The 72089-nt window shown below is 39.7% G+C and overlaps 2 long non-coding RNA genes across 2 annotated transcripts; one reads left to right on the forward strand and one right to left on the reverse strand.

Annotated features, from left to right (window-relative positions):
* Positions 1–16438: 16438 nt before the first annotated feature.
* LOC110880627 lies at positions 16439–17934 on the forward strand. Its single transcript, XR_002559397.2, has 3 exons — positions 16439–16579; positions 17204–17291; positions 17867–17934. It is a non-coding gene; the product is annotated as an uncharacterized LOC110880627 (long non-coding RNA).
* Positions 17935–27174: 9240 nt separating this feature from the next.
* On the reverse strand, positions 27175–29460 carry LOC118488132. Its single transcript, XR_004883874.1, has 3 exons — positions 29094–29460; positions 27831–28976; positions 27175–27750 (listed from the first exon to the last, which is right to left on the reverse strand). It is a non-coding gene; the product is annotated as an uncharacterized LOC118488132 (long non-coding RNA).
* Between the last annotated feature and the right edge of the window lie 42629 nt (positions 29461–72089).

Consider the following 72089-nt stretch of genomic DNA (forward strand, 5'->3'; position numbering starts at 1 on the left):
ACCGAGAGCACAACAAAGTTACCATTAAGAATAGGTATCCTCTACCCAGGATCGACGATCTATTCGATCAACTTCAAGGGGCAAGCTACTTCTCCAAGATCGACCTGAGATCGGGATATCATCAGTTGAAGGTTAAGGAAGAAGACGTGCATAAGACTGCGTTTAGGACTCGTTATGGCCACTACGAGTTCCTAGTGATGCCTTTCGGGCTCACAAACGCACCTGCCGCATTCATGGATCTCATGAATCGCGTTTGCAAACCTTACTTGGATAAATTCGTCATCGTCTTCATTGACGACATTCTCATTTATTCCAAGAGTAAAGCTGATCACGAGAAGCACCTCCGCAGTATTCTAAAGCTGCTTCATCAAGGAAAGCTGTATGCAAAGTTTTCCAAATGTGAGTTTTGGTTGAGAGAAGTCCAATTTCTTGGACATGTGGTTAGTGAGCGTGGTATTCAAGTGGATCCCGCTAAAGTTGAAGCTGTCATGAATTGGCAGGAGCCAAAGACGCCTACGGAAATCCGCAGTTTCCTAGGTTTAGCTGGATACTACAGGAGATTCATCGAAAATTTCTCAAGAATTGCAGCACCCCTAACTTTGCTGACTCGCAAGAATAGCAAGTTCAATTGGGGACCTAAGCAGCAAGAGTCATTCGATACTTTGAAGCAGAAATTAAGTAACGCTCCCGTGTTGACGTTACCTGATGGGATCGATGAATTTATAGTATATTGTGATGCATCACACACCGGGATGGGTTGTGTGTTGATGCAGAAAGGCAAGGTCATTGCCTACGCTTCACGACAATTGAAAGTGCACGAGAAGAATTACACCACTCATGATTTAGAATTGGGTGCCGTTGTATTTGCACTAAAGTTGTGGAGACATTATTTGTATGGCACCAAATGTGTGATCTATTCTGATCACAAAAGCCTTCAGCACCTGTTCAACCAGAAAGAATTGAACATGAGGCAGCGACGTTGGATGGAAACTCTAAACGACTATGATTGTGAAATAAGATACCATCCCGGCAAGGCCAATGTAGTCGCAGATGCCTTGAGCAGGAAGGAAAGGATAAAGCCAATCAGAATCAATGCCAAAAGCATTGAGGTCAGGAACAGTCTAAATGAAAGGTTGTTAGCCGCACAAAAAGAGGCAGTATTAGAAGCTAACTACCCCAATGAAAAGCTAGGAGTGACTGAAGAACAGTTATCCTATGGCAAAGACGGAATCCTGAGGTTAAATGGAAGAATATGGGTTCCTGTTTTTGGAGGTCTTCGTGACGTTATCCTTAAGGAAGCCCACAGTTCCAAATATTCCGTCCATCCTGGAGCGGACAAGATGTATCAGGATGTAAAGGCAAATTACTGGTGGATAGGCTTGAAAAAGTCTATAGCCACCCATGTGGCTAAATGTCTGACGTGCGCTCAAGTTAAAGCTGAGCATCAGAAACCGTCAGGTTTGCTGCAACAGCCTGAGATTCCCACCTGGAAATGGGAAATGGTAACAATGGATTTCATTACCAAGTTACCTAAAACGCCGAAGGGAAATGACACTATTTGGGTGATAGTTGATCGACTGACTAAGTCAGCTCATTTCCTACCCATTAGAGAAACTTTTAGTTCTGACATGCTAGCCCAACTGTACGTGGATAAGATAGTAGCCCTGCATGGCGTACCAGTATCCATCATCTCTGATAGGGATACCAGATATACATCACACTTCTGGAAAAGTTTCCAAAGGTCTCTGGGTACGCAACTGAATTTTAGTACAGCCTATCATCCTCAGACGGATGGACAAAGCGAGCGTACTATTCAAACCCTGGAGGACATGCTTCGTGCATGTGTGATAGACCTAGGAGGAAGTTGGGATAGACACCTGCCTCTGATCGAGTTCTCATACAATAATAGCTACCACACCAGCATTAAGGCTGTGCCTTTTGAGGCACTATACGGTAGGAAATGCAGAACACCCATTTGTTGGGCAGAGGTAGGAGACGTTCAAGTATCAAGACCCGAATTAGTCCTGGAGACGACCGACAAAGTTACCCAAATCACTGAGCACCTAAAAGCTGCCCGTGATAGGCAAAGAAGCTATGCCGATGGTAAGCGAAAGTCCCTCAAGTTTGAGGTTGGCAATAAAGTTTTGCTCAAGGTATCACCTTGGAAAGGGGTAATGAGATTTGGCAAGAAAGGTAAGTTAAGCCCAAGATACATTGGACCATTCGAGATCATCGAATGTGTAGGATCAGTGGCTTATAAGTTGAACTTACCAGAAGAGCTTAGTGGTATTCACAATGTGTTCCACATCTGCAATTTGAAGAAGTGTCTGGCTGATGAATCACTAGTCATACCACATACAGATGTGCATATTGATGAAAGCTTGAAGTTTATAGAAAAACCTGTGTCGATTGAGGACCGACAGGTAAAGAAGCTTCGAAGGAAGCACGTACCCATTGTCAAGGTTAGATGGGAGGGCCGCAGAGGTCCTGATTATACGTGGGAGTTAGAATCCACGATGAAGGAGAAATACCCTCAATTGTTTCAGTAAATCTCGAGGTCGAGATTTCTTTTAAGGGGGTGAGGATGTAACACCTCGAAAATTCCTGTCCAATTGAATAAAGACACGTGTCCTCCGTGACAGACATGTCAGAAAAACCGGATTTAATAAAGAGATTTGTGGTAGGATTTCTAATAAAAAGGGGCGTCATGTTATTTAAAATACCTCTGAACAACCCAAGGGCGACACGTTATTAAATCACCTCTGAGCGACCCAAATTTTATAAATCCCGAGATCCTTAAATCAATTGATGATCATCTCATTCGATAACCGGTTGCTCTTGAATAAATAAACTTTTATCTTTATTAAGGGCGATGGAATTATAGGTTGTTACTACTCCTAAATTTAATAATATTCTTATGAATAAGAATTGTTATAAGCTTGGCCAATTTCTATAAAATTCCAAGACTCATTTCTTTGAATCTCCGTCAAAATACAAGTCCTTTATTGAGTTGATTTGAATAGGAACATGTAAGAAGAAGTAGGACATGCAATGGCTGGCCTTGAAGTCCCACATCTGAAAAGAAATGCATGTTTCGAGTTTTGTGGTTGCATGGTCAAGACTTAAAAGTTTGCAAACTTTTGTCTTCTGGCCACCGCTTACGGACCGCAAGGCCCTTGGCTTACGGTCCGTAAGCAGGGTACCTGGGAATGTTCCGCATGGACCGGTTACGGACCGCAAAGCCCAAGGCTTACGGTCCGTAAGGTGGGCACCTGAACCATGTTTCAGTAAAGTCTGTTACGGACCGCAAATCATGTAGCATACGGTCCGCAAGAGGTCCTTACGGACCGTAAGGCCTCAAGCTTACGGTCCGTAAGACCGTCGCTGGCAGTATGTTTTGGACAGCTGCCTGTCCAGCCCTTTAACCGACTTAAAACGTAAAATTCTGATTCTATGGGATTCCTAGGCAGTATATAGACCCTTAGGGACATTTGGGTTGATCTTGTAACTACCCTAGACTTGCTTGTCAAGATCTTGGAGCTTCTAGTTCACTATATAAAGAGCTTGAAGTGTGACCATATGAACTTGCTCATTTGGAACCTTGGATAAAAGCTCTCTGGAACTCCTCTGGTCACCAACACATTTTATTAGGCTCTCTAATCCATCTTAGGACTCTTGTAAGTGTCCTTAACCGTCTTTAATCCTTTCTAGCTTAGTTAATTAAGTAAAAGTCAAACCGTCGTAATTAAGGTTTGACTTCGTGATTAAGCATAATGTGCTTTGTCTAATCACGAATTAAAGATACCTTTAGGAAGGTAATTAAGTGGGTAACAAACCCTTAAAAGGGTGTTTCCAGATTCCCACTCTAAGCATGCTAATTGTCGAGTCAAAGCTAATTATAAAAAGTCAACAGAATGCTTAATTTCAAATTAACGCATAATTAGCAATGTAGGTTGTATGTAACCTGTTTGAACATTAATATAACTTGGTAATAAGTATAAGAACATGTTCCAACATGTTCAACTCGACAATTTTCTGTTTAGACCCGGTTCGGAACCGAAAGTCGCATAGTTTGACTTTCGCTTTGACTTTCAGTTCTGACCCGTTTTAGTCAAGATTAAAAATACCTTAGAGCTTCTTTTGAACCTATTAACATGTTAGTGTATCCTCCTGTGATTATACAATATGGTTCATTAGATATCTTGTTCATATGCATGTTTCCGTTAAATGCCCATATGTTGACCATTATGCCCGAATGTCCAAAGATTATAATTTTTGAAAATGTAAAAGGGTAGACACCTTAGTTACTGAAATATAAAGTTGTCCCCAAAATTTGACATCAGTTTGAGGTCTAGATTAAGAGTTATGCTCGTTAGCGTAATTAGAAGCTTTCTTAATAAATAATTAGCGTATTTAACGCATAACCTATCTAAACCCGAATTTTATACCAAAACTTTATACCCACTGTTATATAATAATATTTTGGGAATTTTAAAGATTTTTATTCATTTTTAGGCTGAGCATAACTAGAGGTTCTAAGCTTATTTCGGCTTATGCCGGTTTTACCCTTTACGGTCATAAAATGAGTTTTACGTAACCTTTTGACCCCAAACCTTTTCCTACTGATTTGTTATATTAAATACGATATTTTGAGCCTTCTGGAAATATAAAAATATCAGCTTTCCTTTTAAAACCCGGAAATGGCTCCAAATCGCCTTTTTAGGCATTTTTACGACATAGTATATGTCAGAACGAGTTTATATATAAAAGTTTAATACCTACTGATATATTCTATAAAAATATATATTATAACAGTAGACTAAAGTTGGAAACTCAGATTTTCCGTTTTTACCCTTTTAGCCTATGTAAAATTACCAAAATGCCCTTATGAGGCGTAATTGGCGTATAAAAACATTTGGGGCGTATTTGGACATACCTTACTGATATTACAATATATTTGCTGCATATAATCTCAGGAAACTTGCATATGACTTATATGGTTACTCGTTACGCACTTTCGCGTTCGGATCGGTTTATGTGACTAGTTCACGCATATTAGCCAAAACGGGTCAAACCATATCATCTAAGTCTCAAAATTCAGAATGTGTTTAGTTTACCCATATTATACAAGTATCCAAGCTTGTAGGGTCTAAATCACATTCCTTCCCGGATTTTCGCATTCCTCGCGATTAAACCATATTTATTCTTCGAAACTAACCGGTCTAAGCTTAGGCTATGTTAAAAGACCCGTTAGGATTCTAATAGGTTATTATAACCTTCGTTCCAGAATAGGAGCCCAGTAAAAGACACGTGCATTTTTGAATTTGTGGTTATACTTGCTCAGGTAAATACTTTTAACTTATTTTCCCTTATACGGGCTTGGGGGTACGGTATATAAAATACCGCTTGGTCGGGCGATTGACCCCATCTCATTAGTAGTTGGGTATTATCAATGGGACCCGTTTAAAAACTTGGTGTTGTTTGTTTTTATGCCTTTGGGAGCTTAATGACCATGTCCCGGATATCCTTGGCATCATTTTTGGCCACGACCTTGACACCCGGGTGTAGGCGTACACCCGGTATTAACGTTGGCTTCCCGCCGCGGACTTATACCATGTGGTGTGTCATTTAACCTTAAACCCGATACGACTCGGGCGACTGAACGGTTAACAAACATGTAAATCTTTTACAAGTTTAACTCTGTTTAATTATTCCCAAGTTATAAAATGTTTTGTGCCTTGTGCATTCAAATCAATTTTTTTTAAACCTTTTCAAAATGAGTCAGTTAAATTGTATTTACCAGTGCAAACTGACGTATTTTCCCCAAAAAGATTAAGTGCAGGTGCTATACGCAATAGGCTGGTTTCTCCTTAGCATCGTAGAGTCTCGCAAGCTTTTGGGATGCATATATCTGTTGAACAATTTCTTTCTTTTTCTTCGATCCGCCTGTGGATCTATTTTGACTGGTTGTGATACTTGATATTACAATTAATGGTTGAAATAAATCTATTTTCATTTGCTTCCGCTGTGCATTATAATTTGTGTTGTTTGACAAATGATGATATCAACTACGTCACGTAATCCCCCACCGGCCCACCGGTGACACGTGGAAATTAGGGGTGTGACACATACTATATTTTATTAACTTTAGATCCAAGCCAATTCTTGCAATAAGAATGAGAAATATACGGTACTTGTAATTCAAATAAAGTTAAAAAAAATTCCAAATAAAGTTGACCAATTCCATTGATGATTGCTTAAAGTCAAACCACTGTTTTCAAAAAGTCTGTTTGACAAAGTCAAACCACTATTTGCAAAACTATGATTCTTAGTGGTTCAAAAGTCTGTCTTGACCAAAGTCAAATCACTGTTTGCAAAAAAAGCAACCACTTTTTGTCCACAAAATAGTGTTTTAAGCCAACAGTGGTTTCAAACATCTGTTTTCATCCATCTGTTGACCAAAGTCAACAGATGCATCAACCACTGTATCAACAGATGTATCAGCAACAATGGTTTTCAACAGATGCATCAACTACTGTATCAAATGATTTCGAGAATGAAACGGAATTGCAGCAGCACGTGGCGGTGGTTTATCCACCCGATTACCAGCCAGAACTGAACATTGGTTATTAAACATTATTCACTTGTTACAAAAGTTTAAAAATATGGGAAACTCAACAGAAATTTGAAACATAACAATAAAAACGAAAAAAAAGCATCTTGGTATTAACAAAGGAAGTAAACAGGTTTTTTTAATATCTTGACACTAAACAACACTTAAGCATACCGTGACCATTTAGAAGTAATTTCATTTTCATCCCATGTGAAATCAAACATCTTTCCACAATCAACATAAGTTTTTATATTACATAATAGTCGAATAATCCCAAATCTTGGCTATTCGGTGTTAAAAGAATTACATATACCAACTTACACAGCACATCCTGCTTCGAGACACGACAAAACTAAGCAAATAATCCGAAACTATATAAAGGATAATCACTAATCAGTAGTACTTAAGCATTTAGCAATGAAAAGTCAACTTTCTGTCCACTTTCGGATAACTGTAGTTGTCAACATGTTGGAGGTATTTCAAAACTTCATTGCTCAAATCAACTTCAACCATATCTCCCCAACTTCAACTTCAACTTCAACCTTAAATACTTAAAGTTTACAATATAAAAAATACAAAAATATACAATTTATTAATCTTTTGTAAACAAAATAACATTTGCATTCAAGCATATTCCTTCTCCAAAAAAACAATATTTTAACCCAACAGTCGTTTCAATCACCTTCAACCTCCACAAAACACTATTTTAACCCAACAGTGGTTTTAAACCACCGTTTTAACCAAACAGCAGTTTTGTAACGCCCAGCGTCCCTAAACTTTAGGCTATTGTCCGATTTAGCCCCTGAACTTTATTTATTGGCAAGTCTGGCCCCTCTACTATCTTATGTGTGATACTTGATATTTGGAATGTCTAAATCTATATGCTTGGAATGCCTAACCCTATATTTGAAATGTCTAAATCTATGTTGGAATACCTAAATCTATGTTTGGAATGTCTAAATCTAATTGGTGCTTGACTCTTGAGACTCGTGAAACTTGATTCTTGGTTGAACGAGAGACTAGAGCCTTGTCACTGGCGGAATCTATTAATCTTGGGAAGTTTTGGTGTTTGTGATGTAATCTAGTTATTCTATTTACTCAATAATACGCAACGCTTAATCTAATTCGCAAAATGAATCAAAGACAGGAACGCGGAAGGGATGGAATTGACCAAGTGGCAATCCGATTGGATAGCCATCCGATCGGATGACCACCCGATCAGATGGCCACTCGATCGACCGGCCACCCGATCCGTGCACACCACCTTAGTCTCCCTCACACACTATAAATAGGCCTGTCACATCACCATATTCCCTGATGTGACAGTCCCACTCGATCAGACGCATGCTTCTCTCACTTCTTCGATTTCTTGGCGATTTCGGTACGCTTTAGGCTAGATTCTTGTACTTTCTTGATCTACACTTCGTTCTCTACGTGATTCATCTTTGAAATCACACTTTTCACCGTGGAATCCCCGAGATTTGAGCTCTTGAAGGTGATGTCATCATGGCGGTTTGTACAAATTGTTGAATGACGTCATTTCTGCCAAGATCTAGCTCAGATCTAAGGAATTTCATACGTTTTTACACAAAATAAAAAGCTAAATCTAGACTTTTCACATAAAAACTTGAGTTATCCTTATCTTTTCTTCAAACTTTTACTTTATTCGGTGGAGACCGGGTCTAAACAGACTGTAGACTTGAGGAGTAGTCTAAAGTCGGCTTGGATCTAAATTCTTGCCGGAAAAGATGGCCAAAACACGGATTCCGACATAAACTTGTTAAGGATAGACGACTGATTCGGACAGGGGCGATTCCCATCCAATCAGAACGGCTGTGTGCCGATGAGTTCACCGTTGTCTTGATGCGTATCGTGTCGTCACCGTTAAGCTAGACACTTAGAAAGTTTACAAAATTACAAACGAGACAAGGATCACTCGATCGAGTGACAATCCGATCGGATGACCATCCGATCGAACAGCCACTCGATCGGGTAACACCTGTCTCATGATGTTTCAACACTTAATAACCTTTTCAGAAACTTGAAATCTTGGAAACCTCGATCGAGTGACCACCCGATCGGATAGCCATCCGATCGAGCAGCCACCCGATCAAGATAACCAAAACACTTGAAACTTGACACTTGGGTCGAGTGACCACCCGATCGGATAGCCATCCGATCGGACAGTCATCCGTTCCCTCTTACAATGGCCACCCGATCAACTGGCAATCCGATCGGATAGCCATCCGATCGGACAACCATCCGATCCAGTGACTGTTCCAACACTTTGTGCAATCTCGTTATTATGCCCGATTCTTATCTGTTGTAATCTAATTAGGCAAATTCTAAAAGAGCTCCCTTTGATCCAATAACAGTGTAACTGTTAAGCAATCACTGTGAGTATACTCGATCCCCTTTTACTTTAAAACTTTGGGGTGTAACATGTATTCTATATAAACTACAAAACTTGAAACTTTTGAAATCTAAACTCTATCCTATGTGTATGTGAAAACTTATGTATTCTAATATTCTATTTGTGCTATGTGACGTTTAATCGAGGGTGTGTAGTTCCGCCTTAACAATAGTAGCGCTATAGGGGTGCACCTCTCCCATTATTCTCAGGGGGTATTGTTAGGAGGGTTCTAGTTTACCTTGAGTCGTGGGTAAACACTAAAGCATCGGGATACTTGGGCTATCACTGTGTGGACTGCGACACTAGCACGGCTGAAACTATTTTATTCTATTTACATTGTGGATATGAGTTGTTTTAACCTATTATTCTATTATCCAAACTTGTATACTCGCCAATATTTTTGTATTGATATTTTAATACATGTTGCAGGCTGATAGGTTGCTATGGGAACACGTGGAAATCAAGCTAGGACGATGCCTAGAAACGTCACGTAGTTAATAAGACTTTGAACAATATTTGGTTTGATGTAATTTGGTACTTGATGTGTTGAATATTCGTTTTAGACCATTATGCATGAAATCAATTTAAATACTATTGAAATATCTAGTGTTATGGAACTTCACGAGCAATCTGAACGCTTAGTGCTCGCACCCCGATGTTTCCGCCATCGGTTGGGGTGTGATAGATTGGTATCAGAGCCATAACTATAGGGAATTAGGATAAGTAGGAATACTTGCCCTAGTCTATAGTTCTAGGATTTTTGACTCTTATTTGTTGTTTAAGACTTATGCATTCTACCGTATCTGCTTCCTAGCAGCACAGTTATTCCTTCTAAACTTACATGCCTTTCCTAAGCTAACATAATATACACTTGATACTTTGAAAACACTGCTAACCAGTGTCTGTATTTTACACGAGATTTGCCCTCAAGACAGGAGTGACATCCAAACCTTGATGGGAAATCTCCATATTATTCTAATAGGTCTTATCTGCGGATAAGCACCGACACTATTAGGGTACGATGTTGTCAATTTAGAGGTGAAACTCAGACCTAGATAACTAGTCCCATTCTTTGATGATTTTATGTCTCGCCAAAGTCTCGCAACTTCCATTCAATTGGGAACGTGAAATGACTAAAAGGACGAATATTGTAGGCCTAACGTCGAATCGATGACGTATTTATCTAAGTAAGTCAGGACACGTTACCTCAATTCGAAAGGGGTTCGAATCACTTTGGTTAGTCACTATTCCTCTACCCGGAACAATCCTATGTTTTATAAGCCTGTCTTTTATGATATCTTGATTTTATATATGTGGTTTTAAACTCGATTCTTCGATCGTTTTGGTATACTTTTACACGAATCGCACGTATGTCCGCAATCTAAAACGTTAATTCTAATCCCTCAGGATCAAACTAAATTTAAGGAGTTTATCTATCTGATCAATCTATGTGATAATGTGATTGTGAGACACTAGATGTAACATGGCATGGAATACGAGGGAAAAGTGACGTGTCCGAAACATGGTGGATACGCTGCTGGTACTTCCTATATATAAGTGTTTCCGACATGTTACCAATTTTCGTACCAAGTGCCATGCGAAACTCAGTGTCTGTGGATCGGTAATGATGTTGTTAAATTCTAAAACTATGGAAGGACTATTTGTGTATTCTATGTGAAACCTATGTGTAATCTATCGTGTACGCTAGTGAAATCTATGTGTAAACTACGTATGTGTGGTTGAGAAACAAAATGCGAAACGTAGCCTAGCGCCGAAGACGAGGAGGAAGTGGCATGTCAGAAGCATGGTGGATACGCCACTGGTATTTCCTATATATAAGTGTTTCTGGCATGTTACCAAATCTTCGTACCACGCGCTAAGCGAAGTTCGTATTTTGTAAACTCGGGATGAAGTTGTGAAATCTATTCGGGATAACCTATGTTGTAAATCTGTTGGGTCAATCTATGTGAATTCTAATATTGTGGTTAACGAAGCATGACACCGATGACGAGGGGGACGTGACGTGATTGAAGCATGGTGGATACGCCGCTGGTACTTCCTATATATAAGTGCTTCTGTCATGTCGCCGAACTTTCGTAACACGTGCCATGCGGGATTTCGTTGGTTGTGAGTTGTTAACACTAATCTATGTGAATCTATTAAAGTCTATGGAAAGTCTATTGAAATTTATAACAATATATTGAAGTCTATTGAATTTATTGAAGACTATTTGAAATCTATCGTAATCTATTGAAATCTATGTGAATCTAAGATGGTGATGATGAGTGTGTATTGCGACACGTAACATGACATCGAGTACAAGGTAAAAGTATTGTGTCCGAAGCGTGGTGGATACGCCACTGGTACTTCCTATATGTAACACCCCAAAAATCCAATATTTAATAAATATGGCATATATTAGAATTTTGTATGAAATAACTTAACTAGATTTGACTAACTAGGATTAGTTAGCTTAGTTTGTATATCTATTAGTCTCAAGAAGGAAAGAGATAAATTAACTAAAGTACAAGGGTTAATCTTGCACATTTTAAGTGAAGTTTGGTTTAAGTGGGGAAGACCGGTGTCGATGCAAGCCAAGGAGCCAAGAGGGTTTCTCATGGTGATGAATGTTGAAGAATTGAAGTAGAATCCAACCTTAAATCTCTTGCATGAATCAAGATTCTACATCATCTAGCCGTAACAATCATGTGGTAAGTTGAATTCCTTGATTTGGTGAATTTTAGGAAAAGGGTTTTTCATCTAATCATGAAATTATGCAAACATCTGTGTGATTTGAAGTTATGAATGCAAGATAAGACAGGAATAATGTTTGATTTTAGCATTTTGATTGATTTATAGTGAAGAAACACTAGATAAATGACCGGAATCAAATTATCTAGGGGGTTAGGTTCTGCATAAAAAGGGGTAGTTCTCTCTCGTTTGATTCAAAGGGACAGATCTTCTTCTCCGGTGAACACTGCAAAACAGAACACCGTTAGCCTCGTCAAGGGGAGAAGGGAGGTTCTCTCCTTGACCCGACTCCGGCGTGAGAATAAGTATGTGTTTGTGAAGAAGAAGAAGAAGAAGTATTGACGAAGTGTGTGTAACTTGAAATTCATACCTGGATCACTCTCATAGTTATAACCGGGAGTTTGGGCGGGAAAACTCGTTGCTGAAATATTAACGGAAGATGCTAACCCCGTAAGCGGTTACTTTTCTTCCGTTAACTCTTTTCGTATGTGTATCGACTATCGTGAACTTAATAAGCTTACCTTGAAGAATCATTACCCTTTACCTCGCATTGATGATTTATTTGACCAACTACAAGGCGCGTCCTGTTTATCTAAGATCGATCTTCAATCAGGATATCATCAGTTGCGTTTTCTAGAAGATGATATTCCTAAAACGGCGTTTCGTACTCGATAGGGGCACTACGAGTTCGTAGTCATGCCTTTTGGCTTGACCAACGCACCTACGGTGTTCATGGACCTTATGAATCGTGTGTGTAAACTTTATTTGGATCGTTTTGTGATAGTCTTTATTGATGATATTCTTATTTATTCTAAGTCTAAAGCTGATCATGCTCATCATTTACGTCTTATGCTTGAACTCCTACGTGGTGAACGCCTATTGTTGGTGCATATGTTTGTCGACTTCGTCTTGTATCGAGTCTTGTATGTATTTAGATAAATCAGGGCACATTATTCGAGAAAACTGTCAAATATGGGTTAGAAGGTCATTTCGCACGAAATGACAGATTGTCATTTCGCACGAAATCAAACAGTCATTTCGCACGAAATAGTCATTTCGTGTGAAACTGTTTTCGCTTGAACCATTCCATGCGAAATCACCTTGCCTATAAATAGTGATCGTGCCTTGTCATTTGTAACTTTCCGGTTTCAATACCGAACTGCTGGCGAAGTGTCTACTCGTTGTAAAACGTTGTTAAATCAATCAAAAGACAGTTTAAAGTGAATTGCAAGCTGAATTAACTTGATACGTTTGTTTCCGCCTCTCGTATTGAGCAAAAACTCTTCTGAACGACTCGTTTGGGTTAGAAAACGATCCTACAAGTGGTATCAGAGCTCAGGAGGAAGAGTTCTTACCGATTCAGCTTAAAAATCTTATTTCTACACCTTCTTTTTGAAAATTAACAAATTTTCACGGTTAAAATGACTTGAATTTTACACATAATGTGCGAAACTATGTTTTAACAAAGCCTTGAAAGAATTAGACCTAAAATCGGAATAAACTTGATCAATTTGACAAAATTCCAACCGAGATGATGACATCAGCAGCATTTCGCACGAAATAAGGTTTTCATTTCGCACGAAATAGCATATTCAGGCTCATTTCACACGAAATCATTTCAATTTCGTCTATTTCGTACGAAATCACTCTATTTCGCACGAAACCAGCGTATTTCGCACGAAATCAGATCATTTCGTATGAAACCAACCCATTTCGTACGAAATCAACTCATTTCGTTTCAAAGTGTTCATTTCGTTTGAGATTGTCATTTTGCATCAAACAGGATCTCATTTCATACGAATCATCTATTTCGTTTGAACAAGGTATTTCGCTTGAAAAAGTGTATTTCGTTTGAAGGTTATTTCGTTTGAAAGATTAAGTTTGTAAAGTTTTGAAACCGAATCATGGAAGAGGAATTTTATAACGCCTTTGCTACTCCGATTAGTATTGCACAGAACACAATGTTAGAAAATGAAACAGGTACCATGCAAAAACCGCCAAAGCTCATGAATATCGAGGAGTATAAAGGATGGGAGGAGCGATTCAAAAATTGGGTTCAAGCTAATTACTTGGATGCTTGGGAATGTGTTGAAACGAAATATGTTAGACCAATGAATGATGATTAAGAGGTTATTGCAATTAAAGATCTTAGTGCTGAAGAGAAAAAGAAATACAAAGATGAAAAGATGATGACTAGTTTACTGCATCAAGCTGTTAAAGAAGATATCTTGGTTTTATTGCAACACAATGGAACTGCGTATTCAATTTGGAAAGCTTTAAAATCTAAGTTTGTTGGAAGTAAAGAAATGACCAAGAACAAAAAATCACTTTTGAAAAAGTAATTTGATCTATTTCGGGCTCTAAGAACTGAAAGCACTAAGCAGATCATAGAAAGATATTGTAATTTGTTAGTCAACATGAAGAGAGTAAGCATCACAAAAGATAATGAAGAATTGATTGAAAAGCTGGCTGATTCGTTGCCACATGAAACTTGGGGCACATACCTCATGATGTTGAGAAACAAGAAATATTTTGGGAATCTAACACTGAGTAAGTTCATTGAAAAACTTGAAGCTCAGGAGATGGAACAACGTAAGATCTCAAGAATGAAAGATTTTGATGGTGAACAAGATATTGGGCTTTATTACAAAGGAGGTATCAGTGATAAGACCAACATGTCACTAAAGGTTGAGACTGCATTCAATGCTAAGAGTTCATCTGGAGGGTCATCTAAAGGATCAAACAGCAAAACGGGATTTTCTTCATATCCATCATTTGATCCAAACTTGTCAACAACAAAGAATGGCAAAGTTCTTCAATGCAACATTGCATTAAACCTTGAAAATGATCAGAATTATTCAGAAGAAGTTGCAAAAAGTCACATGTCTTTGTTATTGACTGTATTAGAGTCATATGGGAGTTTAGTTGCAGGAAGGATCGGGAATCCAATGTTAACGAAAGAGTATTACGATCAGATTGATGCTGAGGAGATGGAATTGATGGATATAAAGTGGTGTATGGCGAGTGTGTTGAGGAGAGCTGAAAAGTTTAAACAAATTACGGGAAGAGATGATTTCCGTGATGCTAATGTTTCTACTTTAGGTTTTGATAAATCTAAAGTTATTTGTTTTCGTTGTAGGGAAAAAGGACACTTCAAGAGGGAGTGCACAAACCGCGAAGCAAGTGGAGCTCAAAATCCGTTCAACAACAATGATTATTATCGGAAAGCAATTTATCATCAAGTTGCTCAACAATCACATCAACAACAAGAACCACAAACAGCACATGCTAAGAAAGCGCTCGAAGAATCTTCAAAGAATGCATATTTGATGAACAAATTGATAGATCAAGATGATGAAAAATTACCAGAAGGTTTTAGCTGGGAAAATTTTAGTTGGGATAATTATTGTCCAGATAAAGAGATTTTAAATGCCAAAGCTTTTGTTGCTCGAGTTGCTGAAGACAGTGATAATGATAATGATTATTATGCAAACAAAATGAAAGAACACTTAAGAATGCTAGAAGAGAGTGACAGTGATGATGGAAAAGTTCGAAAGAAAAAGAAGAAAGTTAAAAAACAAGTTAGCAGTGATGATGAAGAAGTTCCTGTGAAAAAGAAAAAGGTAAAAGAAGTTCCAGCTTTCACAGTTGAAGCAGAAGCCGATGCAAGAAATATTCCTGTGAAATGTGAAAACTGTGAAGCAGTAAAGAAGCAAAACAGTACTTTGATTCATAACATGAACAGATTAAAAGAATCTTATGATGTTCTGAATAAAGCAATGAATCAGTACAATCAATCAAGCAGTGAACAAGCAACAGCCATAAAGACACTTCAAGGAGCTTTCATGACAAAGCAGAAAGTCGTCAACAATTACATTGAGAAGTGTGCTGTGCTAGAACAAAAACTGGAAACCCAAAGGATTGAAACAGAAAGAGTAAACAGGTTGTTAAAAAGTTATTCATGTACTTCTTATGTTATTGACAGGATTTATCCAACCGTTGAAGGCATGAAGGCATTTGAAGAAGAAACATCTGAAGAGAAGATTTCTGAAACAAAAGAGAAATCTGAAGTAAAAATTTTTGGTAAGAAACAAAGTGTCAGTTACAATAAGTGTCCACCCCCGCTTGAAAATGGATATTCTCCATGAAATCCAAATTCAGAAAGAGTCAAAAAGGCAACAAATTTACAGTGGGAGTCTGAGTCTTCAGAAAATTTGCCAGACAACATTGATGTTATTTTTACATCATCTGACACTGATCATTAGTCTGAAATAATAAAGAAAGTGGTCGATCAGGTGTTAGATAACGATGAAACCGAGGAATCAAAGTCGGAGTCAAATTCAGAGTCAAAGTCTGAAACGTCAAGTTCAAAAGTTAAACAGGGCAAAAGAGTTTTGTAACACCCCAAAAATGGGTTTGGTAATTTAAACTCGGGTAATATAAAGGAACGGGTAAAAATACTGTTAGGAGTAAAAGGGAACCCGTAAATGAATATTTACTAGGGATAATTAACCTAGTTGAATATTAGTATCGTTGGTATTAAACGAAGGATTGTAGCCTTATTTAATTAAAACGAAACATGAGGGACCAAAGTGAACAACTTGAAAGTTGTTCTATTAAAAGAAAACAACACACACAGACACACACATCGTGTGTGTGTGTGTGTTCGTGAACGAGCAGGAAGGCTCCCATGGAGCCAAAAACCCTAAACTTCATCAAGTTCTTCAAATTGAAAGACTAAACGAGGCCCAAATTCACAACCAAACATAAATTAACGATCACCTTCACAAGGGGATCACAAGGTATGTCATAAAACTCAGATTTGATGATCTTGTTTGAAGTGGGTTATGATCAATCCATGAAATTGTATGAATTTAAGCATGTAGAGGTGTTAGAAACACCAAATAGAACTTGTGTTATGAATAATTTCAAGTAATTGGGTGATTTAGAATGAAACCCATTGCATGAGTGTGAAGATGATGATTATGATGAACTTGAAGATGCTATAGTGTAATCTTGTGTTGTATAAGGTGTTGTATGATAGACTAAGATAGTTAAACTTGAAGTGAAATTTATGATTATGAGATTTTGTTTGAATGTGATAGTTCATAAGATGAAATAAGGAAGAACATGCTTAAAGAACTTGTACATTATGCTTAGGAAGTAGTACGCACGCCAAGTGTTTGATAAAATGTCTAAAAGACAATAATAAGTGAAATTGTATGCAAGTAATGGGTAAACATATATAGTTCATGTGAAGATTATGTAGGGATGATGTCGAGTATGCTTTATGCTTGTTTAAATGGATTAATGATGTTGAGTATGCTTTATGTAGGTCGTATGTTAGATGTGAATTTGATATGATTGTTCATAAGTATAAGCATATATGTTAATAAGAATGTGAATGTAATGACATGAGTGTATAGGAATCATGTCAAGATGGATGGGAGCGTTGAAGGCTAACGGGCTACGAATACTCAATCAAATAAGCGAACGCAAATACGGGCGCGCAAGGTAAGTGAACTCCGAACTTACCCCTCTTTGTTTGGTAAGGTAATTATGAAATATGGTAATTATTGAATGTACTGTAAGAAGATATGAATTAATGATTATTACTAAGTTAAGTTTTAGTGGTAATGGGTTGAAAGTGGTTAAGAAAGGGATTCGATTAAGTTTGGGTAAGAAAGGGGAACTTACATAATGAATTATGCATAAAGTCGAATTAAAGAGTTATACATGTAGGATGTAAATTGCAAGTACGTGTATGGATATAAATTGAATGCATGTTTGAGTGGGTATTTAATTATATGCTTGAATGAATAAGTCGAGTTATGGGTATTTGAGGACATGTTCATATGAAGGGAAGCTAATGATACTAACCGTTTTCCTATTGAGAATTAATGTGAAGTATAGGCATGTAATTATGGAAGAGAAGGTTGACTCCGCAATCCGATGCGAGTGATCGAATGGATGGATGATGGGCTAGTATAAGAGAAAGCATGACATGTTGACGCTTTATTATGCATGTGTTAAGATTATTTGTATTATGTCACCGGTTCTAATGATGTGATTGAATGTGGTGACTGCAGGCTGTACAGGATTATGGAAATTTCATCAAGAAGTGTACGCGGTCGAAGATCGAGTCAAGTCATGGATTATACGTGGGTGTGTATGTGGTCACTTAATTTGATATATGTATGTTAGTTTTCATTAATTTATAAAAAGAGATTAATGTATTTAAGTGAATTGAAGAGTATCATGAAAGAAATTTTACATATGCGTTTTCCGCTGCGAATCTTAGGTTAAAATGTGTTAGGGTGTTACAAGTTTACAATAAAGAATTCTTGTTATCAAAATCTAATTTGAATGACGAAACATACAAAGTAGCCTATACTTTGAATGATTCTGACAAATTATATTCTGATGAAGAATTTCCAATAAGAGGTGTCAAATCTGAAATGATAAAAAGGGTTTTCAAACTAACAGAAATTAATATTTCTGAAATAAAAGATGTAAATCTTTCTGATAAACCTAAAAAATACACCTCAAGAGTTCAACAAAAAGAAAACAAGAAAAAGGGTTGCAGTTCTGGTTCAGGCTATCGAAAGAAACCAAACCATAATGGTAATTTCAAAAAGAAAGGTCTTGGATACATTCCACCAGAAAATCATAAAAATGAAAAAACATATAAACCAAAAACTGTATTTGTTTCAGGAGCAAGTTCAGAAGAAGAGGAGAAAAGCTCATTCTGGAAACAATCAAACAGAGAATTCCTTACGAAGAAGCAAGAAGAAATGAAAAATGGAGATGTTCAGAAGAAAGAGACAAGAACTTGTTTTCAATGCAAAACAATTGGTCATATTGCTAGGAATTGTCCAAAGGCAATCCAATCAAAACAGGGAGTGTCTCTTAAAATGAAAGAAAAGATGATCGAAAATGAACCACTAACCAAACCTTTTATAGTTTTCAAAAATTCGAAGTTTGAAGTTGGTGAATGTTCAAAAAGGTTTTATAAAAGAAAAGCAAACCTTGACAACCAAAAACGGATTGTTAAGAAATCAGATGATAGTTCTAGCGATGATTCTGATTCATCAAAATCAGAGGAGCTATTTTCTGGTGATGAATCTAATTCCACAAAGTCAGAGGAGCCACAAGTTGAATCAAAAGATGAAAAATCTGTACCTCCAATGGATGATGCAAATTTTCCGCCATTGAGGGCTGAAAATTTTAAACAAAAAGTTGGCAAAGTTGAGATTTCAAATCAATTCTTTTCTGAAAAGAAAAAATTTGATGTTGAAAAAGCCTTTAACCCCAAAGTGAAACATATTTTTGGAAAAATGATTGATGGGAAAGTCAACGGGGTAAAGGAATATTATGAGAAGAAGATGAAAGGAAAGAAATCGAGTGTTGATAACTCGGAATCTCCCAAGGACTGTCAGGCTTGGGAGAATCTCTTTAACTGAAAAACCTGACTTGCCGGAACTCCCAGGTTGGTAATTGGGGAGTAGGAATCGGCATCTTTCTTGAGAAATTCACAACTGTGAAATTTCGATTTACAAGTGGTAGTGTTTCTTGCTCTTATCATATCTTATCTTACAAGTGGTATGTTTGGTTTGTGAATCTACAAGTGGTAGAAAAGTGGGTTTTCACCTACAAGTGGTTAATCAAGGTCATTAAATTGAACTTGATGTAATCCTCATACAAGTGGTTGATAAAACAAAGTGATGAAGTAATCCCCAACCTATAAGTGGTAAAATCAACAAAACTTATTTTTCGGAAAAACCATTTTGATTAAAACAAACTTAAGTGTTTTGAAATCATAATGGGAAAATAGTTTGTTGTAAGGGGGAGTTCTGATTGTTTATGCCAGGTGAATGGCGAATTGAAGCAATTCATATCAGTTGTCACTTTACTTGTACAGTTTATTTTCAAAATTTTCTTTAAATGTTTTTGAATTTTAGGAGGAGTAAGAAATGTCAGATAGAAAATCCAAAAACATTAGAAAATTTGAAAAATCCAAAAACATGATAAAATGAAAAAGAGTTTTGTTGAGAAAAAGAGGAAATGATAGTGCATCAGTGGACTATCACAACACGCTAAAGAATTGGAAAGTCAAAATGTGATAAACGGTCTCACTGAGGATATGCCATTATGTTTTTATACATTTAGTAGACTGTTTTCGAGATATAAACCTAAATATCAAACTTACTTATATCGTGGGGAACATCTCTCAGATATATGGGTAACCCCCGAAATCTTGTTTGAAAGATTTTCTATTTCTGACATACTAGGTCTTTGTGCGTGATGATATCTGGGGTATTATACCAGGACTTCTAATTTTGCGGGAGCAATAGCCTAGTCCTCGTATAATACTTTGCATAAGCTTTATTCTTAAAGCCAGCCCTCAGTACAAAAAATGATGAAACATTGAAAAATGCTAATCATGTGCTGTTGAAGAAAAGATCCCCAAACGGGACACACCTAAAGTCGAGCCATCATCTCTCTGTACGAACGGAAGTCCTAACCTGAGCTCTCATGGTCTTGCATTACCCGTTTACAGATATCATTAGTGTACATTCACCTGTAAGACTGAATATAGAAGTCTGGATACGGGAGTATATTCTGAGGTGGGACACGCGAATAAGTTTAAGTCTTTAAAACACTAATCTCGTATCTTGAAACAGTTGAACTTTGTGTGAAAATTTAAGTGGATCAGTATACTGACAATCTATGTGAATCGTTTAGAACTTAAAATGTTTAAAGCTTACCGGTGTTAGTGATTTGTCTCATAAACTAATATGATCCTCTTACACAAACTCACAAAAATATTGTATGTAAATATTTCTTTATTGCATCTTGTTAAAAACAAAATCCAAAAAGATTTTCAGTGTGTTTTAGCAAAAAGTTTTGAAAATCCAAAAAGATTTTATTTCATCTTATTTTCGACAACTGATGTTGAGAAGCTGATTTTCAAAATTCCAAGTGCTAAACATGATGAACAAAAGGTTTGGGAGAATTTGTTTGAGATGAAATTTGTTTGAAAAAGAAAAATGTTATTGTTACAAGTGGTTCATCAGAGATTAACATTGTAAAATCATTTATTGATTGATTAATACCTGCAAGTGGTGTATAAATTTGTGAAATTTATTTTGAGGTAGAGAATGTGCAGGTTAGCCAGGTTTCTGATCTTGAGCAAGATGAGAGCCAGGATTCGATCTTGAACCTGTGAAAGCCTGAATATGATCCCAAGCACAACTTAAGGGGGAGTCTGCTAGCAAAGAAGGAGTTTGAATGGTGAAAATCCAGGTTCGAATCCTGAGGGTCATGCAAGCTGATGATGCTGATACACTTAAGGAATCAAGAGATCTGATCAAGAGAATTAGAAAGCTTGAGAGCGAGATTACGTTTCTGATTCTTTGAAGATCAACATCCAAGGGAGGTTATATGTTGGTGCTGATGAAAAGAGAAGAGAGAGATTAGGGATGCTTTACATTGTCAGATACTTCGGGAGAGATCGAGAAGACTGATAAAGACTGAAGATTGAAGACTCGACACTGAAGACTTCGTCAACATCCAAGGTGGATTCTGTTGGTGCATATGTCTGTCAAATTCGTCTTGTATCGAGTCTTTTATGTATTTAGATAGATTAGGGCACGTTATTCGAGAAAACTGTCAAATATGGGTTAGAAGGTCATTTCGCACGAAATGACAGATTGTCATTTCGCACGAAATCAAATAGTCATTTCGCACGAAATAGTCATTTCGTGTGAAACTGTTTTCCCTTGAACCATTCCGTGCGAAATCACCTTGCCTATAAATAGTGATCGTGCCTTGTCATTTGTAACTTTCCGGTTTCAGTACCGAACTGCTGCCGAAGTGTTTACTCGCTGTAAAACGTTGTTAAATCAATCAAAAGACAGTTTAAAGTGAATTGCAAGCTGAATTAACTTGATACGTTTGTTTCCGCCTCTCGTATTGAGCAAAAACTCTTCTGAACGACTCGTTTGGGTCAGAAAACGATCCTACACCTATATGCTAAATTTTCTAAGTGTGAGATTTGGATCGATGAAGTGCAATTCCTTGGTCATGTCGTTAGTAAGCAAGGTATTCATGTTGACCCTTCTAAGATCGAGACAGTGAAGAAATGGTGTATGCCTAAATCCGTGTTTGAGATTCGTTCTTTTCTAGGATTGGCAGGTTATTACCGTCGATTCATCACGGATTTTTTCTAAAATCGCTGTTCCTCTTACTACTCTAACCCAAAAGGAGAAACCTTTTGTTTGGGGTCCCGAACAAGAGGAATCCTTTCAGACTCTTAAGGACTTGTTATGCAATGCTCCTGTTTTGACTCTTCCTGATGGCAATGACGACTTCGTGGTATATTGTGATGCCTCGAACCGTGGATTGGGCTGTGTGCTCATGCACCGGGACAGGGTTATTGCTTATGCCTCTCGTCAGCTCAAAGATTTGGCGACACTAGCTGTATGGAGCTTGGTGCAGTTATTTTTGCGTTAAAGATTTGGCGACACTAGCTGTATGGTACAAAGTGTGTGGTTTTCACTGACCACAGGAGTCTTCAACATATCTTTGACCAAAAAGAACTGAACATGCAGCAGAGGCATTGGGTGGAATTACTAAACGACTACGACTATGAAATTCGCTACCATCCTGGCAAGGCGAATGTAGTGGCCGACGCTCTTAGTCGTAAAACTCATTTTAAGGCTATTCGTATCTCTAGTGACTTGCATGCTTGTATTCGTGAAGCTCAGTATTCGTCAGCTAATGAAGGAAGTCTATCTGTTGAAGTTCTTGGAGCTAACGTTAACCAGCTCGAAACTAAATCTGATGGTCTGCCGTACTATCTCAATCGCATCTGGGTGCCAGATCGCGATAATCTACATGAGCTCATTATGAATGAGGCCCACAAGTCTCGTTACTCTATTCATCTAGGTGCCGATAAGATGTACCAGGATCTGCGTTTGACTTATTGGTGGCCTGACATGAAGAAGGACATTGCTGTGTATGTTTCTAAGTGCCTCACTTGCTCGAAAGTGAAGGCTGAACATCAGCGTCCTTCTGGACTTTTGGAGCAACCTAAGATCCCAGTTTAGAAATGGGATAGCATTGCTATGGATTTTATTACAAAATTACCCCGTACGCCTTTTGGTCACGATAGTATCTGGGTGATTGTCGATCGTTTGACCAAATCGGCCCACTTTCTTCCTATTCGTGAAGATTATAAAGGGAGAAACTTGCTCGAATCTACACCGATGAGATTATATGCCGTCATGGCATACCTCCTGATATAATCTCTGACCGTGATGGTCGTTTTACTTCGCGTCTTTGGTAAACATTCCAGTCCGCTATGGGTTCACACTTGAATCTTAGCACGGCCTTTCATCCTCAGACGGATGGGCAGACCGAGCGTACTATTCAACCCCTAGAGGATATGCTCCGTTCTTGTGTCATCGACTTTGGTGGTAACTGGGATGTACATTTATCATTGATTGAGTTCTCGTATAACAACAGCTATCATTCCAGTATTCAGATGGCTCCTTTCGAAGCTTTATATGGCCGCAAGTGCCGATCTCCTCTCAGCTGGCATGAGATTGGTGACAAGATTCATCAGATCCGTGATAACTTGATCAAGGCTAGGAGCAGACAAAAGAGCTATGCTGATGTTAGGCGTAAGCCTCTGGAATTTATTGTTGGTGACCGAGTTCTTCTCAAGGTATCTCCCTGGAAGGGAGTAGTTCGCTTTAGTAAGAAGGGAAAGCTCGCTCCTCGCTATGTGGGTTCTTTCAAGATACTCGAAAGGATTGGCAAGGTGGCGTACAGACTCGATTTGCCACAAGAACTAAACAACGTGCATCCAGTGTTCCACGCATCTAATCTACGGAAATGTCTAGCCGACGAGGAACTGCGGGTTCCCCTCGAAGACTTGCAAATTAATGAAGCTGTGCAATTTGTGGAGAAACCGGTCGAAATCATGGATCAAGCTGTCAAGCGTCTGAGGTGCAGCAAAATTGCCATTGTTAAGGTTCGATGGGAAAGAAAGCGTGGCGCCGAATTCACTTGGGAATTGAAAAGTGATATGAAGGCCAAGTATCCGCAACTCTTCGAGAAGCCTTCTTCTAAGATTTCGGGGACGAAATCTCCTAAAGGAGGGGAGACTGTAACGCCCAGCGTCCCTAAACTTTAGGCTATTATCCGATTTAGCCCCTGAACTTTATTTATTGGCAAGTCTGGCCCCTCTACTATCTTATGTGTGATACTTGATATTTGGAATGTCTAAATCTATATGCTTGGAATGCCTAACCCTATATTTGAAATGTCTAAATCTATGTTGGAATGCCTAAATCTATGTTTGGAATGTCTAAATCTAATTGGTACTTGACTCTTGAGACTCGTGAAACTTGATTCTTGGTTGAACGAGAGACTAGAGCCTTGTCACTAGCGGAATCTATTAATCTTGGGAACTTTTGGTGTTTGTGATGTAATCTAGTTATTCTAGTTACTCAATAATACGCAACGCTTAATCTAATTCGCAAAACGAATCAAAGACGGGAACGCGGAAGGGATGGAATTGACCAAGTGGCAATCCGATCGGATAGCCATCCGAACGGACAGCTATCCGATCGGATAGCCATCCGATCGGACAACCATCCGATCGGACAGCTATCCGATCGGATAACCATCCGATCGGACAGCCATCCGATCGGACAGTCACCCGATCGCATGGCCACTCCAGACCGGCCACCCGATCCGTGCACACCGCCTTAGTCTCCCTCACACACTATAAATAGGCCTGTCACATCACCATATTCCCTGATGTGACAGTCCCACTTGATCAGACGCACGCTTCACTCACTTCTTCGATTTCTTGGCAATTTCGGTACGCTTTAGGCTAGATTCTTGTACTTTCTTGATCTACACTTCATTCTCTACGTGATTCACCTTTGAAATCACAATTTTCACCGTGAAATCCCCGAGATTTGAGCTCTTGTAGGTGATGTCATCATGGCGGTTTGTACAAATTGTTGAATGACGTCATTTCTGCCAATATCTAGCTCAGATCTAAGGAATTTCATACGTTTTTACACAAAATAATAAGCTAAATCTAGACTTTTCGCATAAAAACTTGAGTTATCCTTATCTTTTCTTCAAACTTTTACTTTATTCGGTGGAGACCGAGTCTAAACGGACTGTAGACATGAGGAGTAGTCTAAACTCGGCTTGGATCTAAATTCTTGCCGGAAAAGATGGCCAAAACACGGATTCCGACAAAAACTTTTTAAGGACAGACGACTGATTCGAACAGGGGCGATTCCCATCCGATTAGAATGGCTGTGTGCCGATGAGTTCACCGTTGTCTCGATGCGTATCGTGCCGTCACCGTTAAACTAGAAACTTAGAAAGTTTACAAAATTACAAACGAGACAAGGATCACTCGATCGAGTGACAATCCGATCGGATGACCATCTGATCAAACAGCCACTCGATCGGGTAACACCTGTCTCATGATGTTTCAACACTTAATAACCTTTTCAGAAACTTGAAATCTTGGAAACCTCGATCGAGTGACCACACGATCGGATAGCCATCCGATCGAGCAGCCACCCGATCAAGATAACCAAAACACTTGAAACTTGACACTTGGGTCGAGTGACCACCCGATCGGATAGCCATCCGATCGGACAGTCATCCGTTCCCTCTTACAACAGCCACCCGATCGACTGGCAATCCGATCGGATAGCCATCCGATCGGACAGCCATCCGATCCAGTGACTGTTCCAACACTTTGTGCAATCTCATTATTCTGCCCGACTCTTATCTGTTGTAATCTAATCAGGCTAATTCTAAAAGAGCTCCCTTTGATCCAATAACAGTGTAACTGTTAAGTAGTGTAACTGTTAAGCAATCACTGTGAGTATACTCGATCCCGCTTTACTTTAAAACTTTGGGGTGTAACATGTATTCCATATAAACTACGAAACTTGAAACTTTTGAAATCTAAACTCTATCCTATGTGTATGTGAAAACATGTGTATTCTAGTATTCTATTTGTGCTATGTGACGTTTAATCCAGGGTGTGTAGTTCCGCCTTAACAATAGTAGCGCTATAGGGGGTGCACCTCTCCCATTATTCTCAGGGGGTATTGTTAGGAGGATTCTAGTTTACCTTGTGTCTTGGGTAAACACTAAAGCATCGGGATACTTGGGCTATCACTACGTGGACTGCGACACTAGCACGGCTGAAACTATTTTATTCTATTTACAATGTGGACATGAGTTGTTTTAACCTATTATTCTATTATCCAAACTTGTATACTCGCCAATACTTTTGTATTGATATTTTAATACATGTTGCAGGCTGATAAGTTGCTATGGGAACACGTGGAAATCAAGCTAGGACGATGCCTAGAAATGCCACGTAGTTAATAAGACTTTGAACAATATTTGGATTGATGTAATTTGGTACTTGATGTGTTGAATATTCGTTTTAGACTATTATGCATGAAATCAATTTAAATTCTATTGAAATATCTAGTGTTATGGAACTTCACGAGCAATCTGAACACTTAGTGCTCGCACCCGATGTTTCCGCCATCGGTTGGGGTGTGACAAGTTTCAACCATAGTTTTCTCCACAACACCCTGCTTTATCCCAACAGTAATTCCAAACATCTGTTTTCATCCATCTGTTGACCAAAGTCATAGTTTTATTGGGTTAAAACACTTTTGGGTAATATTTTATTGGGTTAAAACAGTTTTTTTTTTTTTTTTTTTTGTGGAGAAAACAGTAGTTGAAACCACTGTTGGCTTAAAACTATGGTTTTAAGCCATAGTTTTAAGCCAACAATGGTTTCAACCACTGTTTTCTTCACAAAACACTGTTTTAGCCGAACAGTGATTTCAAACCACAGTTTTAACCCAACAGTGGTTTCAACCAACTGTTTTCTCCACAAAACACTGTTTTAACCTAATAAACACAATAAAATATCACCCAACAGTGGTTTCAACCACTGTTTTCTCCAAGCCCTCTGTTAACTAACTCTTTTAACCTGTATTGTCTGATCCCTTTTAACCCTAATGCAAACATGGGTGGTTTTTAGAAAATTTACATATCACATTTTATTAAACAACGAATGTTTCTATATTAAAATGATTCATTACTCACAATATATAACAACTTTACAACCAGGATAACTACGTACAAGCAAAACATTATACTTTACAACCACAAGAGTATTGTATCATTTTACATTTATGTCGTTCAAATTAGATCCAAGTTTAACGCCGAAGTCAGAAACATTGCTTAAATATAATATAATTAACAAAAGTACAAAAGTACAAATCTATAAACCAAGAACTTCAATCAAATTGAAGTTGTTCATTCCTCTGAATAAATCATTAGGTAGCTACTGTTCTTCAATCATTCTTTCTACTATACACATAAACAACAAACTGTTGGAATCTCAAAAATCTACATTTCCAAATGCTATTTATGACTGCAAAATCATTAGCCATGGCTGAATGTAGCATCCAATTGCTTAACACGAGTTTGCCTTCGAGACACTCCAATCTCTCAAGCATTAACTCTTGTAGCAAACTGAAGAGAACAAAGTGACTCATTAATGGAGGTAGATGCTAGAGAAACATTTACCACCATAAAAATCTTGGAATCACCACCTAAGCAAGGCTTGTCAGTTTCAAAACCAAATGCAATATCATTAGAAGCTTTCAAATAGATAGCATAAAGACAAATTTATAATCATAATTCATAGATATTAGATGAGTACATGAAGAAGATATGTAAGTTTTGAGTTCCTCAAAGGTACATGTTCTTCCATTTTTGCTAAAGTGAATATAACATCGCTTAACGATGAAAAACTTTTGTTGATGGCTTAAAGACGTTCACTACCCGCAAGATCAATAAGTTTAAGAACGTCGTGCGCTTATTGCTCTATGCTCTACAACATTAATAAAGGCTCCATCATTAGCCAACACATTTATCAAGATAATATAAAGGATAAAATGAAATTCCCCTTACCTCATTAACACTTGTTATCCTCTAAGTGAACACAAAATGGATTCTTGCTTGTTGTCCATTCATTTGAGTCATACCAACAGACCTAAAGATGAAAAAGATACTGTATCCATGTTATGTTATGTTGAACGGGTCATATGTAAAATAAAAATGTTTAGTTTAAAATGAAACGGGTCAAATGGGTTGATGCAACATAGAGATCAACCAATTTAAAATAAAAGATCAAAATGGATCCCAAAGATATAGTAAAATTAATAGATTAAGTGACCATTTTCAATAGCTATCTGCATAGTACATATGATGCAACATATAGATCAACCAATTTGAAATACCATAATAATCTGAATGCATGGCTAGTAATTTAGGCTTGGGGAAAAATCTATAACACAACCATCAAACTAAAGTTCTACTTTTATGAACAAATAATATAATTAATAAATAAAAAACTCAAAAGCTTTCCTGCAAAAGAAATGGGTCAAGTAGGTAACTCATTCAAGGGATAACAATACAATTTAAATATTTCAAAAATAAAGAGCTGGAACACTTACAAGATTCAATGTCAGAAATAAGCACACTTAATTAATAGTTGACAAAATACTCTAGATATAAGAAGCAGAATTCGTTTATCCAAACACTATAAGCTGATTACATTTAAATAGTAGTCACATCATTAAAAGTGTAAGTGCATATTTTAAAACTATTTTTATTTACAGATGTTGTGATCCCGATTACCTGCATCATATTAGTGTGCTTATTTGCACTGCAACACTATGGCACACATCGAGTTGGTTTCCTTTTTGCTCCAGTTGTGCTGTTATGGCTGCTATGCATCAGTGGACTCGGATTATATAACATATTCTTTTGGAACCCACATGTTTACAAAGCTCTTTCCCCAACCTTCAATTTAGATATTTCAAAAATAAAGAGCAGGAACTCTTACAAGATTCAATGTCAGAATCGACACGGATCGGGACGAGAGAAAATTCAGCTCCGTTAGCGATAAAGAGACAACAATAATCACCAAGTGAGTATTTCTGGACCAGAGTTTCCAAGTAGTTCTACAAGCGGCTAACCGGTGTCTTGCCACATCGACACCGGTTACGGAACCTGAGTTTCCAAGTAGTTCTAATATCATGCAAAGTTTAGCACCTGTTGGATAAGAGTTAACAATTTTAATATCACTAAAAGATCACTAAAAAATCACTAAAAAAATAAATTTTAATATCAAACTTTAACACACTAACAATAGAATGAATTAACAATTACCTTGGTATCATACCAATCTTTCTTCGAAAACGGATTAGCTCTGCTTAACATACATTTATCAAAAATCAGAATCCCCAAATTATTAAAAAAACCAAAATTAAAGAAAACAAAACCCAGAAACTATAAATTAAAGAAAACAAAACACAGAAAATAGAAATAATAAAAAGACTAATGCTTTCTTCTTCCCACCCTTCTTTCCTTTGGAAATCCTCTTGTTCTTGCTGCAAAAAATTCAGATTGAAATATTAATTACCAAAATTAAAGAAAACAAATGATAACATACCAAATGAATATCATTTAATCGACTGAAGCAGAATAGGCAACATCTATCATTGAATCGATTGTGGAGATTTGATTTAAAAAGAGATAGCTTTCCGTATTAATAATTTTATCTTCGCATCTCGACATTTAGAGAGAGAAAGTTGAGAGAGAAATGGATTAGAGGGAGACTAATTGATTGAAGAAGGTGGTATCTTATATATCTGGAGCCATAATTTTGAATTTTGAATCTGGAGCCATAATTTTGAACGTGGCAGAGTTTTTGAATTTTGAATGATAGGCAGAGCTTTGCCTTTTGTATGTGGGCAGATCTTTGCCTTTTGTATATGGGCAGACTTTTGGCATCAGACCTTTGAGATTTGGATGTGGGCCAACGTTGAAATTTAAAGTCTTTTAATATTAAGGTTTATGATGTAAAAATGACATAAGAAAAGTCTTGTTGGACAGCCTCTCCTGCTGACACATCAGCTTTTCTTATGTCATTGGGATTTCTCCTTTTATAGAAATTATAGATAGATTTTTGTGTACTAAATTGGCAGCGGCTTATAGTATTATTTTTGTGTACTAAATTGGCAAAAAAGTGATACAAGCCGTAAATCATATGTGATATGTTATAAGATATTTATATCAAAACAGAATATTATAAGTATTTTTTTATTACTGTTATTTAAATATTTAATAATATTTTGTCATTATTAACTTATAAATCATGCCATATTTTTTTCTCGGCAATACCATGTCACACCCCCAATTTCCACGTGTCACCGGTGGGCCCGGTGTGGGGTACAGTGACGTAGTTGGCATCGTCATAGACAAACAACACAATATAATAATGCACAGCGGAAGCAGAATAGAAACATTTCAACTTTTAAACAAGTGTAATAATAAATATCACAGTAGTTGAAATGGATCCACAGGCGGATCAATAAAAATAGAAATAAATAGTTCAACAGATAAATGTCGTCCGAGTTTGCGAGACTATTGTGGACGCTCTCTAGGAAACAGCCAGCCTATTTCCGTATAGTACCTGCACTTAATCTTTTGGGAAAAATACGTCAGTTTACACTGGTAAATACAAATCGACTGACTCATTTTGAAAATGATTTAAAATTTATTTAAATGCACAAGGCATAAATATTTTATTAACTTGGGATAATTATATAATATAAACTTGTGAACGATTTACATGCACTTATATCTCTGGTGGCCCGGGATCTACTGTCCGGGCTAGAGATTCAATTGACACACCACATCAAAGAGTTATACACGACGGGTGTACGCCTACACCCCGTGCTCTGGTCGTGGCCATCTCGTAAGATAATGCCAAGGATATCCGGGACATGGTCAACAACCCCCCAAAGCCTTTAAGTAAGACAAAACTGTTTAAACGAAATCACACAAGCTATTCAAGACTGAACACCCATAGGGAGCAGGACTTGTGCGCCCGATCAAGCGGTATTTTAAATACCGTACCCCAAGCCCGTATAGGGAAAATAAGTCAAAATGTATTTACCTGAGCAAGTATAAGTCACAAACGACAAGTGGTGATAGCTTTTACCGGGCTTCCTAATCTGGAACAAAGGTTTATAATTAACCTATTAGATTCCTAACGGCCTTTTATTTAAGCTTAAGCTTTGACCGGTTAGTTTTAGGAATGATACGGTTTACGCACGATTAAGCGAAAGACCGGATAGAATGTGATTTAGACCCGACAAGTTTGAATACTTGTATAATATGGGTATACTAAATACATTCTGGATTTTGAAGTAAAAATGATATCGTTTGACCCGTGTTGGTCAATTTACGCAAACTAGTTACGTAAACCGAACCGAACGCGAAAACGGCGATACGGGTAGCCAAAAGATTCAAATGCAAGTTCCCTGAATTAATATGCTTAGAATATGATATTATATCAGTAAGTTATGTTCTATATTGCCCGGGATAATTTTAAACTCAATTTGTGCCGTAGAAGGGCATTTTGGTCATTTAAAGACAATAAAAGGGTAAAATCGGAAATCTGAGTTTCGGGTCTGGTTCATACAGTAAATATACTTAATATAACATATTATATCAGTAGGGTATGACCCATATATCAAATATATCATTTAAAACCAAACTATGCACCGTAGGGGCAATTCAGTAATTTCACAAGGGCTAAAAATGCCAAAACTGGAAACCTGGGTTCAAAATATTATACTTACTGTTATTATATGAAAATATGTAATTTACATCAGTAGGTATAAGTCTTATGTGTTTAAAACAAGTATAACGCTTTACTATGCGTTAAAACGCTAAAAATACGGTTTAAGGGCGTTTTCGGGTTTTCACAATGAATCTGAGATTTTTATATTTCCAGAATACTTAAAATAATTTATTCATCATATAAAATCAGTAGAAAAAGGTTTCGGGTCAAAAGGATGTGTAAAACTCATTTTATGGCTAAAACGGTCAAAACCGACATAAGCCGAAATGGCTAGGTGATCGAGGATCCGTTCAGCCAAAAATTAATTAAAAATCATCAAAATTCCCAGAATATTATATATAATCAGTTGGTAAAAAGTTTCGTACCAAAACGTGGCCAGAAACGGGTTCTACGCAAAAAGGACCGTTTATGTAAATTTATAATATAGTTTTACGCTAATGGCCATAACTCGCAATCTGGACCACCAACTGATCCGAAACTTTCGGTGCAAGTTTATATAATAAATATAAAGATTTCTATCCTTTCACTTTTCCAAAAATCCCGTTTTAAATCAAAAAGGGCAAAATAGTCAACTTTATGCATAAACCGGAAACATGCATTCGAATAGGCTAAGCATAGACTCAATCAAAGAAAATTCCAGAAAGTTTAACTAAAATAAAAATAGTCAAAAATACTTTCCAATACAGATCTTGTACATGCATGTATGAATCCGAATCGATAGTCTACGAAATAATCGTTTTACAAGACTTTCGGTTCCGATTCGTGGCTATACTATAGAGTGTCGAGTTGATGATGATTAAAACACATTTATATATATGTTACAAGTTATTTTCAATGATCAATCAGGTTGCATGTCATCTATATCATTAATCATGTCATTTTCCACAAAAATCACTTCTGTTGACTTTTTAGAAATAGGTTTGACTCGACATTAAGCATGCATGTAGTGGGAATCAGTTAGTAACCTTTAGAGGGTTTGTTTCCCACATAAATACCAATCTATAACAAGTTTCAATTCGAGAAATTACTGAAAGAAATCCGTTTAATCAGAAAGTCAAAGGTTATGAACACCCAGTTTGACTTTTAGCAATAATCAAAGCAAAAACGGATTAAAGAACGAATTGAATGCTTACAAGAGTCCTATAGATGTTCAATGAACACTAGAAGTCGGCCTTGTTGATCAGAATTCCTCCAGAAGGCTTGCCTTGAGAGTTCTTGAGAGCTCTTGTGAGAATGTGTTCTTGTTCCCAATTGAAAATGATCAAAAATGGTTGCAAGAACTGATTTAAAGCTGATTCTTGAGGTGTACTGTTGGTGTAGGCATGCAAGGGTTGCTATTGGTGCAAAAGGAGGCAAGAGACAACTGTTTTCAACTCAAATTCGGACCCAAATCAACCCAAAACGAATTTCTGGTCGCTGGCAGTCCCACGCGGCCCGCCTGGGCATGTCCAGGCGGGTCGCCTGACCCTTGTTTCAGCCAAACAACTTTCATACATTGGCAGCTTTGACCCCTGAACTTGTACGTGATGTTTCGGCTACTTTTCTCGACCCGTAAACCCCCAAACTTGGTTTTTAAGAACCTTAGGACTTTTACCAACATGGTAATGCCCTCGGCTAACTTTGCGCTCAACCGAAAAGTCCTGAATTCGACGTTGACGCTTCTAGTCCCTTAAGTACGGTTTTGGCCATAACTTTCTCATACGTTGACGAAACTTCATGAAATTTTTACCACATATTCTAGTGAGTATATTTTAGCTATACAAAGCTTCGGGTCTGCCAAAAGTTCACTCAGAGGTATAAATTAAACATGTTGACACTTTTGGCCCCTATAGTTTACAATACTTCACTTTAGTGCAATTTCCGCGTCGTATGATCCATGAACCATCCGTTAAAGGTTATAAACATTATGTGGGGTTATCATAGAGCCTATTTATCCATTGTTGACACCTTGGACCCTTACGTTCCATAGTTTTCACTGTTTGTCACTTTTAGTCCCTCTAAAGTATGTTTTCACATAACGGAACCTTATGACACGTGTCAAGACATTATTGGACGAAATTTTTCGAGGTGTTACATCCTCACCCCCTTAAAAGAAATCTCGACCCCGAGATTTATTCAAACAAATGGGGATATTTTTCTTTCATCGTGGATTCCACTTCCCACGTGTATTCGGGACCTCTACGGGCATCCCATTTGACCTTAACAATAGGCACTTGCTTCCTTCGAAGCTTCTTTACCTGTCGATCCTCAATCGACAAAGGTTTTTCAACAAACTTTAGACTTTCGTCTATGTGTATATCTGTATGCGGTATAACCAGTGAATCGTCAGCGAAACACTTCTTCAAGTTACAGATATGGAACACATTATGAATGGCACTAAGCTCTTCAGGCAAGTTTAACTTGTAAGCGACTGCCCCGACACGTTCGATTATCTCGAAAGGTCCTATGTATCTCGGGCTCAGCTTGCCTTTCTTTCCAAATCTCATCACACCTTTCCAAGGTGATACTTTGAGCAATACTTTTTCACCCACATCGAAGTGAAAATCTTTGCGCTTAGGATCCGCATAACTTTTCTGCCTATCCCTGGCAGCTTTCAAACGATCACGGATCTGAACGATCTTGTCTGTCGTCTCAAAGACGATTTCTGGTCCAGACAACTGGACATCTCCAACTTCTGCCCAACAAATGGGCGATCTACACTTTCTACCGTATAGGGCCTCAAAAGGCGCAGCCTTTATGCTGGAATGGTAGCTATTGTTGTAGGAGAATTCAATCAGTGGTAAGTTCTTATCCCAACTACCACCTAGGTCGATCGCACATGCTCGAAGCATGTCTTCCAAGGTTTGAATAGTACGCTCGCTCTGACCATCAGTCTGAGGATGGTAAGCCGTACTAAAATTCAAACGAGTGCCCAACGACTGTTGGAAACTCTTCCAAAAATGCGACGTATACCTCGTATCTCTATCAGAAATGATAGATACAGGTATACCATGCAATGCTACAATCTTATCGACGTATAATTGAGCTAACATATCTGAGCTATACGTCTCTTTGATGGGTAGAAAATGAGCTGACTTAGTCAGTCTGTCTACTATGACCCATATGGTATCATTTCCCTTTTTCGTCTTTGGCAACTTGGTGATAAAATCCATTGTCACCATTTCCCATTTCCATTTGGGAATTTCAGGTTGTTGAAGCAAACCTGACGGCTTCTGATGCTCAGCCTTGACTTGCGCACAAGTCAAGCATTTGGCCACATACTCGGCCACGGACTTTTTCAAACCAATCCACCAATAGTTTGACTTCAAATCCTGGTACATCTTATCTGCTCCAGGATGAACTGAGTATTTAGAGCTGTGGGCTTCCTGGAGGATAACATCCCGAAGTCCTCCATATACTGGAACCCATATTCGTCCGTTTAGTCGTAGCATCCCATCCTTGTCGTGGGATAACTGCTCCTCAGTTACTCCCAACTTTTCTGCAGGATAGTTAGCTTCCAGCACAGCTTCCTTCTGTGCAGCTAACACCCTTTCATTCAAGTTATTCCTTATCTCAATGCGCTTGGCATTGATTCTGATCGGTTTCACCCTTTCCTTTCTGCTTAAGGCGTCGGCAACTACATTTGCCTTGCCTGGATGGTATCGTATCTCGCAATCATAGTCATTGAGAGTTTCCATCCATCGCCTTTGGCGCATGTTCAATTCCTTCTGATTGAACAGATGCTGGAGACTCTTATGATCCGAATAAATTATGCACTTGGTTCCATACAAGTAATGTCTCCATAGCTTTAATGCAAATACAACCGCACCCAATTCCAAATCGTGGGTGGTGTAGTTCTTCTCGTGCACCTTTAGCTGGCGAGAAGCGTAGGCAATGACTTTGCCTTTCTGCATGAGTACACAACCCATGCCAGTATGTGATGCATCACAATACACCACAAATTCATCTATACCATCGGGCAACGTCAATACTGGCGCATTGCTCAGCTTCTGCTTCAGAATGTCGAAGGATTCCTGTTGCTTAGGGCCCCAATCAAACTTAATCTTCTTACGGGTCAACGAAGTTAGGGGCGCAGCAATCCTTGAGAAGTTCTCGATGAATCTCCTATAATATCCTGCCAATCCGAGGAAACTGCGAATCTCGGTAGGCGTCTTCGGCTCCTGCCAATTCATGATTGCTTCGACTTTAGCGGGATCTACTTGGATACCACGCTCGCTAACAACATGTCCAAGGAACTGGACTTCACGAAGCCAAAATTCACACTTCGAGAATTTGGCATAAAGCTTCTCTTGATTTAGAAGTTTGAGAATACAACGAAGGTGTTTCTCATGATCAGCTCGGCTCTTCGAGTAGATAAGAATGTCATCAATAAAGACGATAACGAACTTATCTAAGTAGGGTTTGCAGACGCGATTCATGAGATCCATGAACGCGGCTGGTGCGTTAGTGAGCCCAAACGGCATCACTAGGAACTCGTAATGTCCATAACGAGTCCTAAACGCGGTCTTGTGTACGTCTTCCTCCTTGACCTTCAACTGATGATAACCTGACCTGAGGTCAATCTTGGAGAAGTAACTTGCTCCTTGCAACTGATCGAACAGATCGTCGATCCTGGGTAACGGATACCGATTCTTGATAGTGACCTTGTTAAGCTCACGGTAATCGATGCACAGACGCATCGAACCATCCTTTTTCTTAACGAACAAGATTGGCGCTCCCCAAGGAGATGAGCTAGGTCTAATAAAGCCTTTAGCTAATAGATCATCCAACTGCGTCCTCAACTCCTTCATCTCCGTTGGTGCCAATCTGTATGGTGCTCTTGCTACAGGTGCAGTGCCTGGAATGATATCTATCCGAAACTCTACTTGTCTATCCGGTGGCAATCCGGGTAGTTCTTCAGGAAACACTTCCGGATATTCCGAGATAACGGGAATATCTTCGATCTTCGGCTTCGGCTCATCTACGGTAACTTGTGCCAAGTAAATGACACATCCCTTCTGCATGCATCTGGATGCTTTGAGCATGGACACTTGCTCAGGCAATCCATGCTGGGTATCTCCTTGAATAGTAAGCGACTCACCAGACGGAGTCTTGACTATTACTTGCTTTCTATTGCACAGAATCTGGGCTTGGTTACTCGACAACCAATCCATGCCTATCACTATGTCGAATCCAGCTAGCTTAAAGGGAAGTAAGGATAACGGGAAAGAATGATTCCTAATGGATATAACACATCCATCTAGAACAGTCGAGGCGGTTTCTATGGTTCCATCGGCGAGTTCCACCTCATATTTCACATTTAAGGTTTTAACAGGAAGGTTCAACAGTTTACAAAACTTATTATCTACAATGACTTATCAGCTCCGGAATCAAACAAGACTCTAGCAAAAACATCGTTTACAAGAAACGTACCGGTAATGACGTTATCGTCAAGGACTGCTTCCTTTGCGTCCATCTTGAAGACTCTCGCATTAGTCTTCTTTCCTTCCTCGGCCCTTTTTGCAAACTTTGGACAGTTGGGCCGAATGTGCCCTTTCTCGTTGCAACCAAAACACGTTGCATCCTTCATCTTCTTGCAATCCACAGCTTTATGATCGGTGGACTTGCAGATTCCACATCGCTTCTCCGAAGACTGGGATTTTGTTTCAAACCGACACCTCCCAAAGTGGTGTCTCCTACAAAACTTGCATCTGGGTTTTTCACCCGACTGATGATCACTTTTCCTAGACCCCGACCCTTTCCTGTGGTCGTTGTTCCCTCTATGTCGCTTTTCAGATCTCCGTGAGGTGTCATCCTCACGTTTTCGTTTGTTCTCCTCAGAGCTCCTTATGGCTCTCAATCTAACCACGTCTTGAGTGAGGGAGAGGGATAGATCCGCCACGGATCGAAATGTTGTAGGTCTTGAGGCTTTAACACTCGCCTTTATTTCCGGTGCCAGACCCCCGATAAATCGAGCAATCCTACGCGGCTCCGGGGTCACCAAGTAAGGCACTAAACGAGACAGCGTGTTGAACGTAGTAAGATACGTTTGACAATCGAGGTTCTTCATGACTAAGGATACGAAATCCGATTCAATTCGCTCGACCTCGTGCTGCGGACAGAAGTTTTCTCTAATCAGGGCCACAAACTGTTCCCATGACAAACCGTACAGTGTGGCCTTACCGGCAGCTTGTAGGAGTGGCCTCCACCATGCTAACGCATCTCCTTTGAATGACTGGGACACGTACTTCACGACGTCCCTATCAGCACACCCGCTGATATCAACTACAGTGTCCATCTCGTCGATCCACGTCATGCAGTCGACGGCTCCTTTTTCCCCAGTGAAATCTCTGGGCTTGCAAGATACAAAGTATTTGTACGTACAGGACCTGCTGTACGTGTCATGCTTCAGCTCAATCTCCTGCTTTGGGATGCTGCTGTGATTGGAGGAGTGATTATCACCCTCAACTTTCTTTGGCTCACTTCTTCTTAGATGGAGGCTTACTATGAGCCCCAGAATGAGTCTTAGCTTTGACATGCGTCACTGAGCGGGTTCTACTCTGAGTACCACTAGATTCTCTGAACTGCCTATCCATAGCCTTGGCGACAGCATTATCAATCAGTGCTTGCAATTCTGCACCGGTAACGTGAATCTTTGCATTATCTGAGCGTTCCCCAGAATGACTGTTGGTTTCTTCCGATTTGGCCATCGTAGCGTTAAGCTACAATAAAGGACAAGGTCTCATTTAGAACCTAACAGTATTATCGTCCTAGACGATTTATTAACCATGGTATCAAAAACCTTAGCAGTTAATTTAATAAATTTCATTCAGGCTCTTATTAGCAATCAAGGAATGAAAATATATATATATTGGCACCATAGGCCTAGTCACATGGACAATTACTAAATTATAAATTTAGATTTTTATAGGACTATAAATTGTATAATTAAACAAATAATCCTTTACTAGACAGAGAGTCATAAACCACAACTGTCATTATATAACATAGTTATAACCCGTAGGTATCAAGCCATTAATAGACTTGTGTACAGATAAAATCTGTAGATATTTCTTTACTAGGCAGGGAGTCATAAACCACAACTGTCATTATATAACATAGTTATAACCCGTAGGTATCAAGCCATTAATAGACTTGTGTACAGATAAAATCTGTAGATATTTCTTTACTAGGCAGGGAGTCATAAACCACAACTGCCACTATATGACATAGTCATAACCCGAAGGTATCAAGTCATTAATAGACTTGTGTACAGATATAATCTGTAGATAATTTATTAAAAGGTGGGTCGCGTGATTCTACAGATCACGCTTAGCCCAGAATGTTAACATGTTCTCAGATGTTAACAGGGAGTTGAATCTTTTCAACCAGGTTTTACCATCAGGGCCAGGCCTGTTAATAAGGCATTCAGGCTAGGTTATACCTTACTAAGATTCTTATAAAATGGCAAATCAAATAAAAATTGATATTTTCCATTATTTTAATATTATTCATGCACATAAATAAAATGATAAATTCAAATTAACCATTTAATTTCCACTAAAATACCAGTACATAATTGCCCTAAACGGGACTTTGAAATAACATAACTAGCATGAATAACATGCCCGCGCAGGGGCTAAACAAGTACAACAATAACAAAATAAAATAAAACAAACCCACGCAGGGGTTATCAGGATAACATACCCACACAGGGGTAGAGAAAGATAGATATACCCACGCAGGGGTAGAGTACTGGAATAAATGTCCACGCAGGGACATGAGTACCTGCAATGATAATCGAAGGATTCAACGATCCTTCTTGCTCTTACCCTTGAGCAAATCAAATACCTTCTTAAACATGCCACTGGTGCGTCGGCGATCCTCTCGCATATTGTGCTGAAATTCGCGTCGCATGCTATCAATCCCCTGCAGGATCTCCTGAACCTGCGGCGGCGACATCATAGGCGCCGGTGGTGGTGGCTGGTAGTGCTGCGGCTGCGGCGGCTGGTAAGGCTGCGGCTGCGGTGGCTGCTGGTAACCCGGAGGGTAACCAAAAGTAGATGGGCCAGCAGCCCAAGGGTCTCCAAGTGGACCACTATGTGGAAGTGAGCTGTAGTTCACAGCTTGCCAATAAGGGTCTCCCGTGTAATCATAACCCTGAGGGAATACCTGCTCGAACGGGTTGAACTGAGCGGCACTAGCATAAGCCGGAATCGGCTCTCCAAAATTCTGCGGCGGCAGAGGCGGGATCGGAACAGAAGTAACCTCCGATACGGGATGCTGAGACTCCCCTGTCTCAGACTCCCCGGGTAGAGACGTGTAGCGGCTGCTACTAACACGTGGAGGGGTGCCTATGCGGATCCCTCCGCGCGTCGACATGCGCGCATTCCTCCTCGGCCTCTGAGGCGGAGGAGGTAAAACTGGCGGCGGCGGTGGTGACGGAGTGATCACGTCACGCCACAGGGCCTCAGATAGGTCCTGCGGTAGAGGCGGCTGCTGCTGGAGCTGCTGCTGCTGCGAGTGGTGCTGTGAGTGCACCGGTGAACCATGGAGCGATTGAAGCATCGGAGTACCATGGAGTGATTGAAGCATAGGAGAGTTGTGGCTAGGGGTGAAGTACCAATCATGCTGCTTGAACCTCTCCTGGAAGCTGTCCACACCATTAAATGGTGATCCTGTGTAAGGCGACCCATCCGATATCTCAATCGGGTGGTTTGGTGTGCCTGACGGTGGGAGCGAAGGGTCCGTCTCCTCGTCCACGTCCATCCCGTGACCACCAGAAAAGTGGTCCTCCTGTCCAAGTGGGTTATGGCCCACTGGCTCCTCCATGTAAGCATTAGGGTTATACAAACCCTGGTAGGCTGGCGCTGGGTGCTGGTGCGGTGACTGGTGCAACGGTATGTATGATCCAAGCGAATCATGGGGCCCGTTCTCCGAGTGGGGCCCAAACGAGTGGGGTAATGACGGAGAAGTGCTCGCGGAAACCGAATGCCTAGCAGGCTCGGCAAAAGACCTCCAAAGGTCGTTGGCGGCTGTGTGGTGTGTAGCAGATGGGGCCCGCCTATGCGAGGGACCAGCCTCATGATCGTGCGACGTAGGAAATCCTCCACGACCTCTCATCCTTGGCGGCATCCTGATCCTGTCAAAAGTCAAACAAGTTGCACAACAATATATGTAAGACAATGCAATAATAAATAGAAATAAGTTAAACGAAATGTCGAACATTTCCTAAGTTCTTTGTCTAGACTCGAAAATCGAGAAATGTGCAATTGTGTAACTGAGATTAAACACGTTAGGGTAGTGTTTAATTCACTCAGCGTTGGCTCTGATACCAACCTGTCACACCCCCAATTTCCACGTGTCACCGGTGGGCCCGGTGTGGGGTACAGTGACGTAGTTGGCATCGTCATAGACAAACAACACAATATAATAATGCACAGCGGAAGCAGAATAGAAACATTTCAACTTTTAAACAAGTGTAATAATAAATATCACAGTAGTTGAAATGGATCCACAGGCGGATCAATAAAAATAGAAATAAATAGTTCAACAGATAAATGTCGTCCGAGTTTGCGAGACTATTGTGGACGCTCTCTAGGAAACAGCCAGCCTATTTCCGTATAGTACCTGCACTTAATCTTTTGGGAAAAATACGTCAGTTTACACTGGTAAATACAAATCGACTGACTCATTTTGAAAATGATTTAAAATTTATTTAAATGCACAAGGCATAAATATTTTATTAACTTGGGATAATTATATAATATAAACTTGTGAACGATTTACATGCACTTATATCTCTGGTGGCCCGGGATCTACTGTCCGGGCTAGAGATTCAATTGACACACCACATCAAAGAGTTATACACGACGGGTGTACGCCTACACCCCGTGCTCTGGTCGTGGCCATCTCGTAAGATAATGCCAAGGATATCCGGGACATGGTCAACAACCCCCCAAAGCCTTTAAGTAAGACAAAACTGTTTAAACGAAATCACACAAGCTATTCAAGACTGAACACCCATAGGGAGCAGGACTTGTGCGCCCGATCAAGCGGTATTTTAAATACCGTACCCCAAGCCCGTATAGGGAAAATAAGTCAAAATGTATTTACCTGAGCAAGTATAAGTCACAAACGACAAGTGGTGATAGCTTTTACCGGGCTTCCTAATCTGGAACAAAGGTTTATAATTAACCTATTAGATTCCTAACGGCCTTTTATTTAAGCTTAAGCTTTGACCGGTTAGTTTTAGGAATGATACGGTTTACGCACGATTAAGCGAAAGACCGGATAGAATGTGATTTAGACCCGACAAGTTTGAATACTTGTATAATATGGGTATACTAAATACATTCTGGATTTTGAAGTAAAAATGATATCGTTTGACCCGTGTTGGTCAATTTACGCAAACTAGTTACGTAAACCGAACCGAACGCGAAAACGGCGATACGGGTAGCCAAAAGATTCAAATGCAAGTTCCCTGAATTAATATGCTTAGAATATGATATTATATCAGTAAGTTATGTTCTATATTGCCCGGGATAATTTTAAACTCAATTTGTGCCGTAGAAGGGCATTTTGGTCATTTAAAGACAATAAAAGGGTAAAATCGGAAATCTGAGTTTCGGGTCTGGTTCATACAGTAAATATACTTAATATAACATATTATATCAGTAGGGTATGACCCATATATCAAATATATCATTTAAAACCAAACTATGCACCGTAGGGGCAATTCAGTAATTTCACAAGGGCTAAAAATGCCAAAACTGGAAACCTGGGTTCCAAATATTATACTTACTGTTATTATATGAAAATATGTAATTTACATCAGTAGGTATAAGTCTTATGTGTTTAAAACAAGTATAACGCTTTACTATGCGTTAAAACGCTAAAAATACGGTTTAAGGGCGTTTTCGGGTTTTCACAATGAATCTGAGATTTTTATATTTCCAGAATACTTAAAATAATTTATTCATCATATAAAATCAGTAGAAAAAGGTTTCGGGTCAAAAGGATGTGTAAAACTCATTTTATGGCTAAAACGGTCAAAACCGACATAAGCCGAAATGGCTAGGTGATCGAGGATCCGTTCAGCCAAAAATTAATTAAAAATCATCAAAATTCCCAGAATATTATATATAATCAGTTGGTAAAAAGTTTCGTACCAAAACGTGGCCAGAAACGGGTTCTACGCAAAAAGGACCGTTTATGTAAATTTATAATATAGTTTTACGCTAATGGCCATAACTCGCAATCTGGACCACCAACTGATCCGAAACTTTCGGTGCAAGTTTATATAATAAATATAAAGATTTCTATCCTTTCACTTTTCCAAAAATCCCGTTTTAAATCAAAAAGGGCAAAATAGTCAACTTTATGCATAAACCGGAAACATGCATTCGAATAGGCTAAGCATAGACTCAATCAAAGAAAATTCCAGAAAGTTTAACTAAAATAAAAATAGTCAAAAATACTTTCCAATACAGATCTTGTACATGCATGTATGAATCCGAATCGATAGTCTACGAAATAATCGTTTTACAAGACTTTCGGTTCCGATTCGTGGCTATACTATAGAGTGTCGAGTTGATGATGATTAAAACACATTTATATATATGTTACAAGTTATTTTCAATGATCAATCAGGTTGCATGTCATCTATATCATTAATCATGTCATTTTCCACAAAAATCACTTCTGTTGACTTTTTAGAAATAGGTTTGACTCGACATTAAGCATGCATGTAGTGGGAATCAGTTAGTAACCTTTAGAGGGTTTGTTTCCCACATAAATACCAATCTATAACAAGTTTCAATTCGAGAAATTACTGAAAGAAATCCGTTTAATCAGAAAGTCAAAGGTTATGAACACCCAGTTTGACTTTTAGCAATAATCAAAGCAAAAACGGATTAAAGAACGAATTGAATGCTTACAAGAGTCCTATAGATGTTCAATGAACACTAGAAGTCGGCCTTGTTGATCAGAATTCCTCCAGAAGGCTTGCCTTGAGAGTTCTTGAGAGCTCTTGTGAGAATGTGTTCTTGTTCCCAATTGAAAATGATCAAAAATGGTTGCAAGAACTGATTTAAAGCTGATTCTTGAGGTGTACTGTTGGTGTAGGCATGCAAGGGTTGCTATTGGTGCAAAAGGAGGCAAGAGACAACTGTTTTCAACTCAAATTCGGACCCAAATCAACCCAAAACGAATTTCTGGTCGCTGGCAGTCCCACGCGGCCCGCCTGGGCATGTCCAGGCGGGTCGCCTGACCCTTGTTTCAGCCAAACAACTTTCATACATTGGCAGCTTTGACCCCTGAACTTGTACGTGATGTTTCGGCTACTTTTCTCGACCCGTAAACCCCCAAACTTGGTTTTTAAGAACCTTAGGACTTTTACCAACATGGTAATGCCCTCGGCTAACTTTGCGCTCAACCGAAAAGTCCTGAATTCGACGTTGACGCTTCTAGTCCCTTAAGTACGGTTTTGGCCATAACTTTCTCATACGTTGACGAAACTTCATGAAATTTTTACCACATATTCTAGTGAGTATATTTTAGCTATACAAAGCTTCGGGTCTGCCAAAAGTTCACTCAGAGGTATAAATTAAACATGTTGACACTTTTGGCCCCTATAGTTTACAATACTTCACTTTAGTGCAATTTCCGCGTCGTATGATCCATGAACCATCCGTTAAAGGTTATAAACATTATGTGGGGTTATCATAGAGCCTATTTATCCATTGTTGACACCTTGGACCCTTACGTTCCATAGTTTTCACTGTTTGTCACTTTTAGTCCCTCTAAAGTATGTTTTCACATAACGGAACCTTATGACACGTGTCAAGACATTATTGGACGAAATTTTTCGAGGTGTTACATACCATAAGTTATAGAACTATATTATTTTTTTAACGAAAGAATTTCACGTGTAAACTCACCTAACTCGAGGCTATGTCCAATGTTGACCGGTGGCGGATCTAGAAAATAAGTTCAGGTGTATCCTATTTTTTTTACTTAGGTACGTCCCTAAGAATTCAAGTGCCCTTAGGGACCTTATGCAGTTAATAAAATGGGCCCTTAATATTTTCGTTTACTTACCATCCTTGAGAATTTGAGAGCCATTAGGGGCCTTGTGCGACTAGTGTGTGTGTGTGTGTGTATAGGGTCAGAATTTAGAGAGAACGATGAAAAGTGTGAAAACGGTTATGGATCGTCCGATCAAAACAATCTATGGACTAGATTGGCGCGGTGGCGCTTTCATAAATAACACCAATTCTATTAAGTGGACGCGCTTCATTAAGGGTAAAGGGTCTTTAGATTTCTCTACCCTAAAACGCTAAACTCATGAATAAAACGCCATTACACGCCAAAACACATCCTATATAAACAACATCTCAAACATTCATTAAATACACCGAACCCCAAACGCCATATTTACTACTATATACCATTCATCTTAGAAACGCCAAAAAACCCAAACATCAAACACACCAAACTCAAAACGCCCTATTTTACTATATACCAATCATATTAGAAAACGCCAAAAAACCCAAACATCAAAGATTCCAATCGACGTTTCTTTTAGATACACTATTTTCTCAGTAAAACGCCAAAAATGGCAAACATCGTTTCTTGTATATTCAATATTGTTCTACGCAAAGTTTCGCAGGATGCATTCTTAGCTGAGGGGTGTGACTCAATAACAGTTTGCTGCATGAGATAGACAAATCTTCAAGAAAAAGATGCTGATGTCAGACTTATGTCATTTTTTGTGCTTTGTTCTTGATGAATATTTGAATGGCATGAAGAGACGAATGACACTGATGATTGGGTTGAAGATAAAGATGAACTTCAAACAAAAAACTCACGTCATTTTGTGCTTCCAAACGGCAACAAAAAAAGCTACTTCAACAATAAAAAAACAAAATGAAGCATACCAAAGTCAAACCGCCAGTGAAATGTTTCAAAGAAGAAAGAGACTGGTGACATTATAGGCCTGCTACATGGGAAACTGAATTTATTTATCTTTTCAAAACGTCATAATTGTCTGTCACATTATAGGCCTGCATCCTACATGGCACAACAATTGATAAAAAAAAATACACATCAAGAAAATTACTGATGTTTTTTAGCACCAAAACCAAATATCTACCAGACGCCAAAAGAAAAGCTCCTTATATAAGTACAACATCTAAACAAAAGTTTCACACTCCACACATTCACTAAAAATGCCACATCTTGTCTAAAACGCCATATAATTTTAAAAAATGGCACATGTTATTGCATGGAGGTTTGAGAGGTCAGAGGGACATTTCGTCATTAAGTTCTCTGACAAGAGAAGGATGAAAGTCAAAACAATCAACGCCATACTTAGTATGGATGAATCCGTTCAGAGGGATATTCTAGCCCTTGGGGTCCCAGTGGCCTACGATTGTGAGAGGAATCGAAGGGTAATAAAAAGATTAGAGAGAAAATTTCCAGGAAATAATGATGATGATGATGATATTGAAGATACTCATCTACCAACAGTTACCAATTGGATTTTGGATGAACAAGCAAGAACGGTGAGGGTGAGCTTCAAAACGGGAGAGATTATTCATTTAAAATGGACGAAGTGCTGAACACAGATAGACTACATTTTATCGAACAACTTTGTGATTTAGCACCTTCAAACAATGCTAGATCCAGCTTTGTGAATACATTCAAGTATTAGTATATGATGGAACAAAGAAGAGACGAGATTATGGCGTTAAACGCCAATGAACAAGATGATAATGATGAGTCTGAGAAGAGTGATGAACAAAGCGACGGTTACATCTGAGATGTAATACCATCCACAGAAGACTATTAGTTTTTGTTTGATTTCGTCTTAGCTGTACTCTTTTAAATTTCTAATGAATTAAAAAACGCCATAAACGCCAAGAAATTTACGTTAATAACCTATATAAACTGTTGAAATCTACAAAAACGCCTAATGAATTTGGGAAACGCCATGGAGGAAAATAACTTATAATTACTAAATGATTTTATTCAATTTGGGGGCGCACATATAATGTCAAAATATTTACTATGCTCCTGCTCTAAAAAAACAATAAAAATGCTATGTATTTGTTAAACGCCAAAAAATGGAGAGGTGTTGTGAGACGCGATTTAAAAAAGATTATAAAAGGACAAAAAAGCCCCTCCGCCCTTCACTATGTCGTGTGCCACGTGTTAGGCCAGGATCCGTTCTCACACTTTAGGGCGTTTTCTCCTGACCCCGTACCTATATATATATATATATATATATATATATATATATATATATATATATATATATATATATATAGGATCCGGTTCAATAGAGAACCAAGCCGAGTTGCGAGAACCACGAGAACCAATATTAACCAATCAAAGGTGGCCACCTCATTTAAACATGTGAATGTATTTGAGGGTAATTTTTGTAATTTAACCCAACTGACATATGCATTTAATAAATCTATTCTCTCTCTCCATCACAAATCAGATCTGTTTCTCTCTCTTTACTTTTACTACTCATCCACCTGCTCCATCCCTCTCACTCCCAAATCCCATCTCCATCACCATCTACAAGAGTGCCACCGATGATCACCACCATACATGATGTATTGCAAAATACATCTTTTATTTGTGTAAAGTTTGTATAGTTTTCGTTATATTTAGTTTTGATTTTCGTTAGAATATGTATACTATTGATCAAATCGTGTTTCGCAGGTCTTGATGCTCAAATATGCGAGAAACCGAGTAAAACGAGTTAAAATATTGAAGTGTCAAGTCTTGAAGCATGTTGGAAAGGTCGAGGAGTTGAAATAGAGTTTAAAAGCTGAAAAATCACTTTCTGGCACCCCATCACCCACTAAGCAAGTTTCTGGCACCTGGCGAGAGTCTGAAGTTAGTATATGAGCTGAAAAACAAGGTGGCACCCCACCACCCAGTCCCTGATTTTGTGGCGCCCAACCAGAACGTTCTGGCTGGCAATTATTACGAAAATTAAAAGGGTTTGTTATGAAAAGATATATATAAAACATCCTAAACTTGGGAAAAAACCCTAATTTCGAATTGGGACTTCTTTGGGCGAATTGTTGAGCATTCGTGGAGCTTTTTCGGAGATTTTGAAGCCTAGGAATCATCGGTACGAGTTCGGGGAAGAAGACTTGAAGATCTAATCGGGTTTTCTAGTTCTTTGTTCTTGACTTTTCTTACGAAACTTGTTACAATGAATTCTTTGTTGAACATCTTTGAATTGTTTTCGTTTATGAACATGCTCGGCTAGATTTATTAACCGCCTAGACTTGATGAATGGATTAAAATAAAGTTTTTACCGTTTATGTTATTTGCAAGATTGTTATGGATTAATTGTGATTTGTAAAAGGTTTGATTTAATGATTTGATGTATATGCATGCTTTGAGTTGGTTTATTGTTATTACTTGCTTCATATGATTCTTAGTGACAGTCTATATCACAACATAGAGTCATATTAGGGTATAGGATTTCGGTGAGTGTCTATATCACGTAAGGAAACCTTAACTCTTTAGGGAGAATTGGCCAATAAACCCTAGAAGTAACTAGTAATAATTTGCTAATTCTTAGTGTTCTACTAGTCCTAATACCTGGAAAGTGAGGGGCTATTGGTAGGTCTTACCCGGTGAATTGCTTTAGATAGTCCTTGGAAAAGGTCATGTCTTGGTTTACCTGTCGGTCTTATTAGTCTATCAAGTCAAATTAATTACTTCAAACTACCCTAGACCTAGGATTGGAAAAGAATAGGTCAACATTAGGGTACTTACACAATAATTAGACAACTGGGAAGAAGTCTAATAACCGGTAGGATTAACGGCCTAGGTAGCTCCACATGTTTCTCCTTGAGAAGGGTCGAGGGGCCTCGATGGTTCTTAATAGGTTTAGTACTTTAAGATCCCGGTTCCATAACTTGTGCACTTAACTTAATCGGTAATCTCTTAAAAACAATCCAGGATTCTTGTCTAGGTGGTCTCATTCTCATATAAGAAAAATCCTCAGTCTTTATTCGTCTTTAGTCTAGTTCTAGTTTAATTTAGTAGTTTAATATAGATTTCCTAGATTTTCCGTAACCCCCCCCCCCCCAAACAAATAAACAAGTTAAGTCGTGTCTGTCAGCGTCTGTCAGAGTCTAATTTACGTGATTTATAGAGTCCTGTGGTTCGATATCCGGACTTCCTAGGTTATACTACATTGATCGGTACACTTGCCGATTGTGTGGTTTAGGTTGAGTCTAGAATTTAAAGCTTTGTCGTGTCTAGTTTAGAGCGTCTAATATAGTTAATTTTTATAGTCTGTTTAGCACACATCAATACACCCCTTTTGAATTAAATCTGCCACCATCCTTCACCTGAAACCCACCTCCCCATCCTCTTTGTTTCTACTGTCGCCACACACCCCACCCCACCTCCACCGTCACTCTGCCACACACCACCATCACCCCTTCACCCCACACCATGGAGAAACCCTACTGCCATCGTCGGACCTGTTCCACCAGAGAGAGATGAAGGTAGACTGATTTGTACGACCTGACGACCGATGACTCACATCTCCACCTTCCTCACACCAAACCCTAGATCTCCACCTTCCTCACACCAAACCCTAGATTTCCACCTTCCTCGCAATTCACAGACATAACGGCAACTGGCGGTTATAGACATGGTTGCAGTGAACGTAACTAACGCCGTTGAAGCCTCCGGCGAAGCTCGTAACGCCGGTGACATTACGGTTGCTCATTCTTCACTCACCGTTGATCACTCTCTTAAACTGCCAGAGATGAAACCTCGCATCGTGTAAGCTATTTGAGATTTTTAGCTTTGTGTTATTGTGATTTTGTTTGATTTTAGGTTAATTTGATTTACAAATCGATCGAGTGAAATCAGTAATAATCACTATCGGTTCTGTTTTTTGTTATGATTTGACAGTTATTATGTTGATTTGTAGTTACGACGATACGTTCATGTGTTATGATGCATTTAGTTGATTTTAGGTTAATTTGGAGTTATGTGGTGGTTAACAGTGGTAAAACCGAGTCACAGCGGCGTTCGGGTCCGGTCATGGCGGTAAGTGTTCTTGTTGTGGGTTGAAGTTTAATAAGCATAATGTATGGGAGTCTTCAAGAAAGAGGGATGTGATTGAAAAACAGACATGTTCGGATGATGAAATCGAGTCAGCTTTGATGGGAGAAAGTCCGAAAATTCAGATAAATTGTTTCGCCTTTGTTGAAGAAACTCCATCGTGTTTAGTTAATACAGAAGAACTTCAAATATTATTATCAATCCATCATTGTTACGTATCAAGATGTCGTATTAACAGCCTTTGAATTAATTCTATCAGTATTGCAGGAATGTTAATGTATTTGCAGTATATATTTATAGAAAAATGCTTATCATTGTGGATGCAGGCAACCAAGAGAAGGTGAGATGGAAAGCACTCACAGAAGAACACGCAAGGACAACTTTGAGAATCTTCTCTTTAGTGTATGCCGGTTCAGGGAACTTACCGGCTCTTATCCACAAAATATCACAGTATGTTTTGTATACTTAATATCTTGTTCTCACAATATTTATAAATATAAGGTAAATGTAGTATTTAGGGGCTATTTATTTTTTTCAAGAAGATCTTCCTGACCTCTTATGTCTGCGCCATGCAGACCTTTAGGTCTGAAGACTGTTTTTTTTCTCGAAGACCTTTCATTAAAAAAAAGGTCTGCGCGTCTTCTTCTTGGGGCAGATGTGGACTCAAGTCTTTAAACCTCTTCTCCATCTTTTTTTTGCCCAGATACCATAGCCCCTTCTCCGAAACTCTAGCTCCTTCGTCGCTGATTATTCCCCTCCACACAACCCCTTCCCTTTTGCCCAGATACCACAACCCCTTCCCTTTTTCTTCTAGCAGCAATGGTGACCGAAACGTTCTGCATCCTCTTCTGCTTCCATCTGCTCTTTGAGATAGAGCAGATCATCACTGTCCAAGGCTGTAAATTCAAACGTTAGGGGGTGTTTTTGAATAATCAGAATCAGATAATCAGCTACTACTACTGTAATAAAATGGACTGTACAAGTCTATAGATAATATGATGGGCTTTTATTGTTAATCAAATAATAAGTTGTTTTGAGCATTTGGAGAATTATGATTATTCGGTAAATTAATACATAAATAACCAAACACACACACACTTTACTTGATGTTGAAAACAAAAGTTTCTCACGTAGGTTAGAAAAAGGGTAATGTTTATACGGAGATTAATATTTATATCGTGTTAATGTTGAATCTCAATGGAGTTTAATTTGGCTTGTTGATTGATTAATAAAGTTGCTTATAATTTTTTTAAAATTTTATGGCTTATGATTAAATTGTTATATTATTGTAGAAGTTGTTTTGTTTATTTAAAATTTTGAAATAAAGATGTCTTGTTGTGTTAGTTTGTTATGACATGTTTAGGATACATGAATTTGGGAAAATATCTAAATTATGTGATTTCAGTTTATTTCAGCAGCTTGCAGAAGTTAAAAAACAAACAGTCTTCTTCTTGCAGACTGCAGAGGTTTGGTCTACCTCTTCAGCTACAGATGTCTGCAGATGTGGTCCGCAGACTGCAGACGTTTTACATCTGAAAAAACAAACAGCCCCTTAAAGGTGGCCAGATGTACAGGTTGGGAATTGGGAAACGTGTCTGTTTTCTAGACAGGTCAATGCGGGTCGGGTCGTGCTGACCTGATGATACGTGGTCGAAAACCGGTGTTCGTATATGTTTAAGTTGATGTTTTTAGGTGAATTTTAGTTTCTTTTAGCCTACTTTTGATTAGAATTTTGTTTTGCAGGTCTAACGGAGTTTAAGGAGCTATTCGGGAGCTATACGGAGTAACGGGACGAAAAACGGGTCAATCGGGAGTAAGAAACGCGAAAAATGAAAACCAAACAAATCATCGATTCGGGTCAATCGGAAAGCGGTTTTCGGTATATCTTCCTCCTGAATGCGTAACTGGTGATAACCTTAGCATAAATCGATCTTTGAAAAACATGTAGCACCTTGTAATTGATCAAACAAATCATCGATTCGGGGCAGGGGATAACAATTCTTGATTGTCAGCTTATTCAACTCCCTATAGTCGATGCACATCCAGAACGACCCATCCTTCTTTTTGACGAAAAGGACTGGTGCGCCCCAAGGAGAGGTGCTAGGGCGAATAAAGCCTTTGTCAAGTAATTCCTGGAGTTGACTCGAGAGTTCGCGCATTTCGGACGGAGCGAGGCGATAAGGAGATTTAGCAACAAGGTTGGCTCTAGGAATGAGGTCGATACGAAAATCAATATCATGACTCGGGGGGTAAACCAGGTAGATCATCAGGAAAAATATTCGGAAAATCACGAACCACAGGCACCTTATCGATTGCCTTAACTTCCTTTTTCTCCGCTACTACAATGTGCGCCAAGAAAGCTTGTTATTCCTTACGGAGATACTTGCTAGCCTGGACACACGACATGAGTTGGAGTTTCTTCGACGCGACTTCACCGTAGACACACAATTGATCACCATTAGCGAGCGAGAAGCGAATCATCTTATCGAAACAAACAACTTCAGCACGATTCTCACGAAGAAAATCCATGCCTACTATGATGTCAAAACTACCGAGCTGCATCGGAATAAGGTCGATAGGAAAGATGTGATTGTTGAGTTCGAGAGTACAATCATGAAGAATAGAATTGACAGCGACGGTTCTTCCGGTGGCAACTTCAACATCGAACGTCGAGGGGAGATGGGCGCGCTTACGATTAAGGAGCTTTTCAAATTCTAACGACACAAAACAGTTATCGGCTCCAGTATCAAATAAACACAAAGCATATATACCATTCACAAGGAACGTACCATTAACCACATTTTTGTCGGCTTGAGCTTGACGGACGTTGATGTTGAAAGTACGTCCGCGGGCTGCTGGCTGCTGCTGCTGTTGCTGTGGCTGCTGCTGTTGTGGCTCTTGCTTCAGCACTTGATTCGGGCACATGTTTGCGAAGTGGTTGGGATCACCACACGCAAAGCAAGCTCTAGCATGGATCGCGGGTGCAGGAGCCACTTGTTGGCCTTGAGGAGCAGGAAGTAGAGCTTGTTGAGCAGGAGCTTGACCTTGAGTTGGAGCTGGAGCTTGACGTGGACCACTACGGCTGTTGGCAGTGAAATGGCCGTACATGTTGCAGTGCACACAGTATCTGCAAGCAATTCCCACTGGATGGTGATAAGTACAAGTAGGGCAAGCCGGGTGAGGACCAGTATATGCACGCTTAGCCAGCGGTGCATGGGTAACCAGTGCCGCTACTTGGCGGTGCTGAGGTTGCGGTTGAGCTGGAACTGATTGGAGAGGAGCGGCAGGGGTGACAGCGCAATTCTTGCTACTGTTGTTGTTCTTCCTCTTGCGACGGGAGGAGTTAGAAGATTGCGGAGTGGCGGCGGTTTCAGCGGTTGAAGCAGCGGTGACTTGGTGCAGATTCTTGGAGGCTTTATCCTAATAACCAGCCTTGACTCGCTTGTCGTTTATCTTAGCAGTGAGTAAGAAGGTTTCCTCAATAGTTGATGTCTTCGCAGCTTGAACGAAATCAGCCACGCAATCCGGAAGAGCACAGACATACTTCTTGATGGTGATTTCGGGCGTAGAGACTTGACCCGGACAGATTATGCTTAGCTGCTTAAAGCGAGCAATCAAACCAGCGTTGTCGCCATCCTTCTGTTTGATGTGCCAAAACTCATCCTCCAACTTTTGAAGATCGTGAGGAGGGCATAACTCTTTCATCATCAAGTCCTTCAACTCGTCCCACGTTAGCCCGTAAGCTACATCATTTTTGCGCTTGTTTCTTTCGGCATTCCACCAGTCCAGAGCCCTGGACTGGAAAACGCCAGTGGCGTTAACAGTGCGGATATTATCAGGACAGTTGCTTTGACGCAGGGTGACTTCAATAGAATCAAACCATTGAAACATGGTTGTAGGTCCATCTTCACTGGTAAATTCTTTGGGTCCACACGCTTTGAACTGCTTGAAGCTAAAAGTGGCTTTTGGCCGAATCAGTCCTGGACTATTCAGAAGACTTGCTAGCGTTTTCATTCAGCTCACTAACAATCTGGGGGATAACTTTCGCCATTTGCTTAGGGACGAGAGCGGCGATGCGTTTGTCATCATGATTGCGGCGAGCTGATCGGGAGTGAAATGATCCAAATGATGACATTGTCTGCAACAGACATCGCCATAGGATTCAAAACGCTATATAAACAAATCTCACCACACACGTACTACTACTAAAGCTCAGGAACACAATCAACCACATAAACACATTTTTCACGTAGGCACATAATCACATAGACACGTAAACACATAAACAAATAATCCACAGAAACCATGCGGTCCCACAATATTTTGCACGTATTCACGTATCATTCAAAGTCTGCGAGTTCGAGAATAGCGATTGTGATTAGCGAGTACACAACGAGTGGTATAACATAAGCGAGTAACATAATAAGCGGTCATCCACAAATAGTAGCGATTTGTTAGCGATTTGTTAGCGATTTGTTAGCGATTTGAGATAGATGTGCAGTGCGAGTTGTGTGTGTCAATCAAAGCAAATAGCGAAAGGCGTATAAACCACCAAAATCGAAGCATATAACCAGGTAAAATTACATAAAACACATAAAATTCCACATAAAAACAACAAATATCAGAGTCAGCAGTTGCGGGCTCAGAATCAAAACTCATAAAATCAGCGATTGCGAGCTTGGAATCGAGGATAGATTGTCTAAGGCTTGATAGACATTGACTACCCAAAGTGATTCGACTATTCTCAAGGACTTCAAGTGTACGTTTTGGCCTAGTAGACTATGCTCTATCACTGTCATGCAGTGAATGGCACGCATCCTTTTGGTTATTCACGCAACTCGAGTCGTTGGAATCTATCGAGACTTTGGTGAGAGTTTGTAAAACCAAAATAGAGAGTGGAACGAGCCATCAAGGTTCGGGTTTCACCCCTAACTCAGCGGCTATATTCCTATTTGTGTGATAGAATCATGAGGTTGAGAGAGAGATTTGCGTCGAAGTACGGATTTCACTCCTGATTAAATGCAAATTCTCTTGTTTGATGTAAAAATTGCGGGTCGAACAAGCGATTTAATCGAGAGTTTGCGGTTTTCACACCTAATCTCAATCTAATCACTCATTTGTCTTCGAAAATATTGCAGTGCGGCTGCCTTAGGAAAGGTAGTGTGATTGTATAGCATGATTGCGAGTCGATCGAGAAATAGCAATAAACTCGTGCAAAACCCCTAACGGGTTCGCACAAGGCGGTCTGTGGGTACTTAGACTATAGACTAGGTCGTTTCTAAGACATCGACCCGGACTAGGTCGAGTCTTGCCTAATTCCCTATAGTTATGGCTCTGATACCAATCTGTCACACCCCAACCGATGGTGGAATCATCGGGGCGCGGCTCTGAGCGAAACAAATTGTCCAGGAGAAATCCATAACAACTAATTTACCAGATATTTAAATATTATGTCCCATACTATAACATACCAAAGTAAATAATTATTACAGACCAAATATCTCAAAGACAAATAACATGTTCCCACAACTCAGAGTTAAATTGTTCGTTTCTAGACTCCAACCTAACTTGATTCCAGTAATAACTGTCACACCCCCAAAATCCACCTGCGGAGTATCACCGCTTGGGAGCGTGACTGACCAGGATCAAGCCATCAATCATATTGAACATTGCATAATATAAATAAAGTAATTCGTAAAACCCCATTCAATACAATTGACGTTTCAAAACAATCATAGTATCAGTAGCGGAAGCATAAGTAAATAACCCAAGTAAACCTGTCACACCCCCAAAATCCACCTGCGGAGTATCACCGCTTGGGAGCGTGACTGACCAGGATCAAGCCATCAATCATATTGAACATTGCATAATATAAATAAAGTAATTCGTAAAACCCCATTCAATACAATTGACGTTTCAAAACAATCATAGTATCAGTAGCGGAAGCATAAGTAAATAACCCAAGTAAACCATAAGTTCAATTATTCGAAATGTTTAAACATAGCGTTCTTAACCCACTGCCCACAACGTCCCGCTCCTCCAGTGCAAGCTCCATAAGTACCTAAGGTCCTGCAAGGCATGCAGCAGATAATCAACAAACTAGTTGAGCGAGTTCACAGTTTATAGTTTAGTTTGGGTAATAGTGCGTTTGTTCAATTAAGTTTCGTATCGTAACAGTTCCATCGCGGCCTCACAGGCATGTGTGCGAAGATTAGGTTCATTAGTTCGCGACCGTAGTCTTTACCGACCAGGGTGTGTGCGAAGGCAATTGATCAGTTCGTTCGCGACCATAGTCTTTACCGACCAGGGTGGGTGCGAAGGCAGTTGGGTAGTTCGTAAGCATCAACAGTTTAATCGTTCGTTACAGTATCAAAGTATGCACAAGTAATCATCCAACCCATTCCCACCCTGGGAACCCATGCCTTGGCTGTGTGAACTCACCTTGGTTTGCTCGGTATGCTAAGTTATGCACTCACAAGTAATTAATCACGTCCTAGTGTATGCACGTATAACAAATCAGTTCATGTTCAAAATGATACGCATGCAATTAATTGTTCACATTGCAGTCAGTTTGCATATCAGCACGGCACGTAGTATTGCACGTTCATCACTAAGCATGGCATGTCAATTAAATCAACGTATGTTCCACTGTTCAAACATTATTCAAAACCCTAGTATCCTTCGACTCATACTATCATCTTTCGAAAACAAGTGTCACAATGATCCTTCGGACCGAATGTCATGTTTCGGACCATGACATCTTTCGGTCCAAACTATCCTTCGGTCCAACTATCTGTCGGTCAACCAGTATCCTTCGGTCAACTATGGTTCGATCAGATTATGGTTCGGTCAAACTACCATGGTTCGAGCCATTGATATCTTTCGGTCATGGCAGTTACGTTTTATCCATTAACACAATTTCACTAATCAGTTATTGTCAACAGGATCAAACAAGCATAATCACAAGGTTTCACTCAAGAACCCTAATTTGATTAACAAGCATAACACTTTATCCTATACGATTCCGTTTTCAAAAACAGTGAACAATAACAATCCGTAGTGTATACATCACAACCAATCCACAAGCCTTATCATTAACCCTAATCACAACAGATCCAACTTGCATACAAATCCGATGAACATCCAAATCCTACCAATATGCACACCCGATTAACATACAACCCTAGTATCTTTCAAAACATCCATACTAACCGATCATAAAAACACATATTGCAAAACGATTAGGCAATTATAACATTCATATCCCATTAACATACATAATCGATTAGCATACAAGTCCGATCAACAACATATTGTAAGGCGATCGATAAATCATGAAAGCATATACATTAAACACTAACCGATATTGAAAACAGGGAATTGATCAGCAAGAAGTCTCCGTAAGTTTGTGGTTGCCGTCACAAGTAAAGATGCTCTAGGGTTTTTAGAAAAATAACTACTGATTTCATGCATTCCCATATATACGTATCACAGTAATGGGCCAAGCCCATTGGAAAGACTGGGCCGAAACATATCGAAGGATATGTTTCGTGATCCTTCGGGCCGAACAATGTCGAAGGATATGTTTCGTGCTCGAAGGATATGTTTCGGGGTCGAAGGTTATCCTTCGTGGTCCTTCGAATCCTTCGAACTACATGTTATCCTTCAAGGGCTAGGTTAAAGTTAATATTATAATAATAACAATTCTAATATTATTTTCTATCACCACAAATAGTAACATATAGGCAAAACGACAATATACTCTATTAACACACAACTCGTATAATTCAAGTCCACAATCCAACAACTAAACAGTCAAAGTCAAAGTCAACGCGCAATAAATGCGAAAGTGAAAGTCAAACACTCGAGTTGTCACATTATCCCCAACTTAAAAGAAATTTCGTCCCGAAATTTAGTACGCACTTACTGAGGAAGCTAGGTATCGTTCACTGGTTTTCCTGGGGTGTCACATCATCCCCCCGTTGGTTTGGAATTTCGTCCCGAAATTCAGTAGTAGTAGCTTCAGCCTCAGAAGTGGATGCATTGGTTTCGAATAGCTGGGGGTACTTTTCTTTCATCTGGTCTTCGCGTTCCCATGTATACTCCGGGCCACGCTGGGAGTTCCAACGAACTCGAACAAGAGGGATTCTCTTGTGTTTGAGGACCTTAACATCCCGGTCCGTGATTTCAACTGGTTCCTCGACGAACTGCAACCGCTCGTCGATAGTGAGTTCCTTAAAAGGAACTATGAGGGTCTCATCTGACAGGCACTTCTTCAGATTCGACACGTGAAATACATTGTGAACTGCACCGAGTTCAGCTGGTAGATTCAATCTGTAGGCTACTTTGCCAATCTTTTCTAAGATTTCGAATGGTCCGACGTACCGCGGATTCAATTTGCCTCTTTTACCAAAACGAACCACACCCTTCCAGGGTGAAACTTTTAATAAAACCCGGTCCCCGACCTCAAATTCCAATGGCTTTCTACGCTTGTCCGCGTAGGCTTTCTGACGGTCGCGTGCTGCCGCCATGCGTTGTCGTATCTGTGCTATCTTTTCTGTGGCGTCCACAACAATATCTGGACCCGTAATTTGACTATCCCCCACCTCTGCCCAACAGAGAGGTGACCGGCATTTACGTCCGTACAATGCCTCAAATGGAGCGGCTTGAATGCTGGTATGGTAACTGTTATTGTACGAGAACTCCACCAAAGGGAGGTGCTTTTCCCAGCCGTTGCCGAAATCGATAACACACGCTCGAAGCATGTCTTCTAGAGTTTGAATAGTTCGCTCAGACTGCCCATCCGTCTGAGGATGATATGCTGTGCTCATGTCTAATCGTGAGCCGAAGGATTTGTGCATCGCTTGCCAAAGCTCTGACGTGAATCGTGCATCGCGATCCGAAATAATAGAGGTGGGCACTCCGTGCCTCGAAACAACTTCTTTCATGTAGATGTCTGCTAGGGTAGAAAACTTATCCTTTTCTTTGATAGCCAAGAAGTGAGCAGACTTTGTGAGCCGATCAACGACCACCCAGATAGTGTCATTCCCACGCTGGGATCTAGGTAGGCCAGTAACAAAATCCATGGAAATTTGCTCCCATTTCCATTGTGGTATTTCTGGTTGCTGAAGTAGGCCTGATGGTTTCTGGTACTCGATTTTAACCCTTGCACAAGTTAAACACTTGCCGACGTAAGTTGCGATAAGAGCTTTCATGTTTGGCCACCAATAAGTTGTTCTGATATCGTGGTACATCTTATCCGACCCTGGATGTACCGAGTAGCGAGACTTGTGCGCTTCGTCCATCACAAGTTCGCGTAAACCGCCATAAAGTGGGACCCAAATACGCCCTGTTACATAGTAGGCGCCGTCTTCCTTTTGTTCCATTTGTTGCCTTGAACCGCGCAAGGCTTCAGCCTTGACGTTTTCGGGTTTTAGTGCTTCTATCTGAGCAGCTCGTATCTGTGCAGGAAGACTGGACTGAATGGTAAGCTGTAGCGCTCGCACGCGCTTAGGTAGAGTGTCTTTCCGACTGAGGGCATCAGCCACAACATTGGCCTTGCCTGGATGATACTTGATGGCGCATTCATAGTCGTTTAGAAGTTCAACCCATCTCCGTTGACGCATATTCAAATCCTTTTGCTTAAGAATATGCTCGAGACTCCTGTGATCGGTGTAAATCGTGCACCTGGTACCGTACAGGTAGTGTCGCCATATCTTAAGCGCGAAAACAACAGCTCCCAGCTCTAAATCGTGCGTCGTGTAGTTCCGTTCATGAACCTTGAGTTGCCGAGAAGCGTAGGCTATCACTTTATCACGTTGCATCAATACACAACCAAGCCCCTGTATCGATGCGTCACAATAGACCACGAAGTCATCCGTGCCCTCTGGCAATGAAAGAATAGGTGCGCTGCAAAGCCTATCCTTTAAGTACTGGAAAGCGGTCTCTTGCGTATTACCCCATCTGTAAACGACACCTTTCTGTGTTAGCATAGTAAGTGGTTGCGCGATCTTGGAGAAGTCTTTAATAAATCGCCTGTAGTAACCCGCCAAACCCAAGAATTGGCGTATTTCCGTCGGTGTACGTGGTGCTGGCCAGTTTCTGATCGAATCAACCTTGGATGGATCGACATGAATCCCATCCTTGTTCACCACATGGCCTAAGAAGTGGACTTCACGAAGCCAGAAGTCGCATTTTGAAAACTTTGCGTACAGTTGCTCTTTTCGAAGAAGTTCCAAGATAATACGTAGATGCTGCTCATGCTCCTCCTGACTCTTGGAGTAAATCAAAATGTCGTCGATGAAAACGATGACGAACTTGTCGAGATACGGTTTGCACACCCTGTTCATGAGATCCATGAAGACTGCAGGTGCGTTTGTAAGCCCGAATGGCATGACCAGAAACTCGTAGTGACCGTAGCGAGTTCTGAAAGCAGTTTTGGAGACGTCCTCATCCCGGACTCTCAGCTGATGATACCCTGACCTCAAATCGATCTTGGAATAGTAACACGACCCTTGCAACTGGTCGAATAAGTCATCTATGCGTGGAAGAGGATAACGGTTCTTCACCGTCACCTTGTTGAGTTCACGGTAGTCGATACACATCCTGAACGTACCGTCTTTCTTCTTCACAAATAACACTGGAGCTCCCCAAGGCGAAGAGCTTGGACGAATAAAGCCCTTTTCCAAGAGCTCTTGTAGCTGCTTCGACAGTTCTTCCAGTTCGGTTGGAGCTAAACGATACGGTGCGCGGGCTATTGGTGCTGCTCCAGGAGCTAACTCAATCTGAAACTCGACTTGACGATGAGGAGGTAAACCAGGTAATTCTTCAGGAAACACTTGAGGAAAATCACGCACAACTGGTATATCCTCCAGCTTCTTTTCCTTAGCTGATGCGTCAGTGACAAGTGCCAGAATGGCAGTATGCCCCTTTCGTAAACATTTCTGCGCCTTTAAGTAAGAGATGATGCCAACCACAGCACCACTCTTGTCACCTTGTACTTCGAGAGGTTCCTGACTGGAGCGAGGAATACGAATAACTTTTTCTTTGCATAAGATCTCCGCATGATGTTGGGATAACCAATCCATACCGATGACGACGTCGAAACTACCCAAAACTATGGGTATGAGATCAATCGAGAAAGTCTGACCCGCTAGAACAATACTACAACCCTTGACTACCTGTGCGGCTTCTACACTTTTACCATTTGCTAGTTCTACGACGTGTTTGGTGTCTAGAGGTGTTGGTGTACGTTTTAATAATTTACTCATTTTCAATGACATATAACTTGTATCAGCACCCGAATCAAATAAGACAGTAACGTAAATATCGTCGAGAAGAAACTTACCCATAACCACATTGGGATCATTCACTGCATCTCCTCGACCCAACACAAAAGCACGACCACGAGCTTCATTGCCGTTGTTGTTGTTGTTTCCCCCGTTGTTGTTGTTACCATTACCCTGATTGTTGTTATTCCCGTTGCCCTGGTTGTTGTTGTTATTGCGATTCTGGTTCAACTGGGGACAATCGCGTTTGTAGTGACCTTCAGCCCCACACTGAAAACACCCCCGGTTTCCACGCTGTGGCTGCTGCTGCTGATTCTGTGGAGCTGGCGGTGGAAGTTGCTGGTTCTGATTCACTGGTCGCGCGCTTCTACAATCTTTGGCCTCATGGCCCATCTTGTGGCATCTTTGACATTGACTCCTGCGACATCTTCCACTGTGGTGTTTGTTGCACCTGTTACACCACGGGTGATTTCCCTTATATCCACTATGTCCCTGACTGCCCGATGACTGCTGACTCGGACTCTGGTAATCGTTGGTGCGACGTTGCTGAGTTTGGGACTGAACAGACGCTGATCCCCTGCTGGAATCCCCATCCCACTTTCTTTTATTCTCGCTGGGTGTGGCAGAAGTAGCAGCGGTTGGAGTGACTGAAGTAACAGCTGTAGCAGTAGCGCCGACACGCTTTGGCAGTTTATTCTGATCCACTGCCTGATCAGTGATGCGATGAGCGAGACGCTGGATCTCCTGAATGTTGTTGAGGTTAGCCGAGGTAACGTGGCTCTGAATCTCTGGTACAAGCCCCTTGAGATATAACTCAATGCGCTTGTATGGTGGGTCTACCATGGTTGGACATAGCACAGCCAACTCGTTCGACCTCTTGGTGTAAGCTTCAATCTCTGAACCCACCATCTTCAAGTTGTACAACTCATCCTCCAACTTGTGAATGTCTTCTCTAGTGCAGTATTCTCTCTTGATTAGTTCTTTGAATTCATTCCAGGGTGTGGCGTTAGCAGCTGCCAACCCTAAGATCTGCACTTGTGCGTTCCACCAAGTGAGCGCAATCCCTTCAAGTGTGCCAGTGGCGAACTTCACCCTGCGAGCCTCAGGGCATTCACACATTTCGAAAACCGACTCGAGCTTTTCAAACCAGTGGAGGAGTCCAACTGCTCCCTCCGTGCCACTGAACGAGCTAGGACGACAATCCATGAAATTCTTGAATGTGCACCCAGGTTGTTGCTGAGCGGGTTGACCTATTGTGTATGAATAGGGCAAAGTTAAGTACGAGAATTAATGTAGGATCTAAAGATCCTAGTGTTTATACTGCAGGGTATACTACCTGCTTGGGCGGCTGCAACTGCCGCAGCAACGAGAGCCTCTAGCTGGGCTTGGGTCATGGTAATTCGTGCGGCCATTGATCTTCACATCAAAGGCAACATAAGTGAGAAAGGTTCGCGAATAGTGCGATGACAGAAGAGTGTAAGCACATAAGTATTCTCATGCAATGACAAGTTGTGAGCAAAGTAATGTAAGCATACTACGAGCAAAGTTCTATGCAATTCTAGCATGTAGGCAATAAACATAAACCTTATTACCTAGGATGTTGAGTCTTGCACGTGGAGCGAAGCGTCGTTGTGGATCGTTGAGAGCACTGTTCTGGTTATAGTCTGGTTTTAATAAAAACGTTTTTCCATATTAAAACCAAGTTCTCTATAACCAATGGCTCTGATACCAATCTGTCACACCCCCAAAATCCACCTGCGGAGTATCACCGCTTGGGAGCGTGACTGACCAGGATCAAGCCATCAATCATATTGAACATTGCATAATATAAATAAAGTAATTCGTAAAACCCCATTCAATACAATTGACGTTTCAAAACAATCATAGTATCAGTAGCGGAAGCATAAGTAAATAACCCAAGTAAACCATAAGTTCAATTATTCGAAATGTTTAAACATAGCGTTCTTAACCCACTGCCCACAACGTCCCGCTCCTCCAGTGCAAGCTCCATAAGTACCTAAGGTCCTGCAAGGCATGCAGCAGATAATCAACAAACTAGTTGAGCGAGTTCACAGTTTATAGTTTAGTTTGGGTAATAGTGCGTTTGTTCAATTAAGTTTCGTATCGTAACAGTTCCATCGCGGCCTCACAGGCATGTGTGCGAAGATTAGGTTCATTAGTTCGCGACCGTAGTCTTTACCGACCAGGGTGTGTGCGAAGGCAATTGATCAGTTCGTTCGCGACCATAGTCTTTACCGACCAGGGTGGGTGCGAAGGCAGTTGGGTAGTTCGTAAGCATCAACAGTTTAATCGTTCGTTACAGTATCAAAGTATGCACAAGTAATCATCCAACCCATTCCCACCCTGGGAACCCATGCCTTGGCTGTGTGAACTCACCTTGGTTTGCTCGGTATGCTAAGTTATGCACTCACAAGTAATTAATCACGTCCTAGTGTATGCACGTATAACAAATCAGTTCATGTTCAAAATGATACGCATGCAATTAATTGTTCACATTGCAGTCAGTTTGCATATCAGCACGGCACGTAGTATTGCACGTTCATCACTAAGCATGGCATGTCAATTAAATCAACGTATGTTCCACTGTTCAAACATTATTCAAAACCCTAGTATCCTTCGACTCATACTATCATCTTTCGAAAACAAGTGTCACAATGATCCTTCGGACCGAATGTCATGTTTCGGACCATGACATCTTTCGGTCCAAACTATCCTTCGGTCCAACTATCTGTCGGTCAACCAGTATCCTTCGGTCAACTATGGTTCGATCAGATTATGGTTCGGTCAAACTACCATGGTTCGAGCCATTGATATCTTTCGGTCATGGCAGTTACGTTTTATCCATTAACACAATTTCACTAATCAGTTATTGTCAACAGGATCAAACAAGCATAATCACAAGGTTTCACTCAAGAACCCTAATTTGATTAACAAGCATAACACTTTATCCTATACGATTCCGTTTTCAAAAACAGTGAACAATAACAATCCGTAGTGTATACATCACAACCAATCCACAAGCCTTATCATTAACCCTAATCACAACAGATCCAACTTGCATACAAATCCGATGAACATCCAAATCCTACCAATATGCACACCCGATTAACATACAACCCTAGTATCTTTCAAAACATCCATACTAACCGATCATAAAAACACATATTGCAAAACGATTAGGCAATTATAACATTCATATCCCATTAACATACATAATCGATTAGCATACAAGTCCGATCAACAACATATTGTAAGGCGATCGATAAATCATGAAAGCATATACATTAAACACTAACCGATATTGAAAACAGGGAATTGATCAGCAAGAAGTCTCCGTAAGTTTGTGGTTGCCGTCACAAGTAAAGATGCTCTAGGGTTTTTAGAAAAATAACTACTGATTTCATGCATTCCCATATATACGTATCACAGTAATGGGCCAAGCCCATTGGAAAGACTGGGCCGAAACATATCGAAGGATATGTTTCGTGATCCTTCGGGCCGAACAATGTCGAAGGATATGTTTCGTGCTCGAAGGATATGTTTCGGGGTCGAAGGTTATCCTTCGTGGTCCTTCGAATCCTTCGAACTACATGTTATCCTTCAAGGGCTAGGTTAAAGTTAATATTATAATAATAACAATTCTAATATTATTTTCTATCACCACAAATAGTAACATATAGGCAAAACGACAATATACTCTATTAACACACAACTCGTATAATTCAAGTCCACAATCCAACAACTAAACAGTCAAAGTCAAAGTCAACGCGCAATAAATGCGAAAGTGAAAGTCAAACACTCGAGTTGTCACATTATCCCCAACTTAAAAGAAATTTCGTCCCGAAATTTAGTACGCACTTACTGAGGAAGCTAGGTATCGTTCACTGGTTTTCCTACAATAACAAGCAAGCATCCTAAGCAATTGTCACATACGTTAAAGTAGAGGTCAATACACATAGTGTAAAGGTGAGCATACAAGTTTAATAGTAATAGTAGAGTTCGAAATCATTTACGCGTAACCAACATGTACATAGTGAAGGCAAGTAGGTCATCGGCAGAGAAATATGCACAGACGTGACTGCGAGTTGTAGAATGCGCAACACATATCCCCACTGGGACATGTGAAGTAAAGCCCTTAACAACCCCTATCCACGACAGGTGCTGAGTCCAAACTATAGTACTATCGTTGCTAAGGTGTCAGGCAACAATCACTGTGTTAACATAACATACAAGCATTCATCGAATAACACGTAGTATGCAATAACGGGCAGCGTATAAATAGTGTTTGCGTTGTGTGTCGATTGTGATTTAGAATAAGTAACATATGTAACACCCAAAAGTGCATAAAGCAAAAAGGGTTCGAGTATACTCACAGATAGCATTTAATAACTAAACACCGTCTTGACTGAAGGGAGCGCTGGAAAGTTAGCCTGATTACAGAATGATAGCATAAGCGAAGTGTCGGCGTGTTAAACGGGAAAAAGTGACCAAGTATCGAATGGTAATCCGATCGGATGGCTATCCGATCGGTTGGTCATTCGATCGGATGTCAATCCGTTCAGATGTTCATCCGATTGGATGGCCATTCGGTCGGATTAGCATTCGTTTGGTAAAGATGTGTTTGTGTATGATGGCTTTGAAGCTTTTGTTGTAGCATTTTGAAAACAAAGAAGTATCTCTACCCTTCAAGTCGATAGATCAAACAGTCGTTCGATCGGATAGTGATCCGATTGGTAGGACACTTAGTGAGAACAAGTTCACAGCAGGATTGTCACTCGATCGGATAGCAATCCGTTAGACACTGATGTTCTTTAAAAGTTATGAAAATGGTTAAGTGTCGAAGTTCCAAATGTGAAACGATCGGATGGTCGTTCGATCGGATGGCTATCCGATCGGACGGCAATCCGTTCGACGTTCAGATCTTTGAAAGTTTGAAGAGAATGTTTAAGTATGGAACCAAATGCGATCTGATCGGATTGCAGTTCGATCGGATGGCAATCCGATCGGATGGCAATCCGATCGGACGACAATCCGTCCCAACGAATCTGATCGTCTTGAACTTGATTATTTTGAAGGTTTTGAAAAGCTTGCTTGAGACGGTATGACAAAGTGCTAAACAATGGAACCTCGGCAAGTCCTAATCGTTCGATCAAACAGGAATCACCCTGATCCGACCAGTTGACTGTTCCTTGACGGTTGTTCATGTTTATCCCGAAATTGGTTGTCTCGTTGATAGAATCCAGATCTCAAACCGACACATCACTAGAGAAGAGTAGAAGGCCTGAATGAACTCCGATTCTATCGGTTTTGAGTGCATTGAGTGTAAAAGAGTTGAAAGAAAGTTGGAAAAACTTCTTTCAATACTTTAACTTGGAAATTGTTTAGATCTATGCGAAAACAACGTTTAATCCTGTGGAAATCCTTCAGATCTGAGTTATTCTTGGTGGAATGAGGTCAAAGCTTGAAGTTCATAAGAACTCCATGCTGACATCACCCTAGAACACCTCAAATCCGCTGATTTCACGGTTAAAAGTTAAGATTCAAAGGTGAAAATGATGAAGAAGTGGGTGTAGATCATAGAAGTACAAGATTTAGGTTGAAAACTTACAAGAATCGTGAGAAATCGAGAGAAGGAAGGGCTTGAGTGCTGCTGGTCGAATGAGAGAGCTGTCACATCACTTGTGACGTGACAAGGGGTATTTATAGGTTGCCAAAAAGGGAAAGTGCACAAGCGTCGGATAGGATGGCACTGATCGGATGACACTCCGATCGGATGGCCATTCGATCGAGTGGTTACTCGATTGAGTGGCTCCGACGAGCTGGTTTTGGCGTTTCGTTTCTTGTGTTGGACGTTGCGATGCGTTTAAGCGAGGGTCGATTAAGCAATGCGATAGATCGATAATAAACACACAAATACTATATGATTTGATAATCGAGACTGTTCGGTATGATTTGATAATCGAGACTGTTCGGTATAAGATTATGGGAGTCAAGTGGAAGCGGAATGAAAGAGTTCGAAGGCTTCTAGGGGAATGGGGGATACCAGATGCGGATACTAATGGTGATGGCGATTGACTAGGCGTTTTTGTTTGATGTTCTGTTGCTAGATGGTAGTCTAGTTATGTTTTCCATTTTGTCGTTTACATTTGTTGTTTGGCTTGTTTACTTTCATGGGGCATGTCCCATGAAAGAACTAGTGTAGACCCTCTACACTACTTGTTTTGATTGGTTGTGAATATATAGAATCACCGGGGTAACCCCTTTACCCAAAAAAAAAACATACAATCATTATAAATAACTTGCGTTTAGCGTTTGCGATTAAGTTGCGTTGCGATAGAGTTGCGATTGCGTTTCGATTAATCACCACACTCATAAAGTAAGCATGCACAAGTAACACATAAGTAGAACACACACGTAAAACAATATACAGAACCTATCATTCAGGGCGCGAATGCGATTGCGATGCGTTTAGCGATAAAGCGGTAAAACATGCGATAAACATTGGTTAAACCTCGATTATTAATAGATACTCCACATAATACAACTAAAGCGATTAAATAAAAGATTCGATTACAAGTCAACGTAGTACAGTCAATAGTTAAGCAAGGAGTGACAGATCGCAATTAGCTATCTTTTCTTCCTTTGACCTTGACTTTGACTTGTACTTTGACTTTCGTAACACGGGGTGTTACACCGGTGACCGCGTCCCTTCAGCCATGAGCGGCTAGTCTCCTCGGTTTCACCCGGTGTAGATCTTTGTAAGAATTCTAAGGTTTATACATTTGTATTTGATTTGATTTCGTGACAAGTTGTTTAGTATTTGAAACCTTTGATAATTATCTTGCATTTTTTTCGAATTCGTAAATTGTCGAGTGATGATAAAATTTGACTTTGCGAAATGGTTATGTGCAATTATGCCTTATCTTAGGTTAGGATTTACATGTCCGAGGTGACGAAGTGCATTGTGGTCTGTCATACGCGTTGAAATCAATTGGTACCTAAGCTTCGTGATAGAAATCCGTTAATCACTATATGCAACTGAATCAAATTAAAATATGTAGGAACCTTAGGCCTTACAATTATCGAACCGGGTGGGAACTTGTTTCTAAGGACTTTGAGTTATGTATGTGTGTTTTTATTTATTTATGTATGCATGCATGAATATGTATGTATGTTAGTATGTACGCACAAATGGATACACGTACGTATGATATATATGTGTATTTTGTATTTGTATGTACACATGTGTAGCTTGGTCTAGAAAATCATAAAATAAAAGGTTTTCAATAAGCTTAATTCTACGGGTTAATGAGTTTATGAATATTCCGAAAAGAAAATAAAATTTCTTTTAGACACTATAGGTTAAAATAAGCAACTTAATTTAGTATGTTAATAAGGCCATAAAAATAAGCTTGTCGATTTTTCAAATGTTAAACTAGATCATACTTCTAAAAAATAAATTTATACATCCACCTCCTAAAACCAGACGCTAAAATTTTCTTTTGACCCATCTCATTTTGAAGGCAAGAAACGTATACTAAAGTCTACAATTGGATGGTTGTTAGTTCTTTACATGCAATTCTTAGGCTGGACGGTATGGGGACCGTCCCGCCCCGTCGCCGCGCCCCCTCTCCATTTCCCCCACTTCGTCGCCGTGCCTCCGTCGTCGAGATCGTCGGGGGTGCGACGATTTGGACGGGCCTCCCCCTCTCTCACACACCTATACATATAACATATACATATATATTTTAGGTCTATCCCCTATTTTCTTACCTTCATCATTTTTGCCCCATCCTCACACCCGATCTACGTAACGGATCATCCTCCAAGGATGGACCTCAACCATACCGCATAGCCTTATATGTAAGACTATTGAATTATGTTAATATTAATTCGAGGTGATTTAGCCAGTCAGATAATTTGTTAGTAGTTAATAAAAGAAGTAAGTTTTAAAGAAAACTTAATTTTAAATCAAATTTAAAGAATAACCTTTTCATAGTAGATAACATCACCTGTCATGTTGATTTCTAATCCCCATTATTTTTTATTTTACTCTTAAAATTATTAACTTTTTCCCTATACAAAATAAGGCTACAATTATATAAGGCCCAGTTTTAAAATTCAAACTAGTTCTGTATGACCCAATACCAAATACCAAATACATGTCAAGGCTCAATATACTTCCGGATTGCCAAAAGTAGATACATTGTGATTGAACATTAATAATCTGTAATTTGGCCCACGTAAGTAATGTGATAGTTACAGTATAACTAGTAAAATCATAAATTAATGACATGGTAAAATAATCAAGATGTTTAAATTCTTAATACAAAATTATAAATTAAAGAATGTTTGACCCTATAATAAAATTGTCGACTTTCGGGTGCACAAAGTGTTAGCGAGCATACTAGCCGTAGCAATTTCAATTCAAACGGTCCACAATGGTTTAATTTTGTTAGCTACCCAACACTGAACCCGTGACCTGTTTCGCAGAAGAGTTGAAGATTAGTAGCTAATTTATTAAAGCTTGTTTTTATTTTAATTTTTAAGTATGCACTTTTTTTTATTTCCAGCTGTTGCTTTAATTTTATTTCCTTTCAGTTAGGAAGTACTGGTAGTGGTAGGCAGTTTCTTCCTATGTTTTTAGTAGTTAAGAAACTGTAATTCCTTTATGTATGGATCGATGAAATGAGAATGGACAGAGAGAAATTACAACCAACTTAGTTTGCAGTTATGTGAACTCTATTTCCATTGCTATTTTACCTTAGGCAAGGTAGAAGATGTTCTTTGGAGTCCTAGAATAAAGCCAGTGGTGTCCTTTGTATCTGGCAGTCATTCTAGGTTAGCCCTACGTCTCTATCTCGTGTGGTCTTCTCTGTATCACGAAACAGGCGTAGTTTTCAAAATTTCCTGATTGATCCTGGAGTTGTGGCTGAGTCATAAGTCAGTCTACAACATCTGGTATCAGAGCTAGCATAACTCACAATTACACATTCGATTTTTTTTCTCTGCTCTTGTAGGCTACATGGAGACTCGCAGTAACGCTGATTTAAAGAAAATTCTCGAAGTTATGGAAAAATATAAGACGGAGACGACTGCCCAAATGAAAGCGATGCAAGAACAAATTCATGAACTGATGGTTTCCTAGAAAAATCGTCGACCAGATAGCCCATGTTATTTGGGTGGACTGAAACCACGTATAGACCATGTTATCGAATGCCACCCTTATGCAACTTTAGAGGAATTGACCATATTATCCCATAAGGTTGACAATCAGCAACGCACCAAGGGTAAAACAGAGGCCCCGCACACCTATCCAAAATCTAGCCCATTTGTAAAGCCTGCCAACTCTTTTAAACCCACTATACCAACCAGCTCATGCCCACCAAACCAACTCCCCTAAATTCCCCACCACAGGTCCCTATCCGCCGAACCCTATCCACCACTTCTACCCGAATCCTAAAACCTACAGCGAGACTCAATCTTTTATACTCATAGCACCATTGCTCATAAGGTTTGTTCTCTTATCATTGATGGGGGAAGTTGCACCAATGTTGCCTCTCAAACTTTGGTTTCCAACAAACTGAATTTGCCTACTGAAACTCATCCATCCCCTTATGTGATTCATTGGCTAAATCAAGGTAGGGCATACAAGTCTCTTATTGGATTATGTTATCTTTCAGCATTGGTAAGTGGTACGAAGACCAACTATAGCGTGATGTGGTGCCATGTACTCTTAGGCAGACCTTGGTTAGTTGATCGACACGTCATGCATGATGGCCACCTAAACACTTATGCTTTTACCAATCAAAACAAGAAAATTATTCTCACCCCCAATTTCCCCTCAATCCACTACCTCGTCCCGCACGTTACCACTGAGTACTCTTATTAAAACCGAGCAACATGAGTTAGTTATGTTAAAGACTTCTTGTTGCTAGGCCTTGATGATGAGGATTTTACCCCACCCAACTCCCTAAACCCACAAGTACTACCGTTGTTCGATTCTTATACCCATGTTTTTCTTACTGAAATTCATCCTGGCCTTCCCCCTTTACGTGACATTCAACACAAGATTGACTTAATATCCGATTCTATCTTACCAAATAAACCTGCTTACTGTTCCAACCCACAAGAACCAGCTGAAATTCGTAGGCAAGTTGATGATCTGCTTTGTGAAGGATTACTTGGGGAATCTCTAAGTCCTTATGACTTTCCCACTTTACTTGTCCCAAAGAAGAAAGGCGAGATGCGGATGTGTATGGACAGTCGTGCCATTACTAAGATCACTATCAAATACCCCTATCTCATTCCTCTTTTAAGCGATCTCTTAGATAATCTATATGGGTCAACAGTCTTCTCTAAGATTGATCTCTGCAGCGGGTACCATCAAATCCGGATTTACGAGGGTCATGAATGGAAAACAGCCTTCAAAACGAAGAAAAAAAGGTTGTATGAATGGTTGGTAATGCCCTCCAGTCTCTCTAACGCACCCAACACATTCATGCGCTTAATGAATCAGACCTTAAAGCCTTTTCTTAGTAAATTCGTTGTCATTTATTTCAATGGTATACTGATTTATAGCAGACGTGCACAGGAGCATCTCTGCTATTTACAATAGGTTTTCGATGTTCTCTCTCGAGATAAATTGTTTGGTAACTTGGAAAAGTGTACGTTTCTTACAGATCAGGTGTCTTTTTAGGTTATATTGTCTCTCGTGAGGGCATTTCTATTGATGACAAGAAGGTACAAGCAATCCGAAACTGGCCAACACGAAACAAGGACTCAATCATGTTAGCGACCATACTAACCACAGCAATTTCAATTCAAACGGTCTACAATGGTTTAACTTTTTCAGTTACCCAACACCGAACCCGTCACCCGTTGTCTCCTACTTGGAAGAGTTGAAGATTAGTAGCAAATTTATTTTCAACTTGTTTTTATCTTAATTTTTAAGTCTGCACTTTTTTTTCCTGCTATTATTTTAATTTTATTTTCTTTCAATTAGGAAGTAGTGGTAGGCGGTTTCTTCCCATGTTTTTAGCAGTTAACAATTTGTAATTCCTTTATGTATGGATCGATGAAATGAGAATGGACAGGGAGAAATTGCAA

This window comes from Helianthus annuus, chromosome 16, assembly GCF_002127325.2.
Source record: "Helianthus annuus cultivar XRQ/B chromosome 16, HanXRQr2.0-SUNRISE, whole genome shotgun sequence".
Lineage (NCBI taxonomy): Eukaryota > Viridiplantae > Streptophyta > Magnoliopsida > Asterales > Asteraceae > Helianthus > Helianthus annuus.